Below are 63,249 nucleotides of genomic sequence, written 5' to 3' on the forward strand. Positions count from 1 at the left end.
TTCTTTCATATCTTTTTCGTTATAACTCGAAATTAATATTATAATATATCATTGGAAATATAATTTCAAGATCTATCCAACCATGTAAGAATTGGATAAAAATTATGAGGCAATAAAATAATATCTGAACATATTTCATTTCGCACTGAACAAGGACTCTTAAAAAGAGGAATTTTATTCAATTTTAAACTCTTTGATTTTATCTTTTCAAAAAGGATAATTAAGAAATTTTAAAAATTTTTAGAAGCTTATAATTAATCCTAATTGGTTTAGGAATGGGATTAAGCCTTTGGACCCTCCACATGATCATTGGGTCGTAGGTAAAATCCGGTTTGAGCCCAGTTTAGTATTTTGGCCATAACTACTTCATTATTTATCGGAATTGGGCTTATAATATATCGTTGGAAATATATTTTCAAGCCCTATCCAACTAACCCATTATTGGACTCATATCATGGACCAAACTAAACTAGACTAGACATTTTTCATAAATAGGGTACGAAAACAAAGATTTTCGAAAACGGAAAGAAGTATTTTTATTAAAAACAGAGGAATCATGAGAATCTTTCACCTCACTCGATATCAATGACGTGAAAAGCACTCATCACTGAGTTTAGTTTTTGGGGAGACACAATTCGGTGTCTACAACTGCTCAGCAGAATTATGTCTCTTTCTTGAGTCAAAAGTCAAAAGTGACTTGGCTTTTAGAGGGAGATCAGAATACTGCTGCTTTTCATGCAGCTTTGATGAAGAGACATTTGCAGAATAAAGTTTACACTATTCATGACATGGATGGTAATTGGATAGACAATCCTAGTGATGTGTCAAATGCTTTTCTAAAGTATTATGATGTTTTGCTTGGCAGTGCAGATGATTGTAGAGTTTAGGTTAATAGAGCTATTGTTAAAACTGGGCCTATAGTTTCCTCTTAGTTGAAAACCAAGTTAGAAGCTCCTTATACTATGAAAGAGATCAAGAATGCAATGTTTGCAATTGATGGAAGCAAAGCTCCAAGTCCTGATGGATTTGGTAGTATTTTATAAGGAGACCTGATATAACAGGGAAGGATGTTAGTGAAGCTATTCTTGATTTTCTAAAGCATGGCGGGATGCTTAGAGAGATTAATGCAACTGCAGTAACTTTAGTTCCAAAAACTAAATGCCCTGCTAATGTCACTGAGTACAGGCTAATAGCCTACTGTAATGTGATTTATAAATGCATCTCTAAGGTGCTTTATGAAAGATTGAATGAGGTTTTGGCACACATCATTGCTGATAACCAGAGTGCTTTTGTACACAGCAGGTTTATTGTCCATAAGATCATGGTCTGTCAGGATTTAGTGAGGCATTATGGCAGAGAAAATGTGATTCCCAGCTGCTTGATCAAACTGGATTTGAAGAAAGCTTATGATACTATTGAATGGGACTTTATTGAAGAAATGATGACACCTTTGGAGTTCCCTTCCCATTTCATCAAATTAATTATGATTTGTGTTAGGACTCCCTTGTTCTCCTTCATGATTAATGGATCTTTGCATGGATTCTTTTCCTCAAAAAAGGGCTTGAGACAAGGTGATCCTATTTCTCCTCTCCTTTTTGTTCTATGCATTGAGTATTTGTCACAAATTCTCAAAGTTGTGAGAAAACATAGAAACTTTAGTTTTCACCCAAGATGCAAGCCTATGGGGTTAACTCATCTATGTTTTGCTGATGATTTAATTCTCTGCTGTAAAGGGGATTTGAAGTCTATAAAGATTCTAATGAAGGGTTTTGATGCTTTTTCTAAAGCAACTGGTTTGAAAGCTAGCCTTGAGAAAACCTCTATTTTTTGTGCTGGAATGGATGCTGGGATTGTTCAAGAGGCTCTAGATCTTATTGGATTTTCTAAAAGGAAGCTTCCTTTTAGATATCTAAGAGTTCTTATCTGCTCTAAAAGAATTTTAGCTCTAGAATGTGAGCATCTGATTGACAAGATGTGTGCAAGGATCAGAGTTTGGAGTTTCAGGCATTTGTCTTTTGCTGCAAGACTGACTTCAATTAACTCAGTTTTGTTGAGCATTCAGGTGTATTGGGCTCATATTATGATTCTTCCTAAGTCTGTTCTTAATCAGATGAATGCAATCTACAGAAACTATCTTTGGAGAGGAGATATGAAGAACAGATCAGGGTACATTGCTTGGGATACAGTCTGTAGAAGGAAAAAGGAAGGTGGTTTAGGTGTGAGAAGTATTGAAGGTTGGAATAATGCAGCTTTGGGGAAGCATGTTTAGACTATTTCTCAGAAGCAAGAGAATTTGTGGGTTAGATGGATTAATGTTGTCTACCTCAAGAACCGGAATGGGCTTGATTACCAGCCTAAAGCTGATTCTAGCTGGTATTGGAAGCAAATTTGCAAAGTGAAGGATAAGCTAAAGAGTGTTCTGGATCCTGCTCAAATAAGGCACGGTGTGTACAGTATTAGTAGGATGTATAAGATCTTGGGACCTGATTTGCCAAGCTGCAATTGGGACAAGTTTGTTCGGGAAAAATGGGTTGTCCCTAAACACAAGTTCATTGGCTGGGTTGCTTAGCATGACAGACTTATAAACAGGGATAAACTGGTGAGATTTAATTTAGAGCATCTACATATAATCCTTGCCTACTCTATGGGGATATGCAGGAAGATCATGAGCATCTATTTTTTAGATGCAAGTATAGTCATATGGTCTGGAAAGAAATCAGTGAATGGCTGGGTACTGGGATTACCTTGATGAACCTAACTGGAGCTAGACGTGCCATCAGAAGAATTAAAAGAGATTTTTACACAAGGGTGCTGCATATATGTATACTTGCCTGTATATACCAGATTTGGAGAACAAGGAATTCTGCTTTATGGGAACAGAAAGTTTTGTGCGTACATATTGCTGTAAAGAGCATTAAATTTAATGCTGTAAATAGACTTAGGAATATAGTTGCTAAAAAGATCACGAGAGAAAGTAGAGATTGGATAGATAAGCTAGTGTAGACTTGTTGTTTACTAGCTGTTCCTAGTTTAGTTTTGTTCCTCATTGGAACTTGGTTGTAAATTGACCTTTTTTGGCAATAAAATCTCTTAATTAACAAAAAAAAAAATAATAATAATAATAATAATAATACTTTTTGATAATATCGTAAGTAGTACTTTTATAATGTTACATAACATATCTTATTCTTTACCACTACTTTTTTTTTAATTTTATTTAAATTATTATTGTTGGGCATCATTTCCTAAATAAAAGACCAAAACTTTTCCTTAAGATATAATAACAAACTTCTTTCAAATAAAAGTTATAGTAACAAAAAATTTTGGTGGAAGAGTTTTTATAAGGTGAGGACATGTCTACTTAAGGGATAATTACAGGGATTATTTTAGTATATAAGTATAGTTTCAAATTTTATAAGTTGTGCAATGAGAGATTAAAAATTATTTCTAGATGAAATAAATGAATACTTCGTATATTTGATTTTGGCCCCTTTAATGTAAAATTTCTAGTTACGCCATTGTTTAATCTTATAAACAAACTAGTGTAAGACCTGTGTCATGCACAGATATAATTGAATTATTATTATTATTATTATTATTATTATTATTATTATTATTATTATTATTATTATTATTATTATTATTATTATAGTCATTATATAAGACCTTTTTGTAATGGATATCCTTAAAAAAATTTTACGAAGAATTGAAAGTTAAATTAGTAAATGTTTAACCATTCTTATAATTATATACATGTAGGGAATATTTCAAGCCATTAATCCCAAGCTTGAACCCCACTGTGATCATACACTTAAGTGTGGTGGCGTCCAAAGGGAAGGAAGCTAGAGCAAAAGAGTCGCCAACAAGTTTTAGGAACTTGTAAACCGTTCACAAGGTGAAGATTACACCCCTTAACGATCCATGAGATCGTAAACTCCAAAAGGTCTTGAACCAAATAGGGTTCGGGGATGAAGGTACAAATCCAACCTAAAAGAGATTGAACCTGCCCTAAAAAGGCCTCTACTTTATTCTTCTCGTATTCATGTGCGCTTTCTGACTAACATGCAAACAATAGGTTAACCTTAAGCATGTTTATCTATGTTGGTTGAATATTAATGCACAAGCAAAACTATTATTGGCGATCACTTGAATTATAATCAAATTAACCCTAAACAAGATTATTAATTATCTTATTAAGTGTGATTACAAGTACAAATTCCCTTTAAACATGCATAAAAGGCGTGATCAAGCAATAACAATATAAATATATATATATCATAATTATAATAATAATAACAATCATAATTAAAATAATCATGTTAAAGCATAATAATAGCAAGATCCTAGACATGATACTAACAAGATTAATAACAAATCCTAGCATGTCACTAAGCAATCAAAGCTTTAGACCTAGCATGATACTAACATGCTATTAGAAAAGAGTAAAAGGCGCCCTAAATATGATACTAGAAAGCAACAGAAACATCCTAACATGATACTAGGAATTAAACAAATTTAAACATGCTTTCTACAAGAATAGAGCAATAAGATTACATACTTTGATGCCTCGTGCCTCTTTCTAATAACAAAATACACGCGTTAGTAACTTCAAGGAAAATAATAAAATCAAACAATTAAGTTAAATAATGGAAATAGAGATTTGGGACCAAACCCTCAGAAATTATAACCTTTCACGTCTAGGGCGAAGGCAACTTCGAACTTGGCTAGGTGTTTCTAGATCTTGTGTATGCGGAATTTTGTTTATGAAAAGCTAGAGAAATGAGAGAAAGAGAAGTAGATGATTGATGACGATTGAAAATTGATTGTGAATGATTATTGTTGATGATTAAAAACGGAGGTTCAGGACCCTATTTATAAGAAAACAGTCCGAAAATAGGTAGAATTTGATAAGGAATAAAACTTCAATCTGTCGCTGCAAAATCGACCTTGTCGCAAATTCTGTCGCTTGGCGACAAGGCTTGTCGCGTAGCGACAGGCCTGTCGTTTGGCGATAGCCTGGATTCTTACGCGCTTTCAAACACGGAGTCCACTTATCAATCAAAATTGACTTGTAAAGTCCGTATGAAAACTGAAATCGTATTTTTCATAAAATAATATTTTATTCCAAATAAAACTTATCAAAATATAATTATTAATTCTAATTCTATTAGGACTTAAAAGAACCTTCTAGAGAATTCTAGAAGACTATAATTAATTCTAATAATTTTAGGAATAATAATTAACATTGGGCCCTTCCCTAGTTCATTGGGCCGCATGTAAAGATCAAACCGGGCCCAGTTTAGTATTTTGGCCATAACTTCCTCATTATTCATCGGAATTGGGCTTATAATATATCGTTGGAAAGCTCTTTGCAAGCCCCATCAAACTGCACTATTATTGGACCCTTGTCGTGGACCAAACTAAACTGGATTGACTTTTTTCATAAAATAGAGTTGTTTCTCGAAAACAGAAAGAAAGAATTTTTAATAAAAACTAACCGCAACATCTGACCTTTCACACTTTCACCTTATTCGATTATCAATCGACGCAAAAGGTATTCATCACTGGGTTTGGTTTTGGGGAGACACATTTGGGTGTCTACAGAAGCCCCTACTTTGACTGAGTTTGGAGAAACGCATGTTTCGAAAACGAATGTCAAAGTATCGATAGGGACGGAGAATGATTCAGAACGTTCTGCGATCCTAAATCATTCTTGTAACACCGATACCTGCAAACTAGCGTTAGTTAAAACAGATAAAAGTGTTAAGAAACGCGTATCTTGCACCGTCGAGCACACGTCTCTGAAGGTAACCGATTTGCTGTGTTTTGTTGAAGACCGCTCTGCTTGTAGTTGCCTCCTATTTCATCGAAGATGACTCTGCTTGTAGTCATTCTCCGCCGCTTGTGACCATCTTCCACATCCTAGGGAACACGATCGAAGATAACTCTGCTTGTAGCCATCTTCAGTTGTTTGTGACAACCCTCCACAATCTTAGCGAATGCCGTCGAAGACCGCCCATCTCGTGCTATCTTCTCAAATCTTGGTGACAACCTCCACAATCTTAGCGAATGCTGTCGAAGATAACTTCGCTTGAAGTCATCCTCATTTGTTATGATAATGTTCCAAAGAAAATTACTGAAGAACAACGCTTGTCGATCTTAAAGCTCGCTTAAACTTTGCTTCCGCTATGCCAGTACGTCGGCGCTTTTGCTACTTGTGAACCATTATGTCGGTGCCTCTGTTGTTTATGAACCAGTATGTCGGTGTCTTGCGATGAGCCAATGTTCAGGCGCTTTAAGCTAAGTGAGACGATCTTTTGTCAGGTCGATCACTTATTGCGATTGTAATCAAGCCAACTACTTAATCATGTCAAATTTCTTATAGGGGCTAACTGGCGTACCAAGGAACCCGAAATTGCTGAAGAAGGTTGAAATAATTGCTCTGAGTGGTTGAGCGTTCTGTCGCCGCAGCGACGCCTCTGGCGCTGTGATTTGGCTCTGTCGCCAGACGCTGAAATCTGTTGCCTGACGCTAGATGTTGTCGTTTGGCACTTGAGTAGGATCTTCCCTATTCTGCTCTTGCTGCCGTTGGGATGCACCTGTATTTATCTTTGACTATAGGACTTTGCTAATTTCTTTAATTATTTTAGGGTTGACCTAAGGTTTAATGTCGCTTGACTCATTGATTTGACACGACTCAAGGTATAAACTTGACTCGCTGTGATTGACTCGAGGTTGACTCGACTCAAAGTGAAATGACACGTGTGACTCATGACCCGTGTGTGCATTGTATTGTGAAAAGCAAAAATTTTCCGTCATTTTTTGTGGAGGGTACCGACTTTCTCCCGAAAAAGAAAGACGCGAAAAAGAATCGAAGTGAAGTTTTTGAAGGTGCATGTTGAATGAACTTAATCTGTTAATGTTGTCTCTCACAGTACAAGGATTGTAACATCTTAGACTATCCTAGTTGACTTGATGATGAAAGTATTTAGGTAGCTTAGGCGCGGAGGCTAAGTACTTCATACTTTGTGATGCAGTGATGATTGATCTTGATTTTGACATGACAAGGCATGCTTCAGCGTTGTGTTAAGATTTCATGACAAAGGGTTCCTAAGGGAAGTATATTTGGTCATGTATCTGTGATGTGTGTGATAGTGACACTAAAGTTAGGCCGCAAGGGCTAAGTGTGTGGAAAAATATATTGAAAAGAGTCAAATGGTGGTGACTCTTAGGCTGGGTAGGCTAATAATGTAAGGATCAAGTCCCCCAAGTCTAGCTCTAAATGAAAAGGGATGAGCATTGGAAATTCCTTAATATGATCAATTATGAATGTAAATATGAATGCATTTTTATTACGGCCGCACCCCAATGTGAGGTTGCCTACTTATCCGTTAGGAATCAGGCCAAACGTAGCTCTAGCCGAACCTCGCACAAGTGTGTATACCTCAAAAAGGTCTTTTAAGGGTTGTAACGTGGTTAGGCTAAAGGTTGAAGAAGAAAGGGATAAAGGCTCAAGACCCTAGATAAGCCCCCTAAGGTTTGTAACCTTGCTTTGAATCCTTATAATTTTTTATGCTTAAGTTTTCTCATTTTTGAATTCTCTTTTATGTTTTTGCTCTCTCTTTTTTTTTTTTTTTTTGCTTTTACATTTTTTATTTTGATAAGTGTGGGCAATCCCGATCATGCGGTCTATCACTCACTTGGCATTCATGTTTCTCAGGCACGGTACCGAGCACTCGATAAGAAACGCAATCTGAGACGTGCTCATATCAAAGACATGTTCATTGTCAAAGACATTGGAACACTTGCCCTTTTGTACACTTTTATTGTTTCTATTTTGTTTATTTTGATATTTTGAAATCACTCAAGCTTTTGTTCTTTGAAAATTGCATAAGTTGCACACCATCCCATCCCAAGGTTAGGTAGATATGGGTTGAAAAATGGAAGGTCTATCGTTAGACGAGGCTCAAAGTGGTTTATCAGAAAAGGATTGCATATTTGAAGGGTGAAAGGTGATATGATGTGGCTACAAGGGGTGCCTCAAATCATTGGTATACCTTGTGCTTAGTTTGACATGGATTTTTTTTTTCAATGCAATGATCATATGCAAGAGAATAAATGCTCATTTTATTAAAAGGGAGATGGAAAAAATCTACAAAGTAAATCTAAAGAAAAAAGAAAAAGAAAAAGGTGCCTATGCTAGACTTATTGGGGAAAGGAAAAAATGAAAAAGAAATAGAAAAAGAGGTCACGAAATCTTATCGTTGAAGCTCGCCTCTTGTCTTGTGTCGTTTTCTTTATCATCACTCACTCTTCTTGCTAGCCGGAGGTATGGGAAGCTTGTTATTATCGATCAAATGTTGGATAGCCTCTTTTAGCTTCCAACAACTCTCAGTAGTATGACCCCTACCTTGATGGTACTTGCAATGTGAATCTGGATTCCAACTAGGCAATCTTTTCTCAGGTGCGGGATCTTGAATAGGTCCAATGGGAGTAATGAGTCCCTTGGCATGGAGTCGGTCGAAAGCAGCATCATAGCTCATCCCAATAGGGGTGAAGTCTTTCCTTAGTTGTTTCTTTGATCCTTGGTTATCCATGGCTAAGACTTCACTGAGATCAAAGGTACTAACATTGTTACTAGAGTAGGCTTTTTCGGAAGAAGAAAGATTGTCGTTCTTCTTTCCTTTCTAGCCATTGTGGTTACTATTGTTAGCAGCTTTTTGCTTTGCGAGGTCATCTTCGATTTCAATACCGATATCATAGACGGCCTTGAAAGTATTCAAATTATGTTGATACTTTAAATGTTTTGAATTCTTCTCTTGGAGGTTCTTGATAAACATCCTCACATATTCTTTTTCGGAGGGCACCTTAATCATCTTAGCGGAAGTTTCCCTCCACTTATTAAAGAAAGAAGTAAAGCCTTCATTCTCTTTTTGTCTTAGCATCTCAAGTTGTCTATAATCGGTTTCGACTTCAATGTTACATTTATATCTATCAATGAAAGCATTTACAATAGCATCCCAAGTAGAGGTTTTCTCTTTATCAAGAGAAAATTACCATTGCTGACAAACGGTTTCTAAAGATAGAGAAAACACAGAATGAAAAGCTTTCTTATCTATTCCCTTAATATTCATTACAGTTTCAAAGGCTCTTAAATGAAAATAAGGGTTATCCATTGCCTTGAATTTCGGGATGTCGTTGGCATTGAACTTCTACGGAAGAAGATCCTTGTCCATCGAGACCCCTTATGAGCTAATGCCTTGGAATCTATAGTCATTGGATAATTTGTTCAAACTTTCTTGCATGAGCTCCATTTGTTGTTGTCTCACAGGGTCATTGATTAGGAGAGTCGGATTCTTCAACATTTCAGCCATGTTAGCCACTTGTCCCTTGAGTTCGTTGACTTCTTCCTGACTTGCCATTATCTTCTTAGCTTTCCTTTTTTGACGGATTGCCTTATCAAAAAGTTGAACTTGAATAAAGGTGTTGTCTTTGATTAATCGTCATTCTCTCCTTGACCAAGTACTATGGAAAGGGAAATTAAGGGATATTCATTGTTAATTATTTGACTCAACTCTATTCGACATGCAATGGATAGAAGAAGGTAGGAAGAATGAATATTGTGACATGGGGAAAGCATCTAGAGAAGGGAAAGATGATGTAGATGGAGAGATATGAAAAAAATTAGGAATAGAATGTACCCCCAACTTAAATGACGGAAAAAACCGACTCATGCATGAACCAAAGACATGGTCATGGTGACTATATAAAGTGTGTGCTAACACTAGTGAGTGTATGTGACATGTTAAGGCTCTTGTGTAAGACCATGCGGCTAGACTATGTGACTAGACTCAATTAAGGACTTAACAAAGGTACTGTTTATCATTAAAATAATCGAACTGATTAGCAAACTGTTTAATTAGACTCGTCGTGATGACTCGAGTAAGAATCTGGACTGTCGCCGGAACAACAGAACTGTCGCCACTGTTTGAAGCTTGTCGCCAAACGACAAATTTGTCGCCAGGCGACAAACAGTAAACTACGGCGCCACAGCCCAAACTTCTGCGCCATTGCTGGAACATTAATCTGGGACTGTTTCCAGTAAGTTTACTCTAAGGGGACATGCCTACAGTCGTACTAAGTCAGATTGATTACTTTATTAGTCTTTAATTAGTCTAATTAATTAATTAATTAGTTAGAAAAAGTCCTTTTTAGTCATTAATTAGTTTATTTAGACTTAAACACAAGTCAAACAAACGATTAGCACATATAGGGTATACAGAAGCAAAGAATGCACAAATAGTTCAAATAGTCACAATATGATGCAATGAGTTTGCAACCTAACAATGGCTCTAGTTCTCTAAAGTTCAAGGATATGGGTTAGTCAAAGAGGGTCCATGGTTATGAGTCCGGATGCATCGCGCGGAAGCCTTGCCTTTGGAAGGGTTGGCGTGTATGGATGGGACCCCGCAAGTTAAAAACTTTCTTCCACGGTTTAGTGGATTCACAAACTCGGATGTACCCGTCGTTGCCAGGAGCGTTCGATTGGGTAGATGGAGCGTAAACCCCCAGAGGGTTTATGTCCATATGTAGAACACATATGGGTTTTAGAAAAAAGAGAAAAACTCAATCAGGAAGTAGAATCGAGCCAACAGTGCTAGAAATTGTCAAAACAAGAAGGCAGAGTTCTGGCTCGGTATTGGAAGAACTTGGCGTCATACTACAGGGACTGTCGCCGCAAAAGTACCCATGTCGCCAAGCGACAGAACTGTCGCCAGGCGACAGAAGCACTTTACAGGCGACAAGCCCTGTTTTCTAGACGCTAGTTCCTACATGCCTCAGCAGGTATCTACGTTCTTAGAATTTTCCAGATTTCACAGTATTATTTCAATTCTAGTTGTGAAAGATATTTCTCAAGTTTCCTACGTGTAAAAATCCTATGTTTTTTACTCATTTCGGATGGTCTGTCCAATGAGGACCTTTTTTATGCATATAACAATAATGCTAATCAAAATTACGCACAGGAAATACTTAGAACTTTTCGAGTCTCATCCGCTCATTTTAAATCATTGCCAAAATAAATTTTAGGAATTAAAATAGAAATCCACCCCAGCGGAGTCGCCAAAAACTGTAGGGAATATTTCAAGCCATTAACCCCAAGCTTGAACCCCACTGTGATCATACACTTAAGTATGGTGGCGTCCAAAGGGAAGGAAGCTAGAGCAAAAGAGTCGCCAACAAGTTTTAGGAACTTGTAAACCGTTCACAAGGTGAAGATTACACCCCTTAACGATCCATGAGATCGTCAACTCCAAAAGGTCTTGAACCAAATAGGGTTCGGGGATGAAGGTACAAATCCAACCTAAAAGAGATTGAACCTGCCCTAAAAAGGCCTCTACTTTATTCTTCTCGTATTCATGTGCGCTTTCTGACTAACATGCAAACAATAGGTTAACCCTAAACTTGTTTATCTATGTTGGTTGAATATTAATGCACAAGAAAAACTATTATTGGCGATCACTTGAATTATAATCAAATTAACCCTAAACAAGATTATTAATTGTAGGGAATATTTCAAGCATTATGATCCCAAACTTGAACCCCACTGTGATCATACACTAAAGTACGGTGGCGTTCCAAAGGGAAAGACAAAGAGCAAAAAGAGTCGCCAACAAGTTTTAGGAACTTGTAAACCCAAAAGACAATCCAAAGGACCGTCAACTACTCCATAAGGTCTTGAACCAAACAGGGTCCGGGGATGAAGGTACGAATCCAATCTACAAAAGAAAGGACCCGCCCTATAAAATAGGCCTCTACTTTGTTCTGCTCGTATTCATGTGCGCTTTTCGAATAACATACAAACATTATATTAAACCTACCCTGCTTAATCTATGTTGGTTGAATATTAATGCACAAACAAATCTATTATTGGCGATCACTTGAATTAAAATCACATTAGCCTAAACCAAATTAATAATTATCTTATTAAGCGTGATTTCAAGTACAAAATCCCTTTAAACCTGCATAAAAGGTGTGATCAATCAATAACAATAAAATATAAAATAAATATCAAGCAACATAATAAATAAACAATATTAAATAATAATAATAATAATCATGATAAGGCATAATAAAGCCCAATAATAATAGCAAGATCCTAGGCATGATACTAACAAGATTAATAACAAACCCTAGCATGTCACTAAAACAATAAAGATCAGGTACTAACATGATATTAGAAAGAGTAAAGGCACCCTAAACATGATACTAGAAAGCAATAATAACATCCTAACATGATACTAGGAATATTAAACAATAATAAACAAATCTAAACATGCTTTCTACATTGAAAGAGAGTAATAAGATTACATACTTTGAAGCCTCGTACCTCTTTCTAATAACAAAATACACAAGTTAGTAAACTTCAATGAAAATAATAAACAATAATTAAAGAATTAAAGAATTAAATTGAAATCAAGTTAAATAAAGTTTAGACTAGTTTTGGACCAAACCCTCAGAAATTATCAACCTTGCACGTCTAGGGCGAAGGCAACTTCGAACTTGGCTAAGAGATTCTAAGTCTTGTGAATGCGGAATATTGTATGTAGAAAGGTAGTTTAGAAAGAGAGAAAGAAAAGAATTAAGCTATATTGCTCAAGAGAGAAAAGAAAGAATTAAGGAAGAATTGAATGAGAATTGATGATTGTGAATGATTTTTGAAAACAGGGATTCGGACGCTATTTATAATGAAAATAGTTCGGAAAATCATAGAATTTGATAAGGAATAAAACTCCACGCTGTCGCCAGGAATTAACTCTGTCGCGACGCGACAATGTCTGTCGCGCGGCGACAGACTTGTCGTTTGGCGACAACCTGTATTAGCGCGTTTTTCTTCACGCGGAATCCGATCTTTAATCAACTTGATCTACGGAATCCGTACAGAAGATAAAATATATATTTTTAAAATAACAAAACGATATTTTATTCCAAATAAAAATCTATTAAAGATAATTAATTATTAAATCTAATAATATTAGAATTAAAAGGAACCTTCTAGAAACTTCTAGAAAACTATAATTAATCCTAATAATTTTAGGAATAATAATTAACATTGGGCCCTCCTCTAGATCATTGGGCTGTATTTAAAATAATTAACCAGACCCAGTTTAATATTTTGGCCATAACTTCCTCAATATTCATCGGAATTGATCTTATAATATATCGTTGGAAAGGTCTCTTCAAGCCCCATCCATCTACACTATTATTGGACCTCAATTATGGACCAAAATAAACTGGTTCGGCTATTTTCAAATAAAAAAAGTCATTTTCAAAAACAGAGAGAAAAGAATTTAATTAAACTAAACCGCAACCCTTGACTTTCAAATCACTTTCACCTCATTCGATAATAACACAACGTGAAAGGCATTCATCACTGGGTTTGGTTTTGGGGAGACACAAATGGGTGTCAACATTAATTATCTTATTAAGCGTGATTACAAGTACAAATTCCCTTTAAACATGCATAAAAGGCGTGATTAAGCAGTAACAATATATATATATATATATATATCATAATTATAATAATAATACCAACAATCATAATTAAAATAATCATGTTAAAGCATAATAATAGCAAGATCCTAGACATGATACTAACAAGATTAATAACAAATCCTAGCATATCACTAAGCAATCAAAGCTTTAGACCTAGCATGAGACTAACATGCTATTAGAAAAGAGTAAAAGGCACCCTAAATATGATACTAGAAAGCAACAGAAACATCCTAACATGATACCAGGAATTAAACAAATTTAAATATGCTTTCTACAAGAATAGAGCAATAAGATTACATACTTTGATGCCTCGTGCCTCTTTTTAATAACAAAATACACGTGTTAGTAACTTCAAGGAAAATAATAAAATCAAACAATTAAATTAAATAATGAAAATAGAGATTTGGGACCAAACCCTCAGAAATTATAATCTTTCACGTCTAGGGCGAAGGCAACTTCGAACTTGGCTAGGTGTTTCTAGATCTTGTGTATGCAGAATTTTGTTTATGAAAAGCTAGAGAGATGAGAGAAAGAGAAGTAGATGATTGATGAAGATTGAAAATTGATTGTGAATGATTATTGTTGATGATTAAAAACGGAGGTTCAGGACCCTATTTATAAGAAAACAATCTAGAAATAGGTAGAATTTGATAAGGAATAAAACTCCACTCTGTCGCTGCAAAACCGACCTTGTCGCTTGGCGACAAGATCTGTCGCTTGGCGACAAGGCTTGTCGCTTGGCGACAGGCCTGTCGTTTGGCGACAGCCTGGATTCTTACGCGCTTTCAAACACGGAGTCCACTTATCACTCAAAATTGACTTGTAAAGTCCGTATGAAAACTGAAATCGTATTTTTCATAAAATAATATTTTATTCCAAATAAAACTTATCAAAATATAATTATTGATTCTAATTCTATTAGGACTTAAAAGAACCTTCTAGAGAATTCTAGAAGACTACAATTAATTCTAATAATTTTAGGAATAATAATTAACATTGGGCCCTCCCCTAGATCATTCATGTAAAGATCAAACCGGACCCAGTTTAGTATTTTGGCCATAACTTCCTCATTATTCATCGGAATTGGGCTTATAATATATCGTTGGAAAGCTCTTTGCAAGCCCCATCCAACTACACTATTATTGGACCCTTGTTGTGGACCAAACTAAACTGGATTGACTTTTTTCATAAAATAGAGTTGTTTTTCGAAAACAGAAAGAAAGAATTTTTAATAAAAACTAACCGCAACATCTGACCTTTCATACTTTCACCTTATTCAATTATCATTTGACGCAAAAGGTATTCATCACTGGGTTTTGTTTTGGGGAGACACATTTGGGTGTCTACAATACATTAATACATATATAAACTAATGAATCTAAAGACATCGTCTCAAGATTGTTTCTTTACATTGAATTTTTTTTTTTATACGATACAACATTTCTATAGTTAAACTTTTAGATCCATATATAAGGTGGAGATGGGTACATATATTTTATTTATAAGGACAAAATAATATAGATAATAACGTTTTATAAATGAATAATAGTTTGCACGGACCTAAATCTTACCATTGATTAAGAATTTTAATTGTTACTTGTCGTATTATACACATATTTAATAGTATTGTTGAATATATGCATTATCTTAAAAAATTTTATATTATTATTGAGGAGAAAGAGGGGCAGGTCCCTAAACAGGGTATAATAGCACTTAACATAGAAAAAAAATTAAACAATAGCATCTAATCAATATAGACAAGGAAATGAGTGATAATTCCTACCAATAATAAAAATTAAAAAAAAATTAATTAACATATATATTTGAGATGATAATTAAGCCAATGACCCTATATTATTCACCATTAGTTTATTCTACTCATCACTTTCTCTGTCATTCTATCTATTTTAGCTTCAATCTAGTAGGCCTCAATTTGTTATGTCTGAAAAACAAAACAAAAAATATTAAGGCAAAAAAAATACATGTGATCTTATTGGAAATATAAAAATCATATACATAATTAATGAAATGAAAGTAATACGTGTAGAAATATTGGCACTCATACGCCATAGCATTGTTCCTTTTGCTGTTTGTGCAATTCTTCCATTCTATATCATGTGTTTTAATTTCCAAATTTAAATGAACGAAAAGATCACTTTTAACTTTACTAAAGTATATTAAATTAAAAAAATAAGAAAAGAAAAAAAAAGATCACTTTTTTTATATTTTACGTACCTTGCCAAGTCTTAATTTTCACAATCCGTGATAAGATAATAACTTCATGGCTTGGATGCTCAGATAAATAATCTTGTAATTGATCCGCATATCGATTCCATAAAGTGGATCTTAAAACATTATTTCTGAATTCAAAAAACAGGAATATCATTAATTCAATATTTCCGTACTTTATTAATTATTTAATATCTTAATGATTAAATTTCCTTACTGTAGGTCTTCTAATTGGATAGTGGTCACCTTCGTTCTTTTGCTTTTCTTTGAATAATCATGACGACTTAAAATTTCAGAAATATAGCCAATGACATCGATTATACAAAGAACATATATATTCTTTATTAAAACATCTTCCAAAAAAAGAAAAACACTAAATAGTTGCTATCCAGATTATTTGAAAGAATTGCATCAAAGGGCACCAATTCGAAACCATATGCATTTATCTCGCCTTCATGTAGTTGATATTGGAACGTTGAATTGACAACAGATGCTTCTTAATTAAAGGATGTATTTTTTCACCCTTGCACATAAAAAGATTAAAAGTTATAAATTAAATGTAATAACAAAATATAGTATATGCAGAAATACAATTGGTTAATTGGAAGGGTTTTTTTTTTATTTTTTTTAAAACAACAATACCGTTTCATCCAATAACACCATCTCAATAGAATAGATATCAGCAAGATTAGAGAATGATTGTGCTTATAAATGGATGACTCTAACTCACAAGGTTACATTTTCAGTAGTAGGACTTATGTCCTTGATGAATACGAATTTTTCAGCGATGAATGAATGAAAATTATAATTAAACAGTGTAATAATAGTTAAACGGTATAATAAAGATTTAAAACCCAAATCAGTCGTGATCAATGCTTAATGCTTATATATGGTTTTTACATAGTGTAAATATCTAATTAAGTAAATATGGAAAATCAAAATTTTGTATCCATTATTAATCAAGCACATAAAATTAATATTTAATGGTAAATGGATATATATAAATATATAAAAATTAAATACAAATAAAACTATATTTAGATAGTATTGTGGAGAATAAAAATTATATTAGAATATTTTAGATTTTATGCTGCTTTTTCACATTATTTACTATGTATATATTTTCTTATATTAGTTTATTAGTTTAATAATAATATTAGTCTAAAAGGTATAATTGATGTTAGAACTTAGAAGGGATAGTGTAAGAGGGTGGAATGATAACATTTTGATCTTTCTTAATTACAAATAATACTTTGATAATAATAAAAGTATGAGTTCACCCCAAATAATGTGGAGTATAGTATCTACTAATTGAGATATTATAGCTTACCTATTGACATATGCTCATAAAGAATCACTCAATTGTTTTAATTAAGCTAAGCAAGATTATGGGTTCCTTAAAAAAAATAAGTACAACGGGATATTTATGCATGGGTATATGTTAGATTATCATTCTTTGACTTTATGGCTACATTTTAGATCATCATGCATCAATTATAAAATTTAATGATTTATAAGTATAGTTAATCACGTATAATATGTATGATAATATTATATTATTATGTAATAGAATCAATTACATTTAGAAATAAGCAACACATTATACACTAACTAAAATATTACATCAATCCTTCTAAAAAAATTATATCCTTATTAGTCACGCATATTATATAATAGAATCTTAAAAATAATAATATCAATATATAAATATATATATATATATATATATATATATATATATATATATATATATATATATATATATATATATATATATATATATATATATGTATATATATAAAATTGGTCTAAGGCAACGCCCAAATAATGTTGCCATAGATATGAAAACTGCTACACTAGGCATTAGGTACGGTTTTTAAACCGTCACATTAGGGTGGCGTTGCCTAAGGTAAACAACGACTGTTTTTATATATGTGGCAACTGTTAAAAACAACCATTGCCTTTGTTTCCTTGTGGCAATGGTTTTCTATTGCAACGATTAGTAATTTAATACAACGTTTTTCTTTGAATATTAGGCAACCGTTTTTTTCTTAACTGCTACTTTTTTTGAGTCTTTGGGAGCATTATACAATTATTTCTAGCCACGGTTTTCTAGCTTCAAGCAACATTTTATGATATTTTTTGGCAACTATTTCAACTATCTAAGGCAACAGTTTTCTTCATTTATTATTATTTCTTTTTTAGGTGAACCAATCTAAATGCATTTTTTGTCAAAGCTTATATATTATAAATAGACTAATAATTCATGGACCAAACGGCTATATATTAATAATTTGAGGATAAATGTACGTACATCACTAGCTATTCACCCAATTACATCCACCAATCGCAATGTTTGTTACATCCAACAAAAACTAGTGACATGCCCAAAAAATTTAAAACCACGTCATTGCCAATGCAAAATGTCATCCCTATCCTAACAAGTTTTATACTTAAATCCAAGAAGCATCCCTGAAAAAAGTTGTACGCTTCTTCATGTATACTAACCTGCCAAAAAAAGAAAAAAATCAGAAGAGATCAAAAAATGCAAAAATAACATAACAATTCCCGTAGAAAATTCGGCATAAATTTCTTTAAGAGGTGGACATTCCATAAAATAGGAGTATTTAAAAAATAATTCAATTTCAGTGACAACATTATTCTCAATCCAAAACCAAATCTAAAAACAACATAGATAAATGTCTAATTCAAATATCATGAAATTCAGACTACTTACATATGTAGGTTAGAAGCCTTTGTCCAAAAAGTTGTTTGCTACATATACATAAACCTGCAAAATAAAACAATAAACGAAAAAATAAAGAATAAAAGAAAACGAAAAAATAAAGAAAAATCAGAAGGATAAAAAAAATGCAAGGACTGATATAATAAGTCTAGTAGAAATTTCGGCAGCAATTCCTCTGTAAATTGGACAACCCAAAATTTCCAATTATTTATCACCTGAGCATAATATCAATATAAAAATTCTCTAGTCGAAACTAGTTCAATGATGCATGAAACAATACAAGTTGTCGACAAGTTTGACAACTCTAAATACAATCCAAGCCTTCCCTTATAATTTCGTTTACGTCTTAATCTTCTAATTACTACATTAATTTTCTTAGTAAAACACAAAAAAATGCATAAATAAAACCTTAGTGTTAGCAATTAATGAATAGTTCAATCATCATGATATTTCAAGAATTTATTATAAATGAGGTTAGTAGGTTGTGTTACACTTATCATTAAGCTTTCACTAATAAAAAAAAAAAAAAAAAAAAAAAAAAGAGAAAGAAAAAAAAAAGAAACATGGGGGAGTAAATGAATATAAGTGAACAAACCTGGTAAGTAAGCCTTCAGTAATGTCCTACACTTCCATCGAGTGTAGATACAACAGCCTTTGTAATTGTATCCGGTGTAAGATTAGGGTCTTGTTTTTCACCTAGCTGAGCAAATACTAAAGCAACAACATCTTACGCCATGCTTTCCAGTTGAGCTTCATAGTTCTTCTGCATCTCTAAAAATTCAGCAACTTTGGCAGCATGTGATTCCTTTTCCTTATGTAATTCTTCTTTTTCGGCAATCATATCTTTCTCCACACTAGCTTTCACTGTCTCCATAACCTCAGTAGGAAAAACCAATGAATTATTAGGTCCTTTCCCCTTCATATTTTTAAGAGAAACTCCTTTCCCCATAAGCCGGACATATCCATTTTGATCTTTTTTCATAACTAGACATAAAAAAAATTAAAAAAAAAGATATATAAGACATTATCCTATAGACATTACACTAAAGAGTAGTGCATTCAACCCCCTGTGAAAGGAAAAAAAATGACTCACAAGTGTATACATAAAACACTACTTTTTTTTTTCATTATGATACTAAAAGACATCATCTAATTTCTATAGTACATGCTACACTTTGAGACCCCCCCCCCCCCCCCCTCCTAAAAATTTAAATGAAAGAAGTTTATAGTAGTGACAGAAATAATTTTTTGGTTCATTAAATTTGTATACAGTAATACGTTGTATAAGGATTACACTATATCTATGTCTAGATTTCTTAGCACATGATTACACTTTAACACAATGCATGATCTCTTAGCACATGATACCAACCACAGTATATCATCTATTTTCCAATATTACACTTTACCACAATGCATGTTCTCTTATTAGCAAAAGATACCAATCACAAGTAGTAATCAAACAAAACTAAAAGACTAAGAGCTGAAATACAAAGGACAATGCAACTATAAAATATTTAAAACGACACAACTCTCTTAAGTAATGGTCTTAGACTTCGTCATTTCTAGGTCCACATATGTAAAATTAGAAGCAAAATATAACTTATATCAGTCAAACATCAATGGAAAAAGCAATAAAATGCAATCATTAATTAGTATCTAATTTACAAAAACGAGGCATGCATATAGCACATACTATAAATTGCAAATCACTAATATCAATGGCAACTAAATGGCATGTACGCAGGTATTATAGTATAAATAAGATTATATTGCTCAAAAATTGCAAAATTAATGAAGTACCCAATGTCAAAATTTTGCAATACTAGACTATAATTAACAAGAAATGCTTCCCAATTCTGCAATACTAGACTATGAATCTTTATAGAGCAGAGTAAGCTAACTAGATGAAATAACTCAATTCGAGAAAAAATTTACACATAAAATGTTGTCTTACCAAAATAAATCAACTCATTTTACAATAAATTAATATAAATTGCAGTAATTTTCTAAATTGGTGTATAAATTTCAATTTTACATACCTCTTGTAACCTTCTTTTTGAGCACTACTCTGAACTGAAACCTTCTTCTTCGTTACAATACTCGTATTAGTCAGACCCACACCCACTAGCTCTGATATATGCAACCTTCTTCTTCGTCACAATAGTCATAGTCAGGCCCACACCCACTAGCTCTGAAAGTTGCTGATCTACAATTTCACTCCAATTATATGCATATGAATGAGATTTTACAACACTTACATAACCCTAATTCTAAAATTCAACCATGTGCATAAGATTTTAAGAGAACATTGAAGCCCTAAATATGAGTGAAATTCATGTGAGAGAAAGAACGAAGAAATTCGTGAGTGAAATTCATGGGAGAGAAAGAACAAGAACAAAGAAATTGGGGGTTTCTAGAGAGAGAGAGAGAGAGAGTGAAAGTTTAAAAAATGGGCAGCTTTGGGTTTTGGACATTTAGTGGAATTGTGTTAGTGGGAAAGTAATTTCACAGGAGGGAAAATTTTGGTACTTGGCGCGTTTACCAAATGTTTTTAGGTGGCAGTTTAGCATAAGTTAAATTGTTGCCTTATATCTTCCAACATAATGTAGTATGGAAACCGTTGTCTTATTTAATTTTAAGTAGCAGTTTTTCAAGGGAAAAAGCAAAGGCTTGATAATTGCAGCCATAAAAGCCCAAGGCAACACTTAGAAAACCGTCGCCACTTTCGGTGTTGCCTAAAGCCATTTTCCTTGTAGTATATATATATATATATATATATATATATATATATATATATATATATAACATAATATAATATAATATAATAAGAATGTAATAAAATTTAATAATTTAATAATTTAATAAGGAAATATGAAAGTGGCGGGAAAATAATTGATAACATTGTGACAAGTGTCATCTTAGGTTCGCTTTTAGTATAGGTTAATAGATACGGTCACATCATGTGATTGAACACACACAAAACTTGTTGTTTGTCTTTAATACTAGTATAATATCTTTTTTATTTATTTAAAGTTCCAAACGCATTAACATAATTTGTATGTAAAATTCACTTAGAGTGTGTATGTTCAGTTACTTGATCACTTATCAGATTTTATCTTACTTAGCCTGAACTTAGTTGAACACATTTAAATCTCATTAAAACTTTTTTTGGTTATAATTTAAATTTGGTAACCCTACAAGTCTTACCATGCATAACTTATTTTTATTGAATATATCTTATTTATAGTGAATTGAACATGACCTATTGTAATACCCCAAAATATTGGGTATATTTAGTCAACAATTTTGCTAGTATAAACTTATAAATTTATGATTATTTTTAAATTTATAATTATTATTTTCTATTTTCGGATTTTAAAAAAAAAGGAGAAAAAGAGAGGTGATTAGTTTTACCGGATGGAGATAAGCTAGTACTACCAAACTCAATCAAATTTGGGTTCTATCTTTTGAACTTTCCAGAGAAACAAATCCCTAAAACCCCTACATTATATATACACCTCCTAAATACCAAATTCGTACACCGTAAAAAAAAAAAAAAAACCCACCTTTTTCAATTATTTCTCAAGTAATCAACAATTTCTTATCCCCAACCTTGATCTTTGACTGGTAAGCTACAATTCATCACCACCATGACTCTCATATGAGATAGATTTTGTTTATTTTGGAAAATTCAAACAATTGATTAAACCTTTCCATGATTTCTTGTCTTACCCATTCTTTAAACTCGTCTCTTGTTGTAATTGACGAATTAGGTCTTCGTTGAGAAAATGAATTTTTTTTCCTTCTGTAAAAAAAAACACAATTGAAGTTTCATTTTTATGGAAGAAAACTTGGGGTTGGTGCGTGGAAATGTGCAAATCAGGAGGAAGGAGTAATAATGTGGATAGTGGGCCACTTACTTCCAATTTTATTTTCTTCTCAGAGTTGAATCATAGGAATTTTTTTTTCGTACTACTACGTACTTACTTTGTATTAATTAGGCTATCAGCTATACAAATAAGTCTCACTTAGTTTTATTATTTGCTTATTTGTAGACGGAGGCTACTAGGTGAACGTTTCGGAGGTTAATTACCTGGAGATTTTACGCACGATCAAGATAATTTTCAATGTCCATCATCTTTTAAATCCCGTTAGGAAATTGTTTTGAAATATTGTGTGCCAACTACGTGCTTATGTAATTATTTGTGATGAGTGTGTTATCGTATGATATGATGGAATCATATTTTATACTAGTTTTCTATATTTTGTGTACTAATATAATTATTTTCGAAAATCTGATTAATTGATACCGTATGAGTTTTTTTATTTAAATCTTGGGAATTGGATGATTGATTATATGTAATTGATGGTCTCCAAGACCTATTGGGATATGAGTTGTAATTGTATGTCATGTAGAATGACTATGTTATAATAATATTGAAATTGAAATATTCTACTTGGGATTATATTGACTCGTTCAATACTTGTGTGCAATGTGATCGATCAACTTAATCAATTAACATGTACATTGAAATTAAGAAGGGAAATGAAACCCGAAAGGGTGAAGAACAGGCTAACCACTAGTAGTTATGGTTGCTACTAGTTGGTTTAAATTATTGTATATTGTTGTTAGTCTTTCTCCTAATAACTGGGTATTAGTGAGGGGTGCACACTAGGGATATTCTGATTTATTTTATGGCCATTTGGGGTTATGCGCGACCCTCTGTAAAGTAGGTGGTGACAGGGACTAGTCCTGGCTTACTGGCGTTCTCTTTCCCTTTCTTAAATAAAATAATAAAGTGTTATGTGACAATTTGATTTTGGCTTAATATTATTATGTCTATAAAACTGTTTTATGTATAAAATGTTTTCAACTAAAATTATTTATTTTACGGGATGGAGTTGGAATTACTCAGTTTATCTAATTTTGGGAGTTTTCTCTCTTTTCTTGGTTCTGATTTTTTTTGCAGGTTAGTAAGAGGGTACTCGGTTACGTGTGAGGAGACGTTAGAATAATCACGTAGCTAAGACAATTTAATCTATTTTCGAATTTGTTTATTTCCTTTAAACTATTATTTTTAAAATAATTTGCAGTGTTGATGGAATAACTATTTTATATTGCCATCCCTTAGACCACTTAGTTTATTTAATAGTATTTCGTTTTGCTTTGCATTTATTTTCTACGGAAAATAAGTGTATTTGTAACACCCCTAAAATTTGAGTCTTATTAAAAAAATAAGGGTAACCTTTAAACTTTCAAAACCCAACCCTCGAACCCAATTTTCAAATTAAAGTGAAGTTCACATATATCAATAGATTCATAATCTAATGATATTGAAAGTCCATCCCTTTGGATCTTCCGCATGCAATTTTCATTTTTCATTTGAATTATTTGACATAGTCACCATTTAGAGAAATGATGATGCAAACTCGAGGTCGAATACATATCGATGTAACAAAACCTAAGGTTCACAGGCTAGAGACAAACAATGAAACTTCATTTGTGATATGATCACCAATGCTTAGTTGAAGCATAAGTGTGAAAAGTTTTGAAAAGTTCAAAAGTCCAGTATGAAGTTCAGAATCAATTTGACAAAATAATGATTTCATTACAATATGATTGTAATGGTAAAATTTGATTCAAGATATTTAATTGGCAATATATATTTAATTTATTGCGATATGATCGTGATAATGAGAATTCAAACCAAGACCTTGATAAACACCCAAGAGTTGTGAAATCGTTTTACAACAAACTCCAAAGGAAAACCTTTGAAGTGTTTATGAAAAGGAGCTATCAATCTATATGTGATTTTTTTTTTTTGAAAGATATATGAGATATATTTTGATAATGGATGAAAATAACCTATCTTCCAACCATTATTCAAGGGATATACTTTTAAGATCTACAAAACTAAACAAAACTACATATGTCAAATCAAAATGTAGCAAAGGCTTCATATGTGATATGGATAAGAAAAGTTCTTATAAAGTCTTTCTACAAAACAAGGAATGAAAGTTGTATTAAATCGTTAACTGCACGTTCAAGTCCTATATAGAGCACGGGGTACTACTACACAAGTCATAATTAGCACAAAATGTTTATTGCTTAAGTAGGTGCCCTTATGGAAAATATGTCAATTCCAAAAGGTCAAGTGGGAGTAGTGTAAATCTCGAAAGAGTTCGAGAACAGCAACAAACAAACATGGTTCAAACCATGGTTGGTTCACCCTATGCTAAATGTGCCTCTTCAAAACACAAGTGGGAGTACATGAACCTTGAAAGAGTTCAAGAAAAGTAAGTTCAAAAATCTTGAAGAAATTCGAGAAATAATCGAATAAAAGCAACAATGTGAGCATGATTCACCTCATGTTAAAAAAAACTAACAACGCATGGTCTCATTAAGCGTAATGGGTTTAATAACCATGTGTCGAAGGTAGTACATTTCAAGTGCACAACCTCTATTGTCGTTTCTTATTGAAGACTAAACAAAGTTGTTGTATAAGTTTCAATTGTTGCATCAAAACCCACTATGATAACTAGCATGTGTAAAACTTAGCCAAAGAAATATGATTTCATATTGACTAAGAGTTCTAAAATATTGATTTTGGAACATGGTGATTATGCAAGTAAGAAAGATGATTTGACAAGTTATAACTCCAAGTGGTTCAAAACCATAAAATCTTAAATAAATTCTAAGTCTGTAAGCAAGTGTATAACACTTGATTAATTTGTCTAATTGGGTGAGACACATTATAAGCAAAACAGACAAGAAAGAAAATGTTTCCTAACCAGAGCAGAGACTTTTTAAAGGATTCAACAAATTCATGGTATGACTATGTTTGCGATGAAACCTTTACATTAGTCATGTTATAAAGATCTATTAAAGATATTTTATTGATTTCTACCTTATGAGGTTTGGTAGATGGATTTCAAAACACTTTCTTGAAATTGTTCATGAAAGAAAATTTGTATACGATACAATCAAAATAGTTTTGAAAATCCAATAATCCTAAGGATGTATAAGAGGTTCATTTATGGATCAAAGAAAGCATCATGGAGTTAGTATTCTTAATTTTGTGAGTTAATTAAAATTGTTTGATGTTCTCATAAAATGAAGATGTTTTGTATACAAGATGTTTAGTGGGAGCTATGAAGTTTTCTTGGTCTAGTATAAAGAACAATTATTCATTGCTTGAAGAGTTAAGTAATGGTTAATGCATTTTGTATGAAAAACCTTGAAGAGCAAGATGAGTACAGTTGGGAGTCAAGATCTATTGAGATAGGTCTCAAAGGATGTTTGAGTTTGGTTAAGAAACTTATATTGATAATATTCTTATGAGGCTCAGCATTATATTGAAAGAGTTTCAATCCATGTAACATGGCACATTGCTTAATGATCCAATGCTTTAAGAAAGGTTGATGAAATTAAGGTTTTGAGTGATGTTCCCTATGCATTTTGCAAAGGATGCATCATTCATGTCATGGCCTATACTCGTCTATTTGTTTCACATGTTTTAAGAACAAGTGACGATTAATTTAAATCGAAATCCAATGTAACGTTGGAATACAATTAGAAGTTTCTAAATCCTAGTAAAAGGATGAAGGAAGATTCTTAGGGTATGGAGATGAATAATATTATTAAAATTTAGTAGTTCCAAAATTCATATTTATGAGAATGTCTCATGAATTATACTTACTAAACCCCTTCCACAACCAAGGTATGAGAGTCATATTAAGGTTCTTGGATTGAATCAAGTTATGAAATTTAAGTTTGTATGTTTTGAGAAAACATATTACATAAGTAATACATTAACTTGCAGAATTATGTTTATCAATTGAAACAAAGTTTCAATCTTATTTGATTATGGTTTTTGATATTAAATAAAATGTCCAAAATAATTATGAATTAATGGGCTCATCAGGTTGATGACCTGGTGAATGAAACCCCACAGGTGAACAAAATTCATACATTATTTAAATTCCTAGTTCGAAGTCATTAAATTGGACATAAATGATTTCAATAAATAGACTAGCATGTAAGATTGATTGGATAGCGCAGTTTCATGGGCTATAGGGGCATAGTGATGCTCGATCAATCACATGGATATGCATGAATGATGCATGATCGAACTATTGACCTACTCTGAAGTTCAAGTATAAAGCTTCCGGATATATTAGTGGATTACTTTGACTTGAGTGGAACACTAATTCCATTCAATGATTGATTTAACTGTGGTACATTCAAACGTCTACCCATAACTGGAGATTATAAAGGATGTTTCCTGGTTACTTCAAGAATTGAGTGGGAGCTTTGGTTGCCACAAGATTGGATTGAGTCTACCTATTTAATTAGGAATGTGTCATCGAGCCTTGAAGAGGGAGAATTCAGTGAATGCGTGGCCGCGCTCAAATGTATTACTCAGTAATCATTTGTTTTGTAATTCTAACTCAAATTTCAAGAAAAGATTTGTAGATTAATATGATTTCGACATGTGATGCAATCATATTATCAAATCGACACATATTGACTTGAGGAATTTGAATATTGCACACTTGTCTCAGACAAGTGGGAGTTGAAGGATTTATGTCTCCGTCAAGTGCAATTACTAGATATAATGGATCTAATTATGGAGATAATTAAGTTCGTTCATTTGGTCGTCATTATCTGTTGCTAGATGTGATCAATGATCTTTAGGCTAGTCAAATAGTCCAAAACCCAATAGAATGGATCCTATAAGGTCACACAAAAGGGTGATGGATTGAACAAAAGAAAGAACCCCATTATTGGGCCTCATGGAGTGGCCGGCCATGTGGGATTAAAGGGAGAGTATTGTGGGCTTGGTTTGGACTGTAATTATACATATGATGTATAAATAGAGGCCTTGCCCAGGGTTTAACATACAACACTTAACCAGTCAATTGAGAATTGACTAGTGAGCAACCAAACCCTAGCCTCACACAATATCTCTCCTTACTCCCTTCATCTCGTTCGTACAACCGTACGGCCCCCCTAGTGCAAGGTGGCGCACGATGGTGGTGTGGTGGTGTTTGTGGTCAGTTTTCTCATCCCCTCTATGTAGAAGGTGGTTCGAAATGTTCGTACCTGTAGACATCTAATTGTGTCTCCCCAAAAGCCAAACCCAGTGATGAATATCTTTCACGTCATTGATTATCGAACGAAGTGAAAGTGTGAAAAGTCTTTGATGCGGTTGTTTTTAATAAAAATAACTTTCTTTCTGTTTTTGAAAATGTACTCTATTTATGAAAATGTCCAGTCCAATTTATTTTAATCCATGATAAGGGTCCAATAATGGATTAGTTGGATTGGGCTCGAAAAGAGCTTTCCAACAATATATTATAAGCCCGATTCTGATGAATAATGAGGAAGTTATGGCCAAAATACTAAGTTGCGCTCGGAACAAGTTTTGCATATGGCCCAATGATCTAGTGGAGGGCCCATTAATTATTATTCCTAAAGTCATTAGGATTGACTTTAATCTTTTAGAATAATCTAGAATTTTATTTTGAGTTCTAATGGAATTAGGATTAATAATTATGTTTTTAGAAAATAAAGAATTTCATTTGGAATAAAATAAGTGTTTTTAAAATAATTAAATCAGATTTTAAAAGATAAGTATGGGAGTTAATTAGAATAATTTAATTAGATTAAGGACTCTTTACGGATTTTAGAAAACGTGTGAACCATCGCGAAACGACAAAGTTGTCGCGCCGCGACAGAAGTAATTTTATTCCAAATTGGATTCGGTCTTTTTCTAATCATTTTCGGACTATTTTTCTTATAAAAAGGGTCGTATTTCCCCGTTTTCAATGATCAACAACCATCTAATTCTATTCTATTCTCTTCTCTCTCTTAAGCAATAGCTTATTCTTTCTCCCTCTTTCTAAGCGTAGTCTTTTTACAAACACAATACCGCATTCACAAGTTTTAGACACACCTAGCCAAGTTCGAAGTTGCCTTCGCCTAGACGTGAAAGGTTGATAATTTATGAGGGTTTGGTCCCAAATCCCTATTTCAATTATTAATTGTTTGATTTAATATTTTTATTGAAGTTACTAACGTGTGTATTGTTTTGATAGAAAGAGATACGAGGCAACAAAGTAAGTTGTTTTATTGTTATATATCTTTAGAAAGCATGTTTATATTATTTTAATTCCTAGTATCATTTTAGGATGCTTTTATTGCTTTCTAGTATCATGTCTAGGTTGCTTCCTATTTCTTCTATCATGTTAGTATCATGTTAGGGCTAAAGCTTTGATCTTTATTGCTTAGTGACATGCTAGGATTCGTTATTAATCTTGTTAGTATCATGCCTAGGATCTTGATAATATTATTATGCTTTGATGAGATTGATATTGTTATGATGATGATTTGTTGTATCAATATTATTATGTTGCTTGATATATTGTTGTTATTGCTTGATCACGCCCTTTCTTGCAGGATTAAAGGGAATTTGTACTTGTAATCACGCTTAATAAGATAATTAATAATCTTGTTTAGGCTAATGTTATTTTAATTCAAGTGATCGCCAATAATAGTCTTGTTTGTGCATTAATATTCAACCAACATAGATTAAACAGGTTTAGGATTAATATATTGATTGTATGTTAGTCAGAAAGCGCATATGAATATGAGAAGAATAAAGTAGAGGCCTATTTTTAGGGCAGGTTCAATCTCTTTTAGGTTGAATTTGTACCTTTATCCCCGAATATCCAGTCATGGTTCCAGACCACTATGGAGTTAGCGATCTCACGGATCGTGAAGGGGTGTAACCTTCACCCTGTGAACGATTTACAAGTTCCTAAAACTTGTTGGCGACTCTTTTGCTCTAGCTTCCTTCCCTTTGGACGCCACCATACTTAAGTGTATGATCACAGTGGGGCTCAAGTGTGGGATGCTTGAAATATTCCCTACAGTTCCCAACTACCTAGTAGTAGTGGAGGTTCAATCCTATCCCGTGGACTAAGTATAGGAGCAACGCTTGGGGCTCTATTATTTTCCTAATTGACAGTTAATCGCTTGTGGAAATCACGCGTCAAATGTATATATTATGTGATTCTTTATGTGTTATGCTTGTAAATCATGTTTAGGTGCGAACGAATATGATTCGTGAAATTTCACTTAAAGTACCTAAAACCCTACAGTGGTATCAGAGCGGAATTGTATGTAATGTAGAATGACTATGTTATAATAATATTGAAATTGAAATATTCTACTTGGGATTATATTGACTCGTGCAATACTTGTGTGCAATGTGATCGGTCAATTAAATCTATTAACATGTACATTGAAATTAAGAAGGGAAATGAAACCCGAAAGGGTGAAGAAAAGGCTGCCCACTAGTAGACCATAACTACTAGTGGGCCATAACTACTAGTGGGCAGCCTGTTCTTCACCCTTTCGGGTTTCATTTCCCTTCTTAATTTTAATGTACATGTTAATAGATTAAATTGACCAATCACATTGCACACAAGTATTGAACGAGTCAATATAATCCCAAGTAGAATATTTCAATTTCAATATTATTATAACATAGTCATTCTACATGACATACACTTACAACTCGTATCCTAATAGGCCTTGGAGATCATCAATTACATATAATCAATCATCCAATTCCCAAGATTTAAATCAAAAACTCATACGATATCAATTAATCAGATTTTCGAAAATAATTATATTATACACAAAATATAGAATCCTAGTATAAAAAATGATTCCAGCATATCATATGATAACACACTCATCACAAATAATTACATAAGCACGTAGTTGGCACACAATATTTCAAAACAATTTCCTAAGGGGATTCTAAAGATGATGGACATTGAAATTACCTTGATCGTGCGTAAAATCTCAAGGTAATTAACCTCCAAAACGTTTACCTAGTAGCCTCCGTCTACAAATAAGCAAATAATAAAACTAAGTGAGACTGATTCATATAGCTCATAGCCTAATTAATACGAAGTTAGTACGCAGTAGTACGAAAAAAAAAATCCTATTATTCAACTTTGAGAAGAAAATAAAATTGGAAGTAAGTGGCCCACTATCCACATTATTACTCCTTCCTCCTGATATGCACATTTCCACGCACCAACCCCAAGTTTTCTTCCATAAAAATGAAACTTCAATTTTTTTATTTTTTCTTTTTTATTTATTTATTTTTTTTTTTTGACAGAAGGAAAAAAATTCATTTTCTCAACGAAGACCCAGTTCGTCAATTACAACAAGAGACGAGTTTAAAGAATGGGTAAGACAAGAAATCATGGAAAGGTTTAATCAATTGTTTGAATTTTCTAAAATAAACAAAATCTATCTCATATGAGAGTCATGGTGGTGATGAATTGTAGCTTACCAGTCAAACATCAAGGTTGGGGATAACAAATTGTTGATTACTTGAGAAATAATTGAAAAAGGTGGGTTTTCTTTTTTGTACTGTATACGACTTTGGTATTTAGGAGGTGTATATATAATGTAGGGGTTTTACGGATTTGTTTCTCCGGAAAGTTCAAAAGATAGAACCCAAATTGGATTGAGTTTAGTAGTACTAGCTCATCTCCATCTAGAAAAATTAATCACCCCTCTTTTTCTCCTTTTTTTTCAAAAAAAAAAAAAAAAAATCCAAAACAGGTTTTCAAAATTATCCTCAAGTCAGTTTTTTATTTTTTTAAAAATCCGAAAATAGAAAATGATAATTATAAATTTATAAGTTTATACTAGCAAAATTGTTGACTAAATATACCCAAAATTTTGGGGTATTACATCAACTCCCCATAAAGCGAAAGTTCGTCATCGAACTTTAAAGTTAGCTCTCAAAATAAGGATTACATGATGACAAAGGCTAAGTTAGTATCACATTGTACCCCCTTTTAAGAGTTTCAGCCTCGAAACTCAGCATACCTGCTCAAAAAGTTCTGGGTAACGCTTTTCCATGCATATCATGTTCAGGTTCCCAAGTTGCTTCTTCAGAATTTTGATAAGACCATCGCACTTTAACTAATCTTATCGCCTTATTCCGAGTACTTCTCGTTTTGGTATCGAGAATTTTCACAGGGCGTTCTTCGAAAGTTAAGGTCTCATCTAGCTCAATAGTCTCAGGTTGGATACCAATTTGTAACACCCCCAAAATTCGAGTCTTTTTAAAACAATAAGAGTAACCTTTTAACTTTCAAAACCACTGTAGGGTTTTAGGTGCTCTAAGCGGAATTTCACGAATCGTATTCGTTCGCACCTACACAGGATCTACAAGCATAACACTTAAAGAATCACAAAATACATACCTTTGACGCGTGATTTCCACAAGCGATTGACTATTAATTAGGGAGATAATAGAGCCCCAAGTGTTGCTCCTCTACTTAGTCCACGAGATAGGATTGAACCTCCACTACTGCTACGTAGTTGGGCACGAACATTTCGAACCATCTTCTATGGAGAGGGGAAGAGAAAACCGACCACGAACACCACCACAACACCATCGTGCGCCACCTTGCACTACGGGGCCGTACGGTTGTACGGACGGGAGGAAGGGAATAAGAAAAGAGATTGTGTGAGGCTAGGGTTTGGTTGCTCACTAGTCAATCCTCAATTGACTGGTTAAGTGTTCTATGTTAAACCCTAGGCAAGGCCTCTATTTATACATCATATGTATAATTAGAGTCCAAACCAAGCCCACAATACTCTCCCTTTAATCCTACATGGTCTACCACTCCATGAGGCCCAATAATGGGCTTCTTTCTTTTGTTCAATCCATCACCCTTTTGTGTGACCTTATAGGATCCATTCTATTGGGCTTTGAACTATTTGACTAGCCTAAAGATCATTGATCACGTCTAGCAACAGATAATGACGACCCAAAAGAACGAACTTAATTATCTCCATAATTAGATCCATTATATCTAGTAATTGCACATGACGAAAATATAAATCCTTCAACTCCCACTTGTCTGAGACAAGTGTGCAATATTCAAATTCCTTAAGTCAATATGTGTCGATTTGATGATATGATTGTATCACATGTCGAGATCATATTAATCTACAAATATTTTCTTGAAATCTGAGTTAGAATTACAAAACAAATGATTACGGAGTAATACATTTGAGCACGGCCACACATTCACTGAATTTTCCCTCTTCAAGGAACGATGACACATTCCTAATTAAATAGGTAGACTCGATCCAATCTTGTGGCAACAAAAGCTCCCACTCAATTCTTGAAGTAACCAGGAAACATCTTTTATAATATCTACTTACAGGTAGACGTTTGAATGTACCACAGTTAAATCAATAATTGAATGGAATCAGTGTTCCACTCATGTCAAAGGAATCCACTAATATATCCGGAAGCTCTATACTTGAACTTCAAAGTAGGTCAATAGTTCAATCATGCATCATTCATGCATATCCATGTGATTGACCGAGCATCACTATGCCCCTATAGCCCATGAAACTACGCTATCAAATCAACCTTACATGCTAGTCCATTTATTGAAATCATTTATGTCCAATTTAATGACTTCGGTCTAGGAACTTAAATAATGTATGAATTTTGTTCACCTATGGGGTTTCATTCACCAGGTCATCAACCTGATGAGCCTATCAATTCATAATTATTTTGGACATTTTATTTAATATCAAAAACCATAATTAAATAAGATAAACATAATTCTGCAAGTTAATGTATTACTTATGTAATATGTTTTCTCAAAACATACACAACTTAAATTTCATAACTTGATTCAATCCAAGAACCTTAATATGACTCTCATACCTAGGTTATGGAAGGGGTTTAGTGAAGTATTTATGCCTTCGTCGTGTGCAATTACTAAATATATAAATAGATCAAATTATGGAGATAATTAAGTTCGGACATTTGGGTCGTCGTTTTATCTTAGCTAGAAGTACTAACGATCTTTGGGCTAGTAAAATAGCCCAAAGCCCAATTGGACGGATCCTATAAGGTCACACAAAGGGTCTAGATCGGGCACGAGAGGACAAGGCCCATGATGGGCCTCATCCTCTAGTATGGTCGGCCATATGGAGTAAGGTTGAGGGTTTTGGGCTTCCTAACCCTAGTCTAATTATAATGTGATTATAAATAAACTAGGTGCCTAGGGTTTGCTAGTTGTATACAATTATCTGATCAGTGAGATCAAACCCTAATTAGCAAACACGAGACCAACCCCTCTCATACTCCTCTCTATCCCACGGCTCTCTCTCTCCTCCTCGGCGCCAGTGTGGTGGTTCGTGGTGGTGGTGGATCGTGGTGGTCGGCTTAGTCCATTAAAGGTGGTGATCGCGGTTTTCCTCAATCACTCGACCGATCTAGTATTGGTGGACGGCTCGATCGAAGCTCGTGGACTAAGTAAAGGAGCAACACTTGGGGCTCTATTCTTTCCCTGATTTTTCAATCAAATTGGTACGTGGAATTCACACTTCAAAGGTATGATTATGTGTCTTGTGTGTTATGCATGTGATCTTGGGATTAGGTATTTCTATGAATATAATTCATGATTTTCCGCTGCGTAGTACCTATAAACTCCTACAGTGGTATCAGTTAGCCTATTGCATGAACGCGCTTGATCATATTAATACGATTAATTTGAAGTCCATGTTAATTTTATAATCAATTAAGAGAGAGAAATTAATTTAATTATGGTTCAATTGTTATATTTAATGTGATTAAACTTTTGGAATTGATGAAATGCGATTTAATTATGCTCAAATAGCCATGAAGAGGACCGAATTAACCCCTAGATCATTCGAAAAATTTCGAACCCCCTAACCCTAATTTTGAATTATTTCGAAAATTCCTAGCCCTAAAATGTGATTTTTGTGCTTGATTTTGATTTAATTCAATTTGTTTTATGTTTCATAATTTTAATCGGATTGATTTATGCATAAAAATGTTTTATGTATGATCATTAATTTAATTTTAAGAGTTAGAATTAAATTGGGATTAATTTTATGATGAACCCTAATTTCAAAGTTGAATGTGATTTAATTTTAAAATTTGGACTGATTTAATTTAATTTTATAAAAGTTATTTTAATTAAATTAAAAACAAAAAAAAATAGTTTTAAGGCCGGCTGCCGACCTGGTGGCAGTCCAAGAGGGAGGGGAGGGGAGGGCGGAGGTCTAGGTGGGGCAGCAGCTGTTCAAGCATTGCAAGCTGCTGCCGTGGCTGCCACTGCTACGGGGTGTTGTTGCCTTGCGGCAGTGGCTAGCCTCGACTAGCCAACCACGATGGCCAGCAGCCGTGTAGTACGGTTTTCAAAAAAAAAAAATCTGTTTTTGAAAAATTATTTCAAGATAATTACAAAATTGTTTTGGGGTAAAACCGGTTTTATTTTGGATAAAATCTTTTATTTTAGGATAAAATCAAATCTTGCAAAAGTTGTTATATTTGATATTATCCATATTTAAAGTTGTTAAATTGGTAATTATCCATAATTAAAGTGGTTAATTTTTGATAAGATTGATTAGGATATTCTGAGCATATTCCAAAAGGATAATAATTGATTTAAATAATGTGATTATCCCATAATTAGATTAGGATATAATTGATTTTAAAATTATTTGATTGGCTAATAATTAGGATAGAATCTCCTAAAGTTGTTAGGATAATCATGAAAGATTAAATACGATTTATTTTTCCAGATTAAAATAACTTTTGATTTTATCTCATGCCTAAATTAAAATATATGATATTTTATAATTGGTCATGAATAATATATGATATTATCTAATTATGATTTGAAATATGAGATATTTTAGGAAATACGTTGCCTTAATTATGAACATTTGATGTTGTAGTTTAGACAAGCATGTTGAGTGATTTATTATATGGCACTTTTATAATATATGATATTATGTTGCTATATATAGACTAGTATGGCCCATAGATTCTAAAATACGATATGCGCATCGTGATGTATTTTTGTAATCTAAATACGGTCTGCATACCGTTAAGTATTTTTGTAACTTTTATTTAAAGTAAATAGATTAGTTATTTAGATAGTGTTAGTCCATAGAAGCTCATGAAGTGAAGGTCCAAAGGAGCAAGGTGGATGGAGATCCATGATGATTCAAGTGGGAGCTTTTCATCTCTAGTTTTCTTAGGACTAAGGGGTCATACTATGTCATGTTTTATTGCATTAGTAGATTATGCATGGTTAGATTTTATTTATGTTGATTGATGATGCGCTAGAGTTCACTAAATAATCACAACATAAATGAATCTAGGTATTGAGATTGCTTTTCCAATTAGATACCCAACAATCCTTTAATCATGAGTGATGGGTCGGCCTCAGCAGAGCGTCACTTGTTATTTTAGGTTTTGTGGGGTAGATCACGTTCTACATATTTAATTGGTTATGCTCAACAAGGTTACCTAAAGAGTTTAGAACCTTGAAGCAAAGGGTACTAATTAAACATGTGATGGTTAATTATTCAACCAAGAGTTACAAGAGTTGTAATCAGTAAAGAGTTTACTCGCTTGAAAATGTAATGCTTGATGGTAGGGCCTCAGTCCGGTCAACTTTACACAAATAAAGGATCTTGGAATCACTTAAAATTCAATTGGGATCAATTAATATTGAATAAAGTGCTTTAAAGTTACCTAATTAATTCGTATATGGTACTTTAATGTTAAATTAAACATAATTATTAAACTTTGCCTTATTTTAACTTAAATGGGTAGCCGTAACAATGATGACAGTAATTCTTTACCACCAACAATGAAAACAAGGCTTAATTTTCTCAACTTCAACGATTGGGAAAGCGAACTTAGAAGTGTTCTAAGGAACGAAAATCTCGAATTTCGTTTAGACTTACCAAACGAGGGCAGATTTAGTCCAGGCATGACTCCTAAGAAGCATTTAAGAAATGTTTCAAATTCTAAGCGAGTCGCATATGTAATGTTGTCTTCTATTCCAGGGGATTGGGCTAGAAGATTCATGGACTATGAACCTTATCTCTTATTCAAGTGCTTACGTGATGTTTGCAATGGAATACTGAATTCCCATGCTGATGGGAAATTGGATGGAAACGTCAAGGAAATCATTAATATGGTTCCCAAGAACAACGACTCCTGGACTGGAAATAGTAGGTTTGAAACCTACAAGATCAATGGCGAGATAATTTTGAGAAAACTCTTGCCAGGCCAGTCAGTACAGATTCATGTGGATATGATGGTTCAACTATTTAACCGCATGAGTATGTTAGGGAGACCATACAAAGATCATCAGGTTCATGATATAATTCTGCATTCTCTACATGATGATTTTGACCTCGAGAAACTTTCACAAGATGGTGAGGATTCTATAGTCAAGCTAGTTGATTTACTCAAGAATCATGCAGAGAATTACCTAAAAGGAGAATAAGCCATTACTTGAACAAGGATGTCCTCACTAAGATGAAGTGACAGGTAAGAGTTACCTAATATTCTATGTTATAAACATCATAACTTTCACTTAGGTATGTGATACCAAGTTGCAGTGTTTAACATTATAAATGTTGGACAGGAACTGCAAAAAAGTGAGGCTAGCAAGGAAGTGAAGCTTGAAGGTGCACTAGAAGTGTTCGAGTGATCAGAGATAGCTTCATAGTTTTATTTTCTGATCAGTTTATCATGATTTTAGAACATTTTCCGGTTTTTGATGAGACAATATTTCGGTTTTCTTGTTTGAATACTTATTTGGTTTTACTTGGCTTGGACAAGTGTTGATCCATGACCAAGGTAATAAATTGTTTTCATTTTTCTAGATACGAGTTAAATTTGTTTTATGACATTGATATAAGTAGATCACAAAAGCAAAATTAGATGATTTAAAGTAAACTTACTTATAACAAAGTAAGATTAGGTCACATAAACCATTTTGCACATCCAAAGTTATATTGGGTGGACTCTTATTCTTATATGATTATGAATCACTTGAGAATTAGAAGTCATGCTTGATAAGGTAAGATGACCAAGTTACCTTTTAATTGAAAGGGTGAAAGAGCTAATGACCTTTTGGAACACAAACATGTGATGTATGTGAACCAATAAGTTTGAGAATTAGCAAAGAGATTTAATTATTTCATTGCTTTTACTAACGATTTAAGTAAATATATCGATAATTACTTAATGAAGTAAAAGCTTGGAATCATTGAAAAGTTCAAGAATTCCAAAATGAAATGTAAAATCAGTTTGAGATAAACAATTTAACACCACAATATGATTGTTGTGATAAATATTTAACTCAAAATCAATGATCATCTAAAAGGGAATTGTTGAATTAATTCACAATCCAGAAAAATGTATGTTTATGAAGAAGGAATCAACTTTGCTTGCCATGGTTCGATCCTAGATTAGCTTTAATGATTTACAAATATCGTTTTGAGGATATGCATTTACAACAACAATTGCGAATATACTAAACAGAAAACTTAACCAAAGCAGTAGAAAAGATGTCATAAAAGTTATGTTTTGGAAATGTTCCAAAAGTTATCTTTTCAAAACAGGATAAAGGGTTATGAAATCAATGTAAAATGTTTACAAAGATGAAATAATAGACCCTAAATCAGACAATAGTTCTTCATGGGTTTTCTCATGGAAACTAAGAGGTATTATTCCTACAATCGCATAAAAACAAAGTGTTTGTTGTTCGCGATAGTGTCTTTATAGAAAGAAATCTCTTCCTACAAAGCCAAGTGGGAGTAAAGTTAGATCTCGATGAGATTCTAGACGAGCAACAAAAGGATGTGAATAACATCACATCAGAGACGAAGGCATATGAAATCAGCTAATTTGATAAACCATGTGTCGAAGCAAGCTAATTCCACTAGAGAGGCATCTATCGTCCCACTTGAATGAAAGGCTTCAAAGAGTTGAAGAGAATAATTCTATTGTTTCACATACCTATTATAAGTTACTAAGGATCAAAACAAACAGTTTGTTGAAATTTTGAGAAAAGGTGGATTTTAAAATTTTCCTGTTGGAATGGCTAGAACCCACAACCTACAAGCAAGCTTTGGATAAGTGCCAACTCAAGAAATAGCTTAAGGCCATGAGATCCAGAATGGACTCCATGTCTGTGAAGATGTGTTAGTCCATGATAGTTTTACAAATAGGGTCAAACCTATTAGACGCGTAAGCCTATTCGGATTATTCTAGTGATTACTGATTTCGATTACGAATTTTAGCAATGGAGATCAAAAATCACCTTCATGAAATGTTCTTGATGGATGGTATGTATATGATACAACCTAAGAGTTTTGAAATCCAGAAATCATAGAAAGTTTTGCAAACTTCAGAATTCATTTATGGATTGAAGTAAGCATCAGGGAGTTAGAACATTTGTTTCGATTAAGAAATCAAACAGTTTGATTTCCTCAGAGAATGAAAAGGAATCTTGTAGAGACAAGAAGTTTAGTGGGAGCAATTGATATTCTTAGTCATGTATGTAGATGACATACAGTTCATATGAAATGACATATCAATGCTTGAGTAAGTCAAGCAGTGGTTAGAGAGTTGTTTCAATATGAAAGACTTAGAGATGTTGAGTACATATTGGGAATCATGACCATGAAGTGAATCTTGAAGAATGATTGGAATGAATTAAGAGACTTATGTTGATAAGGTTCTTGACAAGTTCATGAAGCAAGACTTTAAGAGAGGATGTATTCCTATGTTTCATGGTAGTACGCTCAGTAAAACTCAGTGCTTTCAAAAGCTAATAGAGTTGAGTTGTATGGATAATGTACCTTATGCTTCTGTAGAAGGGTCCATTATATGTGTCATGATATGTACAAAGAAAAATGTTACATATGACTTGTGCATGTGTAGCAAGTTTCAAGTAAATTCAGAATAAGCATACTGAAAGTTGCAAAGAGCAAATCCTTAAGTACTTGAGAAGGACTAAAGGAATTTTTCTAGCTAATGGTGTTAAAAGTAAATAAGTTGTCAAAAAGGTTATACGGATGCAAGTTTTCAAAACAGGAAAGATGACTCTAGATGTTGATCTACATGCATATTCGTGTCTGTATGAAGAAAGATGGTAAGCTTGAAAGAGTTCAAAGCAGAATACAGTCGCATACTCATTGTGAGAATATGTGTTTTAGCTACACTAAGAGTAGTTAAGAAGGAAGTTTGGATCAAACTGTCCTGTGACTAAAAGGATACCTTTGCCAAAACAAAGGAGTCATGGTCACATCACAAATCCAAACAAATAGATATGAGATATGACCTCATTTATGAGATCAATGACAAGCGGGATGTCGTGATCTGCAAAGTTTTATTATGAGTGAGAAATCACTAAACCCCTTCCATAGACTAAGATATTAGAGTCATATTAAAGACTTGGATTGAAGCAAGTTATGTAATTCAAGTTGTATATGTTTTGAGAAAACATGTTACATAAGGAATGCATCAATTTGCAGAATTATGTTTAAATAGAAATATCATTTCTCGTATTTAATTATGGTTTTGGAAATTAAATAAAATGTCCAAAATAATTATGAATTGATGGGCTCATCAGGTTGATGACCTGGTGAATGAAACCCCACAGGTGAACAAAATTCATATATTATTTAAGTTCCTAGTTCGAAATCATTAAAGTGGACATAAATGATTTCAATAAATGGACTAGCATGTAAGATTGATTGGATAGCGCAGTTTCATGGGCTATAGGGGCATAGTGATGCTCGGTCAATCACTTGGATATGCATGAATGATGCATGATCGAACATATTGACCTACTTTGAAGTTCAAGTATAGAGCTTCCGGATATATTAGTGGATTCCTTTGACATGAGTGGAACATTGATTCCATTCAATGATTGATTTAACTGTGGTACACTCAAAAGTCTGCCCGTAACTGGAGATTATAAAGTGTGTTTCCCGGTTACTTCATGAATTGAGTGGGAGCTTTGGTTGCTACAAGATTGGATTGAGTCTACCTATAAATTAGAAAATGTGTCACGGCCACTTGAAGAGGAAGAATTCAGAAAATACGTGGCCGCGTTCAAATTTATTACTCAGTAATCATTTGGTTTTGTAATTCTAACTCAGATTTCAAGAAACGATTTGTAGATTAATATGATCTCAACATGTGATGCAATCATATTATCAAATCGACACATATTGACTTAAGGAATTTGAATATTGCACACTTGTCTCAGACAAGTGGGAGATTGAAGGATTTATGTCTTCGTCGTGTGCAATTACTAGATATATAAATGGATCAAATTATGGAGATAATTAAGTTTGGACATTTGGGTCGTCGTTTTATCATAGCTAGAGGTACTAACGATCTTTAGGCTAGTAAAATAGCCCAAAGCCCAATTGGACGGATCCTATAAGGTCACACAAAGGGTCTAGATCGGGCACGAGAGGACAAGGCCCATGATGGGCCTCATCCTCTAGTATGGCCGGCCATATGGAGTAAGGTTGAGGGTTTTGGGCTTCCTAACCCTAGTCTAATTATAATGTGATTATAAATAGACTAGGTGCCTAGGGTTTGCTAGTTGTATACAATTATCTGATCAGTGAGATCAAACCCTAATTAGCAAACACGAGACCAACCCCTCTCATACTCCTCTCTATCCCACGGCTCTCTCTCTCCTCCTCGGCGCCAGTGTGGTGGTTCGTGGTGGTGGTGGATCGTGGTGGTCGGCTTAGTCCATTAAAGGTGGTGATCGCGGTTTTCCTCAATCACTCGACCGATCTAGTATTGGTGGACGGCTCGTTCGAAGCTCGTGGACTAAGTAGAGGAGCAACGCTTGGGGCTCTATTATCTCCCTGATTTTTCAATCAAATTGGTACGTGGAATTCACGCTTCAAAGGTATGATTATGTGTCTTGTGTGTTATGCATGTGATCTTGGGATTAGGTACTTTTATGAATATGATTCATGATTTTCCGCTTCGTAGTACCTATAAACTCCTACATTTAGTAAGTATAATTCATGAGACATTCTCATAAATATGAATTTTGGAACTTCTAAATTTTAATAATAATAATAATAATAATAATATTCATCTCCATACACTAAGAATTTTCCTTCACCCTTTCACTAGGAATTAGGAATTTCTAATTGTATTCCAATGTTGCATTGGATTTCGATTGAAATCTCTCATCACTCGTTCTTAAAACACGTGAATCAAATAGACGAGTATAGGCCATGACATGCATGATGCATCTTTTGCAAAATGCACAAGGAGCATCACTCAAAACCTTAATTTCATCAACCTTTCTCAAAGCATTGAATTATCAAGCAATGTGCCATGTTACATGGGATTGAAACTCTTTCAATATAATGTTGAACCTCATAAGAATCTAATCAATATAAGCTTCTTAACCAATGTCAAAACATCCTTTAAAACCTATCTCTATAGATCTTGAATCCTAAATGTACTCATCTTCCTCTTCAAGATTTTTCATACAAAATGCGTTAGCCATTACTTGACCCTTCAAGCAATGAATAATTGTTCTTTGTACTAGACCAAGAAGACTTCATAGCTCCCACTAAACATCTTGTATACATAACATCTTCATTTTATGAGAACATTAAACAATTTTGATTTAACTCAAAAAAATCAAAAAATTAAGTTAGAGTAGCCACGGCTGGGTGGCAGAACCACCTGCTGGTGGGCCACGGTGGCTGCTCCGGTGGTCAGACGGGGCGGAGGGCAGTAGGGTGGCGGAACAAAGGGAGGGTAGTGGCTGAAATGTGCAACAGTTGCACGGTTTGGCTGCTACTCTACCTGCTGGCTGCATGGCTGTGCTTGAGGTGGCTGGGCTGAGTCCTGGCTGTTGCGGTGGTCGGACATTGGCCTGGCTGGAACGTGGCTAGCAGCAAGCTTAGTCACGGTTTTTCCAGTTATTTCAAAAAAAATGTTTTATTTAATTTATTTATTTCAATTTTAGATAAAATATGATTTTATCTAAGATAATTTTAAAAGATTAAAAGATAATTTCAAATTATATGATATTTTCAAATCTTAAAATTTTTTTTAATCTTTGAAAATATTTTTTAAAAGGATAATTGAGCAAGATTTCATAAGATAAATATTGACTTGGTAATGTGATTATCTTGGTAATGTGATTATCCATAAATAGTTAGGTAATTGATTTAAATTTTGTGATTGCTAGTAATTAGGATAGAATTTCTAATTTTATTAATTAGGATAATCTTTGAGGATAAATATGATTTATCTTTTAAGATTAAAATAAGATTTGATTCTATCACATGCCTAATTTAAAATATATTATATTTTATTGATGGTCATGAATAATATATGATATTATCTAATTGCAGTAATTAAAATATGAGATATTTAGGTGTCATGTTTCCTTAAGTATGAACATTTGATGTTGTAGTTTAGGAAAGCATGATGAGTGATTTATTAAGTGGCAATTTTATAATATATGATATTATGTTGCTATATAATGACTAGTATGGCCCAATAGATTGCTAAATGTGATCTGCGCATCATGATGTATTTTTGTAATATAAGTACGGTCTACGAACCGATAAAGTATTTTTGTAATTTTATTAAATTTTATTTAAGTAGTAAATAGAATAGAGTAAAATTACAGGTTGCAGTTAATCCAAGAAGCCCATGAAGTGAAGGCCCAAAGGAGCGAGGTGGATGATATCCATGAAGGTTCAAGTGGGAGCATTTACTTTATTAGTTTTCTTAGGATTAGGGGTCATGCTATGTCTTGTTTATGCATTCAATATTTTATGCATGTTAGATTTTATTGATGTTAATGATGATACGCTAGAGTTCACTAAATTAATCATAACATAATAAATCTAAGTCCCGGTAATATTAAGATTGTTTTTCCAATTAGATACCCAACAATCCTTCGATCGTAAGTGATGGGTCGGCCTCACCAGAGTATCACTTGTTATCTTGGTTAATTTGGGGTAGATCACGTTCTACGCATTTAGTTGGTTGTGCTCAACAATGCTACCTAAAGTGTTTAGAACCTTGAAACAAAGGTTAATAATTAAACATGAGATGGTTAATTATTTAACCAAGAGTTGCAGAGTCGCAATGAGTAAAGAGTTTACTCACATTGAAAATGTAATGCTTGATGGTAGGGCCTCAGTCCGATCAACTATTACACAAATAAAGGATCTTGGAATCACTTAATCAATTGGGACACATATTATGAATAAAGTGTTGAAGTAACCTATAACTTTAATTTAGGTACTTCAAAGATAAACATAATTGAATTTTGCGTTAATTTATAATTAATATTTTTTTTCTAATTTTATTATTATATATAATTTCCTCGAGTGAAAATAAAGTTGATAAACGTTCTCAAAAGATTAAAAGATAATCCATAAACCTATATTCTTATTTTGCTAAGATGGTTCTAAAAGAAAAGTTTTAGAAACCCATGTCATATGTCTAAAGTTGGTTTACTTTATTCAAAATGTTTGAGTAAAATTCCAACACATCTTCATTTTGAAAAGTGTTTCAAGGGTTATAATGAGATGGGAGGTACAAAACTTCTAAAGCGACAAGTATAAAAGTCCAATAAAATCTCTTATCTTCAATATGATTGAATATAAGAAAGTGATTGGAAATCCTTATGATCAAAAGTTGATCAAATGACATTATTTTTCATCCATTTCATACAGAGTTAAATAGTTGATTAAACTCTAATAACATGAATAATGATTGAATAGACTTAGCAAAATCATGAAATGTGCTTAAAGTAGTTAATCAAAGTATCATTTTGAACCTAAGAGAAATGTTCTAAGTGGCTCAAATGGAAAGGTTTTAAGAATATATAAGGATTGCATTTAGAAGTTATAGGCTAAGAAATGCAAACAAGTTGCTACTTTTCAAACCTAGAACAACTTACATGCTAAAAGTTGTTATGAATAACAAATGTTTCCAATTAAATAGACCAATTCCAATTGATTAGAAGCAACCTCATACAGTTGGAAGGTAAAAGAATGAAAATGTTCCAATTAAAGAAGTATATTATAGAAATTGATTTAGCATATTACTACTTCTTGGATATGTGATATCATGTTTAGTTCACTCTCATTGAAAATGTGGATAAACTAAATGAAGAAATATGGCTAAGGGAGAAATAAATCTACAAGTTTAGAAGCAAATGTTGCTACTTTACAGGTAGAATCTACACGTCTAGGAGCAAAAGTTGCAACTTTACAAGTAGAAGCTTATTTTCACCTTACCTAGTTATTGGCTAGAATTAAATAAATGTTATTTATTCTTTCCATCATCAAAATGCCAATCAAGGTTAGTAATGACTAACATTGAAGATTCAAAAACGTAAAGTAAACGTTATTCTATGCTTTATTGAGTCACGATGTATTTTTAAAAGCTAAATAGGTTTAAAAACTCTATATGGTGGATATAGATAAACCAGTTCTATATATATAAATTGTCTCTATATGTCAAATGATTCGAATGAAAAATGAACATTGCATGCGGAAGGTCCAAAGGGATGTATATGTCAAACCCTATATGTCAAATTATTGTATATTGCTACTATTCTTCCTCCTAATCACTTGGTATTAGTGAGGGGTGTGCAAACTAGGGACATTCTGATTTATTTTACTGTCATTTGGGGTTATACGCGACCCTCTGTAAAGTAGGTGGTGACAGGGACTAGTCCCACCTTACTGGCGTTCTTTTTTCCTTTCTTAAATAAAATAATAAAGTATTATGTGACAATTTAATTTTGGCATAATATTATTATGTATATAAAACTGTGTTATGTATAAAATGTTTTCAACTAAAATTATTTATTTTACGGGATGAAGTTGGAATTACTCAGTTTATCTGATTTTGGGAGTTTTCTCTCTTTTCTTGGTTCTGATTTATTTTGCAGGTTGGTAATAGGGTACTCGATTACGTGTGAGGAGACGTTAGAATAATCACATAGCTAAGACAATTTAGTCTATTTCCGAATTTATTTATTTCCTTTAAACTATTGTTTTTAAAATAATTTGCAATTTTGATGTAATGACTATTTTATATTGCCATCACTTAGACCACTTAGTTTATTTAATAATATTTCGTTTTGCTTTGCATTTATTTTCTACGGAAAATAAGTGTAGCAGTAACACTCCCAGGGTTCGAGGGTTGGGTTTTGAGAGTTAAAAAGTTACTCTTATTGTTTTAAAAAGACTTGAATTTTGGGGGTGTTACACCTATATAGTAAATTTAAGTAGCAATCCTAAAACAATTTGTTTTTATGCTAATTTATTTTTTGTAAAGTGTGAACATATTTAGTTAGTATGTTATAAGACCTTGTTCATTTTACCTTATTTTGACCAAACGTAAATTGTTTTTAATGAAATGAAATTATTTTTGCTGAATACAAATTGTTTTTATTGAAATGAAACTATTTTCACTGAAATGATATTAATGCTACTGAATTGAAATTATTATTATTTTTTTAACTGATTTTCTATTATATTTTTTCTTTAAAATTACTGATTTTCACTAAACGAAACTTAATTTTACAGAACTAAAATTATTTTTAATGAATTAAATTTATTTTTACTCAATAAATCCAAAAAAAAAAAAAAAAAAAAGAGCAAGCCTCAACGAACATCACAATATCGTAAGTAAATCAATATTTATAAGACCCAAATTTTTTAAAAAAAAAGTTAGTCCATTTCTTTCAAAATAATCCTAGCAAGCTTATTTTTTTAAAAAAAAATAAAATCCGAGTAAGCATCACATTTTCGTATCTTATTTTCACACGACGTGTTGATAATAATCAAACAAAATTTATTAAGCTACATTTTAAAATATTTACTTCATCTTCAGCTTCCTGCTTCCTGCTTCCATTTTCGAGGAAGTGATTAGAAATTCACAAACTGCGATCTTGAATATCAAACAAGCTAAAAATCAATAACTAATTGATTTCAAAGTTGACTCAAAAATTATAATTTCTCCATCAAATTCTCACCATGAATCGAGGGTTTCTGTCACAAATCATATCCCTATTTTCAATCGTGTTGCTGATCAATGGATCTCTTTGCACGGCCGTGAATTCAGCTCTTTTTAAAATTGACCCTTCCAAAGTCAGGCAAATTTCTTGGAAACCCAGGTCAGTTTTTCTGTGATTTAATCTATTATATGAGAAAAAGTTATAATTAGTGTTGAATTTGATTGACTAAATTGTGGGTTTATCGTTTTTGTTTGAATTAAGGGCATTTGTATATGAGAAATTTCTGACTGATGAAGAATGTGATCATTTGATATCAATTGTAAGTCTTAATCTGATTTATTTTAGAAAAAAAAAAATCTATGAAGTTGTACTGCTGTTTTGATTTTTTCTTTAATTTTTTTGATTTTATTATATTTCGAATAGGCGAAAAAGGAACTGAAGAGGTCAGCTGTGGCAGATAATGAGTCTGGGGATAGCCAGTTTAGTGAGGTCAGGACAAGCTCCGGTGCCTTTATCAGCAAGGCCAAGGTCTGATTTTACTCTCACTTTTCGGCATTTTTGGTGTGGTGTGGTGTATTTTGTTGATTGATTTCGTTGTAGTCTTAAACTTTTAACGATGATTTGTTTAGCTGATTCTGAACCTGATATGAAACTAAGATTGATTGTGCAGTAGATTATGTGTTTAGCATTGAAATTTTGAATCCCGGGCAACATTTTGTTTGAAAAACAAGTGATGGTGAACACTGTCGATTAGTGGAGCATTTGTTTATTGGGCGTGTTAAATGAAGAATGAGTGTTACTATGTAAGAGGATAGGAAAAAGTAGAAATTGAGGACAATAGTTGAAGACTAGGGAAAAGAACTGAAGACTGCGATGAAAGCTGCGGGCATAGCCAAAAATTAGTTTGTAGAACGATGAATTATTTGCATTAAAACCGAAAGGCATTTATGCGTTGCAAATTGGTATATGGAAAAGAAATCACTTCTTATATAGGAACTGATATTTAACTGGAGATAGTTTTGAATCTTCAAAAGGGTGGTCTTGCATTGTAATGGCAATTTGCATATATCCTTATCTTGGACTTTCCATTGCATTCATCTGTATTTTGCCCTATTTCATTTCAGGATGATATTGTAGAACGTATAGAGCAAAAAATTGCAGTCTGGACATTCTTACCACAAGGTTTTCTTTCTCACTCTCTCATTTGCTATGTGTCAAATTGCATCAGGTTTTGCAATTACTTTTATCTGTAAATGAGCCTAATACTTATGTCATAATCATAGAAGAGGTATGTTTTGCTACTGATGTACTACTTATGTCGGTCACCATCTAACATCATGTTGTACCTGCTTTGTGGTGCTGTTAGAGGTGCTTCCATTGCACTACCATTGCAGATATACCATTGAAACTATTGATTCTGTAATAAGAACTATCTGGAAATATTTGGTTGCGACATTTATCGTTTGTTGATAAGTTTTCATATGATGATACTCCCTCCATCCCTTTTTGATGTGCCTATTTCTCAAAAATACGATAATTAAGGAGAATAAAGGGAGTAGATGAATATTCTATGGGAAAGATGAATAGTATAGAATATGTGTGCTGGGAATAATAAAAGGTAGAGAATATTGTATGGGAATTATAAAACGTAAGTAATGATTTTTTTAGGTATATGTGTATTTTGTATAGGAAAGATAAAAAGTAAATACTACCTCCGTTTTTTTTAGTTGACACGTATCCCTTTTTAGGAAGTTTATATTTACTTGACACATCTCCTTTTTGGGTAAGATTTATACTTTGCATTTACTAGTTTATCTCACTTGCTTTATCATTCTCTCTCCTGTCCTTAATATGTCTGCCTAAATTGTATGCGTCAACTAAATAGAAACGGAGGAAGTAATGATTATGTGCTATTTTTAGAAACATGCACAATATTTTGGGATACCCAGAAAGGAATACAGGCACATCAAAATGGGACAATGGGAGTATATCATCTTCGTCCTAGTCATTCGTTACTTCATTGCATTAATTTCACTAAAAAATTAATTTCAGAAATAAAAATAATGATATTAACGGGGATGTCTTAGACTATGCCAGTAAGCTCATTTATGATATTAAATGTTTAAATCACATTCATCTCTCCAGTCCTATATATTTAACGCAGTGTCAATGCTATTTTATCATTATTATCAGCTGCACTTTAGTTGAAATTTAGAATTCGAAATATATTTCATGCATGATATTTTTCTGAAGAAAAGATGTGTCTTTGTTCTATGAGAAATATTAGTATAATTAGTTGATTAAATTATGTTTAATGTTTGGAATTTTTTCCCTTGAACCTTTTCACATGTTATTTTCTATGCCATAAAGCTTGAATAGGGTGCTGACACTGCACAAAAAAAAAAAAAAAAATTAAATAAATAAAATAAAATATTGGGCCGGGGGGGGGGGGGGGGTAGGTGAATTAGAAGGAATTGTCAGTAATCCCCCTTGCATGGACTAAAGCTTCATGTGTTTAGATAGAAAACATGTTTGGGGAAAGTTTATTTTTGTTTCCTTACAAAGGAAGTTATAGGGGACGAGGAAAGTGGCACTAGAAGGGGAGAAGATGGATGAGAGCGCAAACTTGCATGGTTGCTGTATTGTGTGTGTTGTTGGCGAGGTGGGAAGCAGGGAGTGCTGCAAGAAGATAAGGGTGTTGGCAAGTGGTAGGCTGTTGTATACATGCGTGGTGTGTGAATTGCTGTGTGAGTTGAGGGAGGCAGGTTCTGTGGGATTTGGGTGTGAGATGTGTGGTGTTGTGTGTTGGTGCTGCACTGCTTTGCTGTGTGGTTGGTATGGCTGGCTGGTAGCAAGGACTGGGGCGAGACGTGCAGTGCTACGGCTTTTGTTGTGTGTGTGGACAGCAAGGACAAAGTACAGTGGGCCTGTGCATTTAAGGGAGAAGCATGGGTGTTGTTGGTGCAGCGTTGTGTGGGGTGCTGTGGCCTGACTGGCAGCAGAGGATTGGGGGGGGGGGGGGGCAGTGAGGCGAGTGAGTTAAATTGGATTGGGGCAGTGGTGTGGGTTAGTGCAACAATGAGGTGGGGCAGCACTCAGTTTGCTTGCTAGCTGCTGTTTGTGTAATGTGTGGTGAGTGGTGGCGAGAGAGATAGAGGCAGGGGCTGTTAGGACGTAGCCTAACAGCAAGGGTTGGGTGGCATGTCGCTGCAGAAGGTGGAATGTTGGTGAAGTCTAGAAGTTGCTTGTTTACAATTGGCAAAGTAAAGCGCATTTTAAGCTCTTTTGCAAGCATATGTTCTCCAATTTGATGAGCTTGAGTTTCTTGATCGATGATATCGTTGACTCAACCCTTCAAACACTCACCTACACAAGCAGATAGAACAAAGGGAGAACAGAATAAAACATAAATAAAATAAAATGAGCAAAGTGAATAAAGATGAGAGACGATTCAAGCAATTTAAATGTGGAAAGTTACTCTATAAAATTTACATAAATAAATAGAAAAAATTAGATGAAAGAAACGATAATCAACAATGCACAACTAGTTAAACACCTAAACTTATCAAGGCTACAAATCGTACAATTCATGAAAACCAAACAATATACTACCTCCGTTTCATATTATTTGCAACGATTGGACATTTTTTCTCTCTACTTTATGTCAAATCGTTGCAAATAATATGAAACGGAGGTAGTAATAAGATAAGACTAAAAAAAAATCACTTAAACAACTTAATTTAGAATTTAAAATAAATGACCTAAGGGAAATAAAGGCCCAAAAATTTAGTGGATAGTTAACTCTCACTATTTCCTAATCACTAGCTATGTGTGACATAAATGTCTCTTATTAGAGAGGAGAGGATATGGCTGTTAAGAGTAGAAAGGAAAAAATGTGGTTTCACCTCCTTTTAAAAGAAAAAAGTATATGATTTTGAGAAAACTATTTTCCACCTTTGGAAAGATTAATTTCCACCTTTTATATATTGAACAAATGGATAATGGTAATTTATTTTCCCAGAAATTGTTTTCTAGTCAAAACAAATGGAGCCTAATATCAGGAGTCACACTAGAATCTTTTAAGTGGTTGTTGATATATCGTTTCAAAGAACAAATTTTCATGTAGATCAGATTTGTACAAAGGATGGTGTAAGTCATCTTGTATCCTTTTAACGTCACTCCCATCCCCTTATAAGTCACTCTGTATACGCCTTCACTAGGATCACTCATAATACATAGAAGTCACCTCTTCAGTCTTCATATGAATTGTCACCCTAGTCTCAACATGTTTTGGTATTATCTAGGCATGCTTATTGGAATTAAATCTTATGGCATCAGCTGTCTCATCATTTCTCAATGGTGCTTCGTATCTAGGTTTCATAAGTTGAATTTAGTTACTTACTGAGACTTGATGATACAAATAAAATGTGATTGCATGTTTGCTTGAGTTAAAAATCTTTTTCAAATTTGGGCTTCGTGTTTATCTGTCTGTGTCTTTGCATTTGATATAATAATTAAAAGCAACTAAGGTTCCTTATTTCCCCCTTTAAAATTCTTAGAGAATGGCGAGGACATACAAGTTCTTAGATATGAGGAAGGACAGAAGTATGAAGCTCACTATGATTACTTTGTTGATAAAGTTAACATTGCTCGTGGTGGCCATCGTTATGCAACCGTTCTTATGTATCTATCAGATGTTATGAAAGGCGGTGAGACTGTGTTTCCACATGCAGAGGTTAGTTGATCTTTACTTTCTGTAATAAATGAACTACAAGCATTCTTACAGGTTTTTAACGTCACATGCAATGTTTCAAGCCCTCTATTTGTGCTTATTTCTTACTGTAAAGTTTGTGCGCAGCATTTTCTTTTCTTGAGAAGTGTAAATTGTAGACTTGTAGTAAATTTGACAAGTTCTGTTTCAATGAGCCAGGGTCTGGTTTTAAGAGATTATTTTTGGGCTGTAAATTATGGACTTTATATGTATTTAATTTTGACTTTTCACTACTATGGACAGTTGTCAGAACGCCAAAAGGCAGCTATTGCAGCAAATGATGATTTGTCCGAGTGTGGAAAGAAAGGCATTGCAGGTATGCTCCTAACATCTTACCAAGAATGTTATTTCTGGGATTATTCTTGCCCTATCTTATGAACATTTTCAAATTTAATCAGTGAAACCAAAGAAAGGGGATGCTCTTTTGTTCTTCAGTCTGTCTCCAAATGCTGTACCTGACCAGATGAGTCTCCACGGAGGCTGTCCTGTGATTGAGGGTGAGAAATGGTCTGCCACCAAGTGGATTCACGTTGACAATTTTGACAAAATCCTCACAGATGGTTGTAGTGATCGCAATCAAAATTGTGAGAGATGGGCTGCGCTTGGTGAGTGCACTAGGAACCCGGAATATATGGTGGGAACTGCTCAGCTTCCAGGTTACTGTCGGAGAAGTTGCAATGTCTGTTAGTTTGGCTGGTCTATAATTTTGCAGTATGAGGCTGATGTAATGTTGCTGTTACATTCTTTATCCTCACGGAGTTATTACCCTGTTCCATATTTTCCTCGAAAGTTTGGACATGCAATGACATCTTTGTGAGAAACAAGTTATAGGTTGTGCTGTAATTTACCCCTGTAATTTCTTTTCTAATATATAAACTGTAATTTTATTTATTTATTTATTTATTTATTTAAATAGCTTTATACATCGATAGCAGTTTCTTGCTGCAATTTCTGTTATGAACCCGTTTATAACTTCCTCTGGTGAGCTCGTTACACTCCTTCCAAGCACAGTTTTAAGCACTTGTAAACTATTAATAGATCTCACGAATAGGGGACAAATCAAAGGCAACAACAAAGAAAAGGGCATTGCTCCATTAAGGTTTCAAAAAAGCCATGAGATCATTGAGTTTCATATGGTCTTGATCAAATAATTTGGGATTTAGGGATGATGTTACGAACTTAACCAAGTTAGTGTACAGCCATTTTGGCTTCTACTAATTCTAATATTGAAATGTTAACGTTTTGTTTTAGAATAGAGTATACATCTTCACCAAAAAAAAAAAAAAAAATAAAAAAAAATAAAAAAAAAATAAAAAAAATAAAAAAAATAAAAATGAATAGAGTATACATGCAATATTAAGTCCTAGAAATTATACTATGTTGTCTAAATTAATCACATAAAAGGAAATATTTTGGTATTTACTTGAAAATAAAATTGATTGACAGTTACATAGTTGGTTATCCATAATTAATTTAAATTAATCATGATGTACTCTAGTCCATATTATTCTTTGTTCTGGTTTCAACATCTATTGCCATTTGTCCATCTGTATATTCACTGCTCTGTTGCAAGGACTTTGATCACCTTAACTTGGAAGCTCTAGTATGCCCTGGGCTATCCAGTCCATCGAACTGAACTAGTTTCTTTCTATCATCCTTGCTTGTAAAAAGTCAAATAAAAAAACATTTTAATTGCCGACGTCTATACTTGAATTTAGAGAGGATTTGATTTAAGAAAAGAAAAATTGCATAGAATTCCCAATTCATGATTAGTTGGAGCATTTTTTGAAAGTAAACATTGAGATTTTAGCCAATTCCTTTACGAATCTTATTCCTAAGCCATAGTACTACCATCCTTAGACATTTCGAGGTCCATTGAAGGTTCAAATCACGTATTATACACCGATAAAAGATTTTAATTAACATTATTTTATAATAATGTACTTCCTCCGTTTTTTAATAGTTGCAACACACACTTTATCACGGTATTTAAGTTATGTGGGATTTACATGATATAATACACTTTAAAATAGGGTGATGGTTGTTAGGAGTGTAATTTAGTGGGTCATGTGCTTTAAATAAGAGAAATAGTATAGCTTTTCCCTAATATAACTTTCCATTTATGGTGTGTTACAAGTATTGTGACATTTTCATTTTAGGAAAGTGTTGCAAATATTAAAAAACAGAGGAAAATATGTTTATATGTTTCATATGTTCTATATGATTATTTAATTGTCCTTCACCTGGCTAACCTACTCACATAACATACGATAATTAAGTTAAGGAAAAGGGGATCCACTTGAGGAAAACGATTACAAAAACCCCTCGAACAATTTAATTCCTAGACCACGGGGATATGGGGTGGAAAGCGATACCATTACTCCACCTGGTCTAGGCTCTTTTCTAAGTACCTTAAAAGTTGGATTCCCTCAAGTTAGCCATCCAATTCTTGAGTTCAATATTTCAGCTATGCTTCGCTCTTTATCCTCATACAGAGTATATCATCATTATCAAAGAGGAATGCTCCATCAATCGAGAGAATTTTTGTGTGCGATGAACATCGTTGAGCATACAATAAACAAAATAAACTCATACACAGATGCCAATAAAAATTTAGTGATGTTTATACGTACAAGCCATATAACTAGACAGTTAAGTTGGCATTGGACTTGCTTTGCATTTAACATGACATTAGTTTATGAAGAAACACATACAAAGTGATTATCAGTCACTATATTTCCCCATTGCACGCTTGTGAGAACTCTATGCTTCCCATTTGTATAGGATTGAGTATTCATGAGTCTGTTCCGTCATTTTGAACCTCTGCACTGAAAATGTTATCATAGTGAGGCAAAAACAAGGGAATTGGCATTTTCAAGTATAGTTTGTACTTCATCTCTCTTGATTATCAATAGAGATGAGGATTTTCCAAACTGTACCTGGATCGGTTGGATTTCTTCCATCTTCAAGAAATGTTCGATCTACACGTCTCCATCTCTAGACATTGATGTCACCTCTTTTTCTCTCCTTAAAATCTTTCTGTTCACCAGAGACATGTATTTCACTTAAGTTAATTTTCTGAATGACTGAAGCATAAAATTATCATCAAATGTATCTAATATTACTGTAAGATAACACTGCAGCCAAGCTAGATTGAGGGTTTAGTGTATTAACCAGAGCCAGCTACGATTCAGAACTTGTTGAAACAGGATTGCCAAGATGCTACCCATGGATATATTAATGATGTTGACAGCATCATTGTTAAGCTGCAAAAACAAAAGTTCTAACAGGTATGAGATATTTCGGGTTAATTTAATCAACAGCTGGCTTCATCCCCTTCTAGCACAGGGCCAAATTGAATTTGTAACCCGTTGTGAAATCCGGAAACATAAGAACTCAAGGAATAGCATAAAAAAAATACATAGCCTAAATTGGAAGCTTACCCATTGAAATCCTTCCTTCTCTTGAAACAAAGCACCAATTATACTTTCACCGAAATTAGCAATCTGAGAGGCTAATATGCAGATAACTGCTCCAGTTAAATTTATCTGCTTCCAAGAAAACAAGAGCATCAATTAACCAATTGAAAAGCTCAATCAAAATTCAAGTTATATTGATCTTATATATTTGCTCCATCCCATAAAATTCTTCACTTTTAGGAATAGGATATTTAATAGTGTTATATTCGATATAAAAAAATTGGTAGTTAACAAAGAGGGAAAAAGGGAAAAGAATAGTGTTGGAATGGAGAGAAAATGATCTTGATGGGATGGGGAAAGAAACAGGTAGAATGATACTTTAAAGTTTTGCCTTGGAACTTGAGCAGAAGTTTACTTTGGGACACTGTATAATAGTACGAGCGAATTCATAGATGGAATGGAGGAAATCTTAAGTTAATTTGTAACCAACAATTAGTTAGATAAGTAATGAAGTCATCAGCAACAATGAAATATCAGAAGTCTGCTTTTGCAGGCAATATTAAACACAATTAGTTCTCAATAGCTCCTTTCATTTTGTAGACTACATCCACAACCACAAAAATGATTGGTAAACACATGAATTCTCAAAGATATTGTGAACTGAAACAAGAAACTTGATAATTATATAATGTCAAATTAATCCCCCCCCCCCCCCCCCCCCCTCTCTTTCTCTCCCACTTCAGTATTAAACAAAGTTTACTTTAAAGTATCAAGATGAGTCTATTTTTCATTACGTATAAATCCCAAACATAGTCAAAAGAGTGTGTGTGAATAGTGTCAAAATGAAACTGAGTAAAGCAGAGGCAGTACATAAGAACAAAATCGATAATGATGATCACTAATATAAAATCAAAGCACTTCTTGACAAAAAAACAAGGAAACACTCTCCCTACTTATCTGCCATCACCTCAAATTTGCATAGTTGTAGTTCATAAGCAAGGGTTTCATTTTAATGCATACACTTCTCACTCGTGAAGTTACACCCAATACGGGTGCTCAAATTTGAAGCTCCCCACACAGCCCCTCTTAATCGATAATGACAGTGTCCAATTACATAGCCAAATTCTTAGCAGCCATGAAGAGTAAAAAGAACTCATCATAATCCCCCTCCCCACTGGAATTCGTTGAGCATGGTGCGGTCATGAATTTGATTTACTTTAGTCAAAGTCATATCTATTGGAGAGAAATTAAGGATAAAATTTTCTGAATCTTATATGGTGCACACATAATAGATTAAACATTTATGGGAATATCTTGCCCTTGTGGAAAGTTGCTATCCTTATGTAGGCAAGCCTTGTAAAAGCAAATTATTGTGTAATACTTTAAACACAGTTATCTATAGTAAGTGTCTAGCTTAATTAAAGTAGAAAGGAGAACCTGGCCATTAAGACAACCAACAATGGCAAGCAAAATTGAAGCTAGAAGCCCAGCAATGGTTCCCTCAACACTTACAGCACCTTCTGTCCCTCTAGGAACAACTTTGAATGTAGTGACCAGATACCTGCTCATATATACTGGGTTAGTATTTAGAAAACTTTAAAATCACACATTATGATTACATCAAATTGTAAAGGTAAACTTGTAAACAATTATATCCAAATGACAATAATATTATTCGGTGATTGGTATTACAAATCACTTTCATTAGAACTCCACATATAAATAAACAGCTTACTGATTTCTAATGAAATTGTTTTGCTATATTTAATACTTATTTTTGTTTGAACACAAATTTGCTAACATAAACTTATTTTAACTGAAGTATACCAATTTTGCAAGAGCTTAATCATCTATGGAACAAGTTGAAAAGAAAAAGGCTGTAAAACACCTAATATCCTAAGAATCAATAGTAAATATAAAAAAGATTAAGAACCCAAACAGATTTCTGGCTAAAAAAAAAAGGAGAGAGAGAGAGAGAATAACATAAATATTTGGTTTGCAATTGAATCCAAAAATAGCTAACCACTTAACTAGAGATCATCTATAACTACTAAGTCTCTCTCCATTTCTCTTTATTCCCATATCTGACTTATGGGTCAGGAGAGAACTAAAACCTTTGTAAATTCAGATAAAATTATACGGTCATATAGCTCTTGATACTAAATATTTTCTTAAAATATTGGTATGAACGAAATGTACCTATAATCTGAAATTATGAATTCCGCTTGATGACTTTAGACATTCTTATTTAATAATAAAAAATAATATAGGTCAATTAAACGACATGTAGGAGTAATCGTGATCTTTCTCTTCCATGTCTGTAATTCAAATGGTCATGTTATAAACCATAATGTTTAGTCTATAGCAATCGGTGTCAAATTAGCTTAGTGACCCAATGTGATACTGTGAACAGCTGAGCACATTACGCCATTAAAGTATTTGACATTATTCTAACTTCAGTTCAATAATATGTCGTCACTAGATGTCCTATATTCTGAAGAAAGGTATGTTTTAGTAGTGGTGCTCAATAATTTTGTTTAACGATCTAGGAATGCTTTATCTTTTAGGATGTTTAGGTGGATATCTACTCTTTTATGTCTGAATCCTACTTGAAATTTCAGCGTGTATTTATTTATTCAAATGTAGTGGTGCTTATACAGAAAAAGGAAATAGTGCATGCCTGACCTGGAATATTGACTATTTGTCTGTTACTATAGCTTCTTTTAAAAAGAATTCAATGTGTTTATCATCTTCCTACAATTGTGAGTATAAGTATTTCTGTATTGACAAAACCATAGTATTACATTCTGAAAAAACCAGGGGCTTTTTAGATGTAGAATGTGAATCTCAAGCCATCAGAAAACATCTTATAAAATAACACCAGCCTTTCATAAGCATGAAGCAAACCACTACACATAAACTGGTGTATACTCATTGAGTCAATTTTTTTTTTTATATAAAAATAGAGTTTTGATGTATTACAAAATAAAATACTTACGTTGTTTTGCCATATGCTTTCCCTATCTCACTAGAGACGGTATCACTCAGCTTAGTGCAGAAGCTGGCAACAAAGCCAAGTTTCCAAAGCTGAGAAAGTTCCTTCCCTCCTATTCCATATATCGAAAGAATAGCACAAACACAACCAGCTGCACTAGAACCAATTACACTACCTGGCCCTCTTCTTCCTTTCTTCTTTTCCGCAACCCCTTCAGCTTCCTTCTGTGCCATCTTGACCTTGGTTGCTAAAGTTCCCTAATGCAGGTTAAATAAAAATCTCAAAATAAGAAATTAAATCCTTTCAATCAGAAATTAAGATAGCGAACATGATGCAGCAAAGCTCTCCAAGACAAAACTGCCCATTTCTTCCAAAGAACATTAGTCCATGACTATCAAAGGTCCCACTACTTTCCAAAAACCTTGAAGAATGTAAAAGGAAACTCCCGAAGCGAAAAAAACACGAATGAGAAAGAAATGTAAATTGTGAAATGTCCCTCTCCACTCTCCAGGGGACCTTACTTCATCTGTTTTCTTATAAACTATCAAGTTTGAATATCCAAAGTCAAAGTTAGTGGAATTATTGACTAAATTAAATGCCACTATAAAAATCCACTACACAGCTAAACGATGCTTTATATTATCATGAGTCAAGGCCCCAGAAACAATGAAAGAATGATGCTAAAGTGAGAGGGAGGAGGAAAAATGGGAAAAATTTTGTTAAGAAAGTCCACCAACTAGTGTTATCCTAGAATTTCCAATGAAATTTAACAAACATATCGATCTCATTCTATCCCACAACAAAGCTAATGAAGATAATTATATAATAAACTACTTGTGCACAGTACCAATGACCTAACAGCAGGATATGAAATTTGAGATGCTAATATACCCATGATAAATTTGCATTAAAGGGCAACAAGAATTAGTAAGATATTGCAGCGAAACTCTTTGCTAAATCGCCAAGTATGGTACCACTGGTACAGCCTACATACTTAAGCACAATAGACTTCACCCCATAAATATTGATAAGCCCATCACATTCTTGCATTGAAGGGTGAACAACAGAATTATGAAAGATCTTTTAGAGCTTGTTTTCGATAAGTATAGATGTATAGTATAGTTTGCGCAACCTTCCATCTATTAAAGACAAAAGTTAGACTTAACCCGAGTGAAAAAAGCATGGCCTTGATTAAGAATACCTGCCAAAGTACCTCTGAACACATTAATTCCTCCATGGCCAACCAAATTTTAAATTTTGAACTCACTTGCATTTGCCTATAACCAAAAATCAGTGTCCTGATCAGCAATTACTTGTCTTAAAGTTACATGTGTCTCATTGTAGCTGCTAAGTATTAAACAAAAAAATTACATTAGATGCAATGAGGTTGTCGTATGTAAGAAGGGTGTGATCCTGACTTCTGATGTAAAACAGACACGAGAAACACTAGCTTGGGGATAAAACAATGATGTTTTGATAGGGAAAATCCAATGAATCCATCAGCATCTTCATTCATCAATTTGTTCACATGAGGATTTTAATTCACTAAATGAATGTTAGCTGCCAAATATCCACAGGTCATGATAGAGAATTATATGAATCTATTGGGTTTGTAATTCTCTCAAAACACGTTCAGTATGGCTCGTGAATTGTAGCTTCAAATCCATTTATCTATGCAGCATTAGAAGCTTAGTTACGCTATCTATAATCCAGGACAGGGTGGGACTACAGGTATGTACAAAATCATAAACTCTCAATGCAGATTTCTGATTCAAACGAACCTTATGGACCGAGTAATAAGACATGTATTTATTTGAGAGACAAACATCTGGAGACTCCAAATCCCAAAATCGAATACAAATGACAATCCATATCCTTGTATACTAAAATCCTATAATTCTTCTTTGCTTGTAAGCACAAGCAGGCCTATTTCATTGATTTGTTCAGGATCAAAAGGCTAGCATGCAGAATAACAAATGCTATCCATCAAACTATCTACCTAGATAAGTTTACCAAATTTGATAATTTTTAACTCAAAAGTGCCACAATCGAGTCGATCACAAACAAATGCAGGTGTAACACTAGACAACCCGAGTTCCATCCACACCTCGGCGCCTTGCCTTGATAAAAATATATACGCATTTCATCCTAAATCTAGCAGTAACAGACATGCTATTCACAAATTTTTGCAGTAAATCAACAACCATCAACCATATCATATTGAAAAACTAAGAAGGCAACAATGCAGAGACAACAAGGTCTTCACTATATACAAACACATAAATTACAACAACACCCAAAACCTGAAAATCAATCTAAAAATTGAACCCATGATTCCAAAATCCAAAATTTAACCAATTAATTCGAAATTTCGAAATGGGATGATTAAATTAAAACAGAAGAAAAATAAAAACTTACAAAAACAAAGTAAGTGGCAACAAGAAGAAAACCAGGAGGACCAAAAGAGCGCCATGTAAGAGTACCCAACAAGAAAGCAGCAGCAATGCCGGAGATAGAAAGTCCTGAGACCAAAATCGGAGAACCCAGAACGAAGATGACTACATTGGAGAGTACGGCAGATTGCCAAGTGGCAGGGTTTGTTTGGACGAGGTTGATTGCACCTGAGAGTGGAGCAACTAGGTCAGTTGGAGATGATTTTGCAGTCAGAAATCCAGACATTTTTGTGGGTTGTGATAATTTATGGTAGATTTGATGATTTTTGTTGGATTTTGGAGTGGGATTTGGATTGAAGGTGGAGAAGAAGGTGGATTTGTTTGGGCTGTTTGGGAAGGTTTTGGAAATGGAGTTAGATAAAGAGGAGGTCGTGATCAATGCTAGTGTTAAAGGCATGATTGCGGGAGTTGTTGTTGACTTGCGCTCGTGTATAATAGATTAAGACAAACTTTTAATAAAACCGGGTTTTCACTAATTTACTGAAAATCACAACAAGGAAGTGCAAATTGGGTTGCCCAATTTGGGCTCACACGTGTAAAAGAAAAAAGAACAAAAAAAACTTTCTTATTTTCTCTTTCCTCTTCATTTTGCTTCTCTTTCTCTGATTTTTTCTCTCTCCTCTACTTCTCTTCTTCTCTTGATTTTGGCGATTTGCAGAAATTTGTTGTTGCTACTTCAATTTCTCTCTCTTCGATCTTTAATTTCTTCACTTTGAAGTTGATTGTTGCTAATTTCAGGTTTGTTTACTCAATTTTATTTCATTTTATATAGTTTTAAGTGTTTCGATTTTTAGGTTTTCGTTGTTTTGGATTTTTTGTAGTTTTTGCAATGGTGAAGAAGAAGAGTTTGCTTTCTGGTGATGATAATGTTGCTCTAGGTTAGTGTTTGTTCTCCTTTTCGCAATTTTTTTTTGTTCAGTTTGTGCTATGTTTGTTTGATTGTGCGTTTTAATCACTTGCTTTTGCTTAGATTAGGTTTATTTTGAGAATTGCCTGCTACGTGTTTGTAAAAATGTCCAAATGAAAAACTGCATGTTCATAGTAGTACAATTGAAAGTATTTTGTGTATGAATTTTAGGTTTTTTGCTACTATGTTCGTTTACGGTTTGATATATATGCTGCATTTGATTTTAGTGTGGCAAACATGGTGGATATACACATGCTTCATTTGATTTGGTACAATCCTACCATGTTTATCATTTTCCCATGTTCTTTTCTGTGTTGTTTTGTTGTGATGATGTTAAGCTGCTAACTGCAAATTTGTGTGTGTGTGTGTGTGTGTGTGTGTGTATTTTTTCATAATGTATTTTTCCTATCTCACCATAATATAGAGGTAAAAAGAAAGGGAGTTTGAGTGAAAAAGTGTCTCTATTTCTAGATATGTAGGTTAGTCTCCTGCTTTGTTCAGGAGCTACTCTTGACTGCAGGGACGAACTTTAACTTGAGTTTACTGTAGCATTATGATGCGTGCTCCATTTTTCCTACCATGTAATGTGGCACTTTCAGTCATGAAATGCAAACCTATGATATTTGGGGGTCTGCTTCCTTGTAATATTTGCTAATCATTATATTCTATGTTTTTGTTATTGTGTGCTTTGGGATATTTTAGCCAGATCAAATAAGTAAGATCCTACATCTTAACCAAATGAAGATGCCATTCTCTGCCATTCTTGTCAAATTTTGTCAAAATTTCTGTTGTGATGTTTTTTTTTTAATTAATTGCTAGGATCTATCAAAGGTTTTCGTTATAGTAGAGCTGAGAAAACAGTAAATAAAATGGATGCAGGAGGAAAAAAGAAGTTGAAAGGTGAAGGAAGTACATCCAAGGGAAATAAAAGGAAGAGGCATGAAAAAGAGGATGACGAGTAAGATTTTATGTTTTAGACTATTGTATATTTGCTATACTTTTGTGAATGGAATTGTGACTTTTGTAAGAGTATAGGTAACTTTGATTAATTATGTTTTTATGTGATTTTTGTGTCAATATATAAAGTGTTACTTTTGTGAGTATATCTTTGACTTTTGTACATATCAATGTCACTTTTGTGAATGCAAGTATCTTTTTGTGAAAGTTTTGATAATAATCACTTTTTTTGAGTATTATATCCCTTTAATGAGTGTCATGAGTAAATAATTAATTTACCATCCCCTTAATTAGCAAAGACTTGTCGTAGTTAATTAATGTCATTGTAAAAAAATATTTGCGTAAATACACGGTACTTGAAATTAATGGGTTTGTTCCTTTTTAATGTTGATCTTTCTGCCTTTCTCTCCCTTTTCTTCCATGCTCTGATTTGGCTAGGGTAAAAAGATATATTTTCCAAGGTTTATAGTTTTATTTAATTGCTTGTAGTCCATCTCTGAGTTTCATATGTAAGATTATCCTTAATTACTTCGCAGAAGCCCCTCTGCAGCAGATGCCTAAATTTGATAGCTGCTTCACTCTTCCTTTGTATAAATGTTCATAATTCATGTTTAATTTTATATGATAATTTAAATTTCAGTATATAAGTATGTTATAATAATTTTTTTTTGTTTTTTCAGGCCTGATAGGAAAATTACATGTCGTTGTAGACCTTCTTCATTAGTTAAGGTTGTAAGTGGGCTTTCTCCGACTCAAAAAAAACATGTAGAAGAGGTTGGATTTGGTGGTTTGTTGTCTTTACGTGTGGAGAGTATGGTTGGAGGTATACTTCCTTGGCTTGTTGATAGTTTTAATGGATATACTTGTATGTTTTGTGTGGCTGAAGGTAAGGAGTTCGTTGTGACTAATGATGATGTGTGTGATGTTTTTGGTTTGCCTAAGGTAGAAGGTCGTGAGGTTCCTGAAATGAAGGGTAGTTACAAAGGTCAATCTCAAGATGATAGTGCGTTGAAAAATAAATGGAGAGCTGCTTTTGATGTTGGTGTTAAGGAGTTGATACCTTTGGCTAGATTAGAAACTAGGATCAAGGAGTTGGTGAATGGAGGTGATGAATTTAAGAGGTTATTTGTTATGCATGCTCTTAGTAGTATGCTTGTTCCTACCGCTAATAGGACGGTTAATTTTAGGTTAGTTAATGATGTGGATGATGTTATCAAATTAAAAATCTTGATTGGTGTTCATTTGTTTTGAGAAAGTTGAT

General features: G+C 33.5%; 2 protein-coding genes across 3 annotated transcripts; one reads left to right on the top strand and one right to left on the bottom strand.

Moving 5' to 3' along the window:
* Positions 1-46,350: 46,350 nt before the first annotated feature.
* LOC145576666 (putative prolyl 4-hydroxylase 4) lies at positions 46,351-52,152 on the top strand. Its single transcript, XM_081634385.1, has 7 exons — positions 46,351-46,645; positions 46,748-46,805; positions 46,910-47,014; positions 47,611-47,668; positions 51,046-51,221; positions 51,501-51,573; positions 51,656-52,152. Exons 1-7 carry the CDS (start codon positions 46,506-46,508, stop codon positions 51,943-51,945), a joined length of 900 nt encoding a protein of 299 aa, XP_081490511.1. The 5' UTR covers positions 46,351-46,505; the 3' UTR covers positions 51,946-52,152.
* A 1,680-nt stretch (positions 52,153-53,832) lies between these two features.
* Positions 53,833-60,537, bottom strand: LOC145576667 (protein VTE6, chloroplastic-like). 2 transcript variants are annotated; one of them, XM_081634387.1, is made up of 7 exons: positions 60,090-60,537; positions 57,675-57,928; positions 56,114-56,237; positions 54,701-54,805; positions 54,432-54,523; positions 54,197-54,296; positions 53,833-54,080 (listed from the first exon to the last, which is right to left on the bottom strand). In XM_081634387.1, coding segments are annotated over exons 1-6 (1,008 nt in total). In that variant the 5' UTR covers positions 60,522-60,537; the 3' UTR covers positions 53,833-54,080; positions 54,197-54,295. The 2 variants fall into 2 exon arrangements, with proteins under 2 accessions (XP_081490513.1, XP_081490512.1); XM_081634386.1 differs by having other exon boundaries at positions 53,833-54,085.
* Positions 60,538-63,249: the final 2,712 nt, after the last annotated feature.

Source organism: Chenopodium album, chromosome 13 (genome assembly GCF_948465745.1).
Source record: "Chenopodium album chromosome 13, dcCheAlbu1.1, whole genome shotgun sequence".
Lineage (NCBI taxonomy): Eukaryota > Viridiplantae > Streptophyta > Magnoliopsida > Caryophyllales > Amaranthaceae > Chenopodium > Chenopodium album.

Excerpts from the sequence above, each read along its gene's own strand:
- LOC145576666 (XM_081634385.1), top strand. The coding sequence starts at position 46,506 with ATGAATCGAGGGTTTCTGTCACAAATCATATCCCTATTTTCAATCGTG. Across the intron at positions 46,646-46,747 it reads CAAATTTCTTGGAAACCCAG|GGCATTTGTATATGAGAAAT; the intron begins GTCAGTTTTTCT and ends GTTTGAATTAAG. Across the intron at positions 51,574-51,655 it reads TGGAAAGAAAGGCATTGCAG|TGAAACCAAAGAAAGGGGAT; the intron begins GTATGCTCCTAA and ends AAATTTAATCAG.
- LOC145576667 (XM_081634387.1), bottom strand. The coding sequence starts at position 60,521 with ATGCCTTTAACACTAGCATTGATCACGACCTCCTCTTTATCTAACTCC. Across the intron at positions 56,238-57,674 it reads AAAGCATATGGCAAAACAAC|GTATCTGGTCACTACATTCA; the intron begins GTAAGTATTTTA and ends ATATATGAGCAG. Across the intron at positions 54,524-54,700 it reads AGAAGGAAGGATTTCAATGG|CTTAACAATGATGCTGTCAA; the intron begins GTAAGCTTCCAA and ends TTGTTTTTGCAG.